The sequence below is a fragment of the Heterocephalus glaber genome, unplaced genomic scaffold (genome assembly GCF_053883595.1).
Source record: "Heterocephalus glaber isolate CG9 unplaced genomic scaffold, H.glaber_assembly_v1.0 deba00001755, whole genome shotgun sequence".
In the NCBI taxonomy this organism is placed as follows: Eukaryota; Metazoa; Chordata; class Mammalia; order Rodentia; family Bathyergidae; genus Heterocephalus; species Heterocephalus glaber.
The window spans coordinates 6,455,081-6,526,289 of NW_028258453.1; the positions used below are offsets into that span (position 1 = coordinate 6,455,081).

The window sequence follows — 71,209 nt, forward strand, 5'->3', positions numbered from 1 at the left end:
TTAAATTAGTATGTGAATCTGTGAATCGGGGTTCTCCTGTGGACATAGCCAAGGTGCCTGTCACTTGCCTTGTGTCACACAGCAAAAATAGCTACCAAAGCTTGAGACATTCAAGGCCCTGGTTCTAGAACCTGGCTTTGATGCTACAGGAGGGTCTTTCTTTAGAGTTGCACAGGTCACCTGCTGACACTGTGCCATGGGCAAGACAGAGATGGGACTTAGGATCTCAACTGGAGGTCCAGAATTACACCTGTGAAAACTCTTTCCCTCCCTGTGATCAGCCAGCACCAGCGGTCAGGCCCTGGACTTGACCCCAGAGTGTATGTGTCATAGCAGAACTCTGACCTGGAAGGTTGTTTGCTTGTTGTTGTGTAAATTGCCTGTGCCATGGAAACTTCCAGGAACCAGAGCCCCACTCCCACCCCCGACACACACACACACACATACACACACACAACACACACACACACACACCATTAAACAGGAAGGGATCAGCTGTCATGAAGGGCCCTGGGCTGGAGGTGTCGGGAAGTGGGCTTTGTAAAGTGATGTGTCCTAGGAACCCTGAGCGGCTGGCAGATTGCTGGGAAGGTGGGAAGCACTCAGGACAGGAATCCTTCTGGGAAAGAGTGCTCCCAACACTGGTGGCAGCCTGTGTGGGAGGAGACAGTGGCCCCAGGTTGGAACAAGTCTTATTCAGGAAAACATAGGTGTCAGGCTGAAAAGGAATGGGGTGCAGGTAACCATTTCTTAACCACACAAATACCTTGGACTGGACTTCCGCCGCCAGCCCACTGGCCAGCAGCCTTGTTCTGGCTCTTCAAAGCAGTGAGTGGAGGAACCGACCGGAACACTTGACAAAATCATATGATCTTGGCTCCATTCTGAACCCAGTGAATTAAAATATCAGAGCTCTCTCATCTTAATGAGGTCCTCATGAGATCTGGCTGTTTGGTCAGTTTTGGAAACCACTGCCCTGAGAAATAAAGTCACCATGGTGGCTTCCTGCCTCCATCTCAGCATTGCAGAGCTGTTCCAGCACTGGAAGTTAGGGCTTCTTTATTCTGTGGAGGCCCCTCCTGAGGTAAACAGGTCCTGCTTCACTGTATAGTGTCAGACTGAGTAATCCCTCTCAACTGACCAGTGCTCCCCTAGTAAAACCTGTTACCTATCCAAATCTTCCCTGCACATCCCCAGGGTCTTGTTGCCCCCTGGGACTTCAAGAAGTGGCTCTGGGGCTGGAACCAGTCCTGAGGGTTGTCAGAGTCTGAGAGGTGCTGGCCCATGAGACCCAGAGGGGGACATGTGTGTCTATGGGCTTGGCCTGTTTTTATTTCTGTGCATGTGTGAGTGTGTGTCTGTATAGAAACCAACTAACATATCCTGAAATTCTCTACATTCTTCTGTAGAAGCTGAGTCCCAGCACCCCTCCCCTATCTGTGCCCATGTCTCTCCCCTCTGAAAAGCATCAGCTCTGGGTGGCTCCCAAGACTCTGGAGGAGGAAGCTGGGTGTTGATCATGCACAAAAGGTCCACAGGGACCCTAAGCTATGCGACATTGGGGCTCGACAGATGGTGGAGGATAATCTTCTTTCCCTATATAGGTTTTAGATCATATGTCATCCCTGACCTCCCATCCCATCCCAGTCCTTACTTGGCTACCAGTACCCACCAGCCCAAGTCTCCAGCACAACACCTGTTTTATTTTCTTCTCAGCAGTGATAGCTATTGGATATCATCTTGGCCATTTACTTATGTCAGTGTAGCAAAGTCATTAAGAGAGAGGCCTCTGGAGCCAGACTGCCTGGATGCAAATCCAGCCTCCATCACTTTGCAGCTGTGTGGCCCTGGGCAAGGCATTTCGTAAGAGTGGGATGATATTAGCACTCACCACAGAGGATTGTTATGAGGACCAGATGAACTGATACAAGTTAAACAATCATGACCTGCAACAATGCCATGCAAGCACTAGCCCTGTTGCTGCAATTATTACAGGACTATGACATTCATCTCCACAGTCTCAGTGCCTGCAAAGGCAGGGAACTACATATACACACAGTTAATAACTGTTCAGCAAATAAATTAATGCCAATGAACAAATCTGAGCCAACTCTGTAGATGTATGAGCAACTCCTTTCTCTGAAGCTTAACACAGCTCCAAGCTGGATTTAAAAGACAAGCAGCAAAATTCATGTTCCCAAGTGGCTGTGCCTGGCTGGTTAGCAGAGGCCTCCTGCTGCAGGTGCTGTGGCCTCATGCTGCCCCCTGCTGGTTGTCTCTGAGGGAGGGCCAGCAAACCTAGACATTCAGATGCCAGGCCAGGGGAGCTCTGACATCTCCTGAGCCATTGCTTGCAACTTGGGATGTCCTTGCTCCTTCTCTCCACCTTTGCCATGGTTGCTACACTCACTCCAACTGGGCATCCAGTTTGCAGACTCATATCCAGATGCAAGATCCCTTTGGGTGCCCACAGGTCTCCAGCACGCTAGATCCCAATAGTCCTCACTGTCCAGCAAGACCAAGGCTCTAATGGAACTCACTGCTCCCAATCTGTTTCCTTTCCAAACCTAGCTCTTCAGGCCATGACCCATGTGCCACCTCCAACCTGCTCCCTGTCAGTCACTCACAGATCCCTGTCCTGGGTGACTTCTGAATCCTCTCAAGATAGGAGTTCCTCACTGCTCTGGGGCTGAATTGGGAGGCTTTCTGGGTTCCCTCATGGACTTCCTGTGGGTTTCTCTGAAGTATACATTTTCTTTTTTCAGCACCATCAGGAAATAGTCTGGACTTTTCTCTGAATCGGATTCTTTCTGAGAGCAAAATAAAATGTTTGCTTGTGGCTTTTGTGATGACCTCACTTCCTCTCAAAAATGCAGAGGGCCACAGGCTGCAAACCTGTAACTACGGACATTTTCAGGATGCTGCCTGAGTCCCATCAGATATCAGCATGGATGGGCATTTCCAAAGAGCTTTAAAGATAACATTTTTGTTCTACCTGCTGTAACTCTGTGACAGCAATGTCCTTGCTTCTTGTCCCAGCAGCTCAGCTGACGAAGTCTCAGGATTCTTGTGGAGGCCCTGGAAAGGACTCAATGATGAGGCTCAACAGCCTTCCCTTTGTGCTGTCCTTGTGGTCCTGCAGGGCAGTGTCCTCTTAAGCACTGCACTTAAGAATGGTGAACACTGCCCCTTTCCTTCCCCATGTCGATGGCAGACACAGGTAACCAGATATCCCCTTTACTGCCTGGCTAAGACCTTGGAAGTTATTAAACCCTGAAGTCACTATTGGGAGTTTGAGATGATGGGTGGGAACACACTCATGTTGTACTTCTGCTCATTGTTCCTGAAATGTCCAACTTCCTGTTCCTATAAGAACCTGTGGCCGAGGTTCTGGTTTCCAGCTCGGGGGGAGGTCGCGGGGTGGGTGGGGATGGGGTGAAGGGGACTTCGATTTTTTTTCTGGCTACCCCCTTTTAGCTCTGGGAAGTGACCCTTGGTGGAGCCCCGAGCGGGCGTGACACTGAGCGCTGACAGCCCGGGCCTTAAGGGCCGGCCTGGGGCCGGGGCGCACAGCGGAGGTGGTATTTCCAATTGGGGCTTGGGCCGCTCCTCCTCCGGGACTCTCCCCTTGGCACCGAGCTGATCTCCACTGGCGGCTGGGGCCTGCTCTCTAGGCTTGAAAAAGTGGATGAGTCCTGTTTTCAAGAGAAGATGACTTTTAACAGTTTTGAAGAAACTACGACTTGTGTACCTGCAGGCATCAATAAGGATGAAGAATTTGTAGAAGAGTTCAATAGATAGATGGCAGTAGATAGATGGCAATATGAGACTCAGCAGTTGGGAGACAGAGAAAAGTATCTCCAAACTGCAGATTTATTGACAAGTTTTATTTTGAAAATAGTGCTGCGCAGCCTACAAATCCTGGTGCCCAAAATGGTCAGTACAATGCTGAAAACTACCTGGGAAGCAGAAATCATTTTGCTTTAGACAGACCACCTGACACTCATGCAGACTACCTTTTGAGAACTGGACAGGTTGTAGATGTATCAGACACTATATACCCGAGGAATCCTGCCATGTGTAGTGAAGAAGCTAGGTTGAAGTCATTTCACAACTGGCCAGACTATGCCCACCTAACTCCCAGAAAGTTAGCTAATGCTGGACTCTACTACACAGGTATCGATGATCAGGTGCAGAGCTTTTGTTGTGGTGGAAAACTGAAAAATTGGGAACCTTGTGATCATGCGTGGTCAGAACACAGGCGACACTTTCCAAACTGCTTCTTTGTTTTGGGCTGGAAAATTAATGTTCGAGGTGAATCTGATGTTGTGAGTTCTGATAGGAATTTCCCACATTCAACAATTCCTCCAAGAAATCCAGCCATGGCAGAGTATGAAGCCTGGATCATTACTTTTGGGACATGGACATACTCAGTTAATAAGCAGCAGCTTGCAAGAGCTGGATTTTATGCTTTAGGTGAAGGTGATAAAGTAGAGTGCTTTCACTGTGGAGGAGGACTAACCAATTGGAAGCCCAGTGAAGACCCTTGGGAACAACATGCTAAGTGGTATCCAGGGTGTAAATATCTGTTGGAAGAGAAGGGACAAGAACATATAAACAGTATTCATTTAACCTATTCACTTGAAGAGTCTCTGGTAAGAACTGCTGAAAAAACACCATCACTGGCTAAAAGAATTGATGACACAGTCTTCCAGAATCCCATGGTACAAGAAGCTATACGAATGGGATTTAGTTTCAGGGATATAAAAAAATTAATGGAGGGAAAAATTCAGACATCTGGGAGCAACCATGTATCACTTGAGGTTCTAGTTGCAGATCTAGTGAGTGCTCAGAAAGATAATACACAAGATGAATCAAGTCAGACTTCATTGCAGAAAGAGAATAGTACTGAGGAGCAGCTAAGGCACCTATGAGAGGAGAAGCTTTGCAAAATCTGTATGGATAGAAATATTGCTGTAGTTTTTATTCCTTGTGGACATCTGGTCACTTGTAAACAGTGTGCCGAAGCCGTTGACAAATGTCCCATGTGCTACACAGTCATTACTCTCAAGCAAAAAATTTTTATGTCTTAATCTCACTCCATAGTAAGCATGTTATGTTCTTATTATCCTGATTGAATGTGTGATGTAAAGGAACTTTAAGTAATCAGCATTGAATTCCATGAGCATTTGCTACCAAGTGGAAAAAAATGTAAACAGCAGTGTGGTAGTTGGCAATCTAGCCTGGAATTTCTGGGTTTTTCAAGTTATTAACTGCTAACATTTATCCAATTTTTTCATTGTTATTCATTGAAACTAGACTAAAAAGGATCATAATATAACTGCTCATGCTGTGTATTTGTAGTATGCTGACTTAGTTTCTAAAGTGTAAGTGAATTAATCATCTGAATGTTTTATTCTTTTTTGATAGGCTTAAAAAATGGAGCATTCTGCATAAACGTGGAGATTATAGTTAAATCTCTACAGTCACGTAATTTGTTTTGTGTGAAAAAGGAACGAACTGTTCCACACTGGTGGAAAGATAGGAATATTTTTAGATATTTGTCTTTGTGTCTTAGGATTCTGCCCATTTTCTTTTAAAATTGCAAACATACACGTGTGAATGATTTTAAAAAGTGATTTTGCCATTTTTAAAATGGTTTTTAATGATTGAATACCATCTAGCCAACATGTACTGACATTGATGTCAAAGATATATTGAATGTAAAATGCAAGTGGCAAAACACTGTGTATAATATGAGGTAAAATCAAGGTGTATGTATTTTGTGTCTATAATAGAGTGAAAGATTTGGAAAGATATATGCACATGAAATTGTTAACTGTGGTTTTTTTTGAGGGGTTGGGGTTTGGTCTCACAGGGATTTTCTGGGGCCCTTCACTGTCTTATTTTTTTCATTTTGTTCTGTTTGAAATTTTTGTAAGTATGTATTACTTCTGTAATCAGAATTTTTTTAGAAAGTATTTTACTGATTTAAAGGCTTAGGCATGTTGAAATGCCTGCAAAACTATTTAGTGCTCAGCTTTAGTTTTTCTAATCCAAGAAGGCAGGGCAATTAACCTTTTTGGTGCCAATATAAAATTTAAATGTTTGTATGTTTTGCCTGCTTTGTGGATGAAAAATATTTCTGAGTGGTAGTTTTCTGTTAGCTAGACCATGTCTTATCTTGTTTCAAAATAAATATTTCTGATTTTGTAAAATGAAATCTTCCAATTAATTAGTAAGGATTCATCCTTACTCCTTGCTAGATTAAGCCTGCCTAAGTCACTTTACTAAAAGGTCTTTATTAATCCAGTATTTTAAACATCTTTCAGTTTATGTAGGTAAAAGTAGAAGCATGTTTGTACCCTCCTTGTAGTTACAGTGACGGCTTTCCATGTTGAGACTCTCATGGCATCTTGTATCTTAAAGTTCATGTGAGTTTTTACTGTTAGGGTGATTAACATGCATATTGGACAAAATGTTAAGTCTTTTCCTCTACCTACATTTTTTGTTGTTGTTTTCTTGACTAGTAATAGTAGTAGATACCTTTAAAAATGTTCTCTCAAGATCCTTAAGAACCTCTTGGAAATGATAAAATAGTAACAGAAGAATAGTTGTTTTAAATATTTTTTAAGAACTTGAATATGCGTCAATATGAAAGTTTAACAGTGCTTCATAGAATATCCAGAATTTACATTCTCATGATAGACTTATGTAACAGCAAATAGGACATTTTACTGCAGAGAACTGTTTGAGAGTGAAACTGTTAAAAATTATATTTTTATTATATTTTCTAAGAAAAAGAGTATTGTTATGTTCTCCTAACTTCTGTTAATTTCTAAGTGATACTTGTATAAAGCATTGCAAATTTAAATGAGATTTGCAAAAATTAAATAATCATTGCCCTATTTTTGTTTTGTTATGTAAATCCTGAGTTCTCCTTTGCTCTTTCTTCCACTTAGGTTTGCTTATATATTTATTAAGTTGAATTTGATCTGTATGGGCAAAGCTTTAAATTTATTTTTAAAGTGTTCTATAAAGGGAGAAGTGTTAAAAATATTTTCTCCAGGACTCTTCAGGCCCAAGTCAGCTAGGTAGTAGAATCTAGTTGTTAGCCAAGGATGGAACTGAATTGTTTCAGCATAAGGCTTTCACTGGTCTGGAAACCTCAGTTCATTAAAGCTCTTCTTTAAAACTTGTGTTTAGAGTTAAGCAAGACCTTTTTTCTCTCTCCATGAGTTGTGAAATTTACTGCAGGAAGCTGATGTGGCTAACAAGTTTATTTTAAGAATTGTTTCAAAATGCTGTTGCTTCAGCACTCCAACTTCTAATCAAATTTTTTGGAGACTTACCAGAGTTTGCTTGTATTCACACCACAAAAAAGCACTGGATCCTTTCTAATTGTACAAAAATTGACCACTTGCAAGGTCAAAAATATAACCAGATCCAAATCATCACACTCTTCCCACAATAGTTTTCAGTAGCTTATATGTATACATTTCTTTTCTGTATAAAGTTCACTTTAGGACTTTGAATTCAGCACCTGTTTTACTACATTTTAGTCATGTGAAGACTGAAGTTATTTTGTAATAACTAGTTATTTTATATGCAATAATTTAGTGTTCTGATTAAAAACTTCGTCTTCACTTTTGAGAAATGATTTTAGCATTTATAAAATAAATTCCAGTTTATTCATTAATAGCTTTGTATTGCCTTTCCTGCTAGATTTGGCTTTTCCCCCTCCCTTTGGTTAATGGCTGAGGTGGGTAGGGTGAGATTAGCAGGTGTATATAACATATTTTGGCCATGTGTATTATGATATTTTGTTGTTTTTTGTTATATTATTTAAATTTAGGTAGTTTTCCAGTTTTCATCTTAATGGATAAAAATTTGTATTTTGAGCTCTGAAGGCTACCATCCTAGTGTTAGTTGTCTGGGTTGTTTCCTTTAGACTGAAATCATTGTTTTGTTACTGATGCCGAAATATTGATTTGACAAAAGAGGTGAAGGGAGTGGAAGAACAAGAAAGTTGTGTGTCATTACTATTAGAGAACTCCGAAAATGAGAAGGAATATTTGACAAGCATAGTTCTTTTTAGTCAAATCTGCTGTTTAAAAGGAGGTAACCTCCAGGCGAGGTTGCTCATGCCTATAATCCTGGCACTCGCCTGTAATCCCAGCGCTCGGGAGGCTGATGCAGGAGGATTGCTGTAAGTTTGAGGCCAGCCTGGGCTGCATAGTGAGTTCAAGGCCAGGAAAACAAACAAACAAATAAATAAAAGTAAATATTTCTTCATCTGTGAAATGAGAATAATACCTATCTTCCAAGGTTATGAGAGTTCAACGAGACCACATCTTTAAAGCACATGCTATAAATGTTAATTTCCATCCTAATACTCTTACCCTTCCGTGGGTTTGCCTTGACCTAGAAAATTCCACTGAAACTTATTATAGTAAGTAAACAAATAGGTCAAACTCTTAAAAATATTGAAATTCTTTAAAATTATTTTTCAAAATCATTATTCTTACCAAATTCAGTCTAGCTTTCCTAAAAAAATTGACTTAGCCACACCCTAATAATCAGTTTTCATTTGAGTGATACACTTAGTACAATATAGATGTGTGTCTCAGTATAATAGAGTCAGAGAGGGTCAGAGCTGTAGATGACTTTAGAGAGTATCTAATTCCTCCCCTTCATTTTACAGGTCAAGCAACTGAGGCTCAAGGGAGAGTTAATTTGTTCAAAGATATATAGCTAATTAGTGGCAGGCCTGTGACTGGGACATAATTTGAAGGTGAAAAATTTTACCAACCTACCTGTCCTGGGAAGTCTCAAATTTTTTTTCAAGTATTTTTTTCACTGTACCCTAACTTTCACTACATACTAAATCACACTTTATAATTGATATAATAGGACAATCTTAAATACATATATCTTCAAATTAGGTTAATACTACATTAATGTTTGGGTGGTAAGATTCTATTTTGAAGTCTAAAGTTTTCAGAGAGGCATACAGATTTTTGGCATTTACTACATGATTATTGTATATCATTTAATGTAACATTAAAATTATTATGTAAAAGCCAGGCATGTGTGGTGGCACACATCTGCAATCCCAGCACTTGGGAGGCTGAGGCAGGAGGATCTGGAAGTTCGAGGCCAACCTGAACTGCATAGTGAGTTCAAGGGCAGCCTGCACTACAAAGCGAGACCCTGTCTCAAAAGAATAAATAAAAAAAATTACTGTGTAAGTATATTTTACCATCTTGTCTATACTTAGTAACATATTTGCATTTTTTATTTGCTATAGCAGACTTCAATGTAATTTCTGTTAAGATTTTGTTTTTCATTACTGTGACACAATTTAACCTGATGTCTGATTCTTATATCATTGTATTAGTATTATGAATAATCATGTGAAATGTTTTGAGAGAGTATTATATTTGTGAATATAATTTTATGGCTTTTAGTTCTTTTAGTAGGACCCATTCTGTCGATATGGAAAACTAAGAAAATTGATTTCTGCTGTATAATCTGGCATTTGTTGTAGATTAAAGCTTATTTTTCTGTGAATGAAATATATTCAATAAAGTACTATTCTTTAAAATTAAAAAAAAAAAAAGAACCTGTGGCCATTGCAACCACAAAGTTAGTACCAGATGCCAGATTCCAAGTTTCCAGTGAGACCCCATTCCTTAGTGAGCATATCTTCGGGGGGGATCACTTGGCCCAACTGTGGTGACCTGTCCCCTGTCTCTGGAAGCAGGTCCTGGTCCATCTCTCCTATCCTGGTGGAAGCTGGTCCCCAGGTACTCCCAGGGCAGGAGTTAGGAACGGTGTTGTGTGTGTGTATGTGTGTGTGGCTTCCTTATGAAATGGGCTTGGAGAATGCGGAGGTGGAAGTAGCCACCTGTGCCTGAGATGGAAAGGAGGTTAACCAACAGTTTAACCCCACACTCACTGCTATGGGGTCATTCTTAAATAAAGCACCAAGGCCACTGGGTAAATTCTAGAGAGGAGAAAAAGGAAAACCACTTTCCTCCTCCTTAGCCAAACAGCTACAACCACCTGGAGCTTCAGGGCAAGAGCTGTGGGATCTGACCCTAGGGCCCAGAGGAAAAGCAAAGGATAGCTGGGGAAGGCTGCTAAATTCCTTCACTCCTTGCCTCTTTCAATCCTGAGGAGTGCCAACAAGAAGGCAAATAATCCTGTTCATATCTTAGCTCTGGCTCCTTTCTTATTGCTACTGCTGAGGGTCCCTGACATAATGGTCTGACTTATGATTATTTATTTATTTATTTATTTATTTATTTATTTATTTATTGTTTTTCCCATTAAGTTTATAGGTACATTTTAGGTATAAAATACAATTACATTCACCATTGGGATCTTTTACCTTTACATGAGTATCTTGGTTCTTATTTTTTCCCCATTCCCCTGCACTCCCTTCACCCCCTCCAACTTTCCCTATTTGCGAAGACTTTGTTTCCATTTTTTTCTTTTCTCATATTTTTTCCTTTTCCGTTCTTTCCTTTCCCCTACCCCTACTCCTTTAGATCTTTTCTTCCTATTATGCAATAACAATTATGCATTTTTAAAATTACAATTTTTTTATTTTTATTTTTTGGTAAAGGGGATCAGAACTTGGGACCTTGTGCTTTTGAGGCAGGCAGTGGCACCACTGAGCTTAATCTCTGGCTGCCTTTTATATTTTTTCCCAATTCTTTTTTTTTTTTTTTGGTACTGGGGATTGAACTCTGGACCTTGCCCTTGCAAGGCAGGTGGTGGAACCACTGAGCTAAATCCCCGGCCTTTATGATTTTTTGATTTTATGATGGTGTGAAATCATGCTTCAAATGTTGAATTTGAATCTTTCTCAGGCTAGTGATATTTGGGAATGATACTCTCTTGTGATGTCTCTATGAGTGGAAGCCAGCTGAAGCTTCCAGTTAGCCACACCATCCCGAAAGAGGTAAGGGGTACCTCATCTCGTGCTGCCAGCATCCCATCAGGGCCGTGCAAGGCCTGTCTGGGTGTGTACAAGACATTCAACACTGTGCTGTAATAGCTTTTGTGGTAAGTGGTTTGGCACTGAAGGAAAGAGGTTGGTGGGCTGAAGGAAATGCTTGGAGCATGTTGAAGGCAGGCTGGCTAATTGTCATGGTTAGTAGGTTAGGTGTATCAAGTGGATTTCAATTTATGTTTTTAATTTACAAAGGATTTTTAGGAATGTGACACTATTCTAAGTTGAAGAGCATCTTTACATGTTGGTGAATATTTTAATATATATTTGTCAGGATATATTTTTTGAATTAAACTTTTTGAAAGTATGGGTTCTCAATCCCTGGTACCAAAAAAAAAAAAGTTCTGGGTTCTGGGTTGATTAATCATTTCCACTGGTTTTATATTTCATTAATCTCATTTTTATTTTATTTTATTTTATTAATTAATTAATTTATATATTAATTGGTACATTTTAGGTATACAATATATTTACATTTATCATTGGGTGTTTGTACCTGTACATGATGTATCTTAGTTCTTATTTATTTCCCCATTACCTATGTGCCCTTCACCCCCTCCACCCTTCCCTATTTACATAGATTTCTTTTCCAATTTTTTTTCTTTCTCATAATTTTTCCTTTCCTTTCTTCCCTTTCCCCTTCCCCTCCTGCCACCCCTCCACCTTTGGACCTTTTCCTATTTCAAATTATCAATTATTCATTTTAATCATTTTCATCCTTATTTACACTTTCAGTTTCTCACACTAGAGATACTATTCGGTATTTACACGTGTGTCCTATTTATTTCACTTAAGAGTATGGCCTCAATATGCATCCATTTAGCTATAAATGACTCTCGTTTCTCATTCTTTATGGCTGAGTAGTACTCCATTTTATAAAAACCCACATCTTCTTTATCCAGTTTCCAGTTGATGGGCACTTGGGCTGTTTCCAATCCTTAGCTATTACAAATTGTGCCGCTATAAACATAGGTGCACATGTATCGCTGTGGTACAATTCTTTTAATTCTTTGGGGAAGATACCCAGTAGGGGAATAGCTGGGTCAAATGGGACCTCTAGCCCTAGTTCTTTGAGGTATCTCCATACCGATTTCCACAGTGGTTGCACCAGTCTGCACTCCCACCAACAGTGGAGAAGGGTTCCTTTCTCCCCACAGCCCCGCCAGCATTTGTTATTGGTTGATTTCTTGATAGCAGCTGTTCTTTGTGGGGTGAGATGGAATCTCAGTGTTGTTTTCATCTGCATCTCTCAAAGGACCAGTGATGTTGAACATTTTTTCATATATTTATTTTCATATATCATTTTGATTTTTATTTCATCTTTTTTGTTGCTTTAAAATGACGTTTTAAAAAGATGAACACTTAGTTCAACTATTTTCAGTCCATGCTTTTTTGTTTTTTAAATTTCCAATAATATAAATACAGTTACATATTTTCCTGAGTATAGCTTTAACTGTGTCCACTAGATTTGTGTCCGTTTAATATGTTTCTTTAATCAGTACTAAGATTGTGCATTTTTTTCATGTTTCGATACTATTGGCCATTAATTTTTTCTTTCTATGAATTCTATCTCATTCTTATTCCATTTTTCCTTTTTAGATATTTATCATTTTCTTGCTGATTTATCAGTTATCTACACTGCAAATATGCCAGTATTTTTCTTTTAATTTAATGTTATGTTTTACTTTTCAGTAGAGAAGTTTCATGTGTTTCTTTGTAGTTAGATGTACCAATATTATTGCTTTGAGTTTTCCTTTCTGATAGCACTTTTAGATAGATGTTTTCCTCTCTGAGGGTACATAAATCATTACTTATATTTTCTTCTGATTTTTATGTATTATTGTTATCATTATTTTCAATGCTAGGGATCAAACCTAAGACCTCATCCATAAAAGAGAGATTCTACCACTGAGCTACTTTTCCAGCCTTGATTTTGATATGTAACTAAAAGAATCTGATTTTACTTTTCCTCTAAATGCTTAGCCATTTGATATAGCATTATTAATCCACAAATCATTGTTTTCCGGTAATTCTGGTTTTTATCTTGTTTTTTAGACTTTTCATTCTTTTTTATCTTTCTGTATATCCCTATGTCATTCATATACTATTTCAATCATGTTTTATGAAACCTTTTCACATAAAATGGGCCAAGTCTATTCTATAAATGTTATTTTAAGCAGTTTCCTTGACTCTTCCATGATTCATTCCTTCCTAAGAGCTTTACAATTGTTTCATGAAGTCCTCACAGACTCAATCACTGCTCCCCGCTTTCTGTGATCACTCATGAGGAAGTGCACGAAGTTTCTACTTTCTTTGGAGATTTACACCCTCCCACCCTCTTTCTGCTTTCTCAAGCTCTCCCACTAGCTGAGGCTGAACATCCCAGACCTGCTCAAACCCCCCTACTCGATCTCCTCTCTTTTCTGCTCTGACTCTTCCCTGTGGTCTCAGAATGTATTTGTTTGTCCTGAGGTTGCAACGTGGCCCTTCAGCCCTGGCCTGAGACCAGCCACTTACACCTGAAATGAAGTATTAATAGAATTAAAAAATAAATATGCAGGAGGACTGGAAGTGAGGTGACTGTGCTCCTACCTCAGATCAAAGGGCCTGGTGACATCATGAAAACACTTTATGCTAGTCAGCCCTACAATCAAGACTTCCAAGCAGGAATTAAGAATGTCATTCACTGGACTCTTTCAGTTATTCACTCCATTCACTCTACTTAATAAGTACATATGGATGGGGCTATTTTGCTTAGGAAAGTCCTTGTAAATGCCTCTCTGTGGCACAAAGGTAGCCCAGCCTGGCATCAGAGAGCACTTAGAGACTCTTTAAGTAAGTGAAGGTTAAATATGTTAATATTTGAAATGCATCAGGTCAAGACTCCCAAATATTACTGCAAGTCAATGTGGATCCAGCCCAAGGGCAGTTGCCTTCCATGTGCCATAAGTTTGATTACAGAGGCACTGTATAGCCACCAATCATCCTGCAATCCCTGTGCCTCAGAGGAGAGGGCATTACAGAAATATGCACTGGTCCTTATCTGATCATTCAGAAGTGACACACATTGCAGCTCCATGTCTGTCTTCAAAAGGCCCTCATTGAAATATTGGGGCAAAACAGTAAAATCTACCATAAGATTCCCGCTATTAGTCATATGGAGTCCTAATAGTTACAGATAACTAGAGTGGATAGTAATAAAGCATGTCCTGGTCTCTGAGCAGCTTGGTGATTGCACAAGGAGATGTCTGTCCTCTATGTTCTTGGTTGAAATCTCTTAGGATCCATCCATTCATTCTACATCTACATGTATAGCGCCTACATGTATGAGCACATTGCTGGAACAAAATTATACAGCTTACTTCTCTGTTGGGTAGGGGCATGTAGGGCCGTAGGATCTACAAGAGCATGACTAGCCATTTCCATCTTTGTATCCAGTGCCTAGATAAATATTTGACATCTAAATTAACAGCTTATTTCCCCTAGTAGATACATAGTCTTTGGTCTAGTATATAAAATGTGGTTAACTTGAAAGGTCAAGTACATCATTAAATTTGAATTAAAGTGGACATCTGGAAAGTAAGAGTGGCTGATGATTCCCAGAACATAAGCAATTCAGTTGTGAACGTTATACCTCAAGGGACTTCATAACAAGACTAGGATCCTAGTAGAAAAGAAAACATCAGAGGGCTCCTCATTGACTATTCATTATGGGATGTGGGCTGATTTGGTGGCAGGAGAGTTGAGAACCAGGAGGAAACTGGAGAATATATTATTAAACCATCAGAGTCTTCCCACTACAACTTCTGGAAAGATTCTCTTTCCAGATATGGAAGGAAGCCAGCCACTCCTGTAGCGTCACCTGGTACTCTGAGGGTCATCATATCTTCAGACAGCACAAGAGTCAGAGTGGACCCTGGCTAATATTGTGGAGGGGTGGACATTGTTTCAGATCTTGGTTGAACTTTACCCATGTATGTTAGTACAGGATAGCCTCTGTGCTCAGGGGCTCAATTTAGGACTTGAACTTCTGAAATATTTGCTTCAGTCCTCTCTTTAATCAGACTGTGTCTACAAAGCCCAGGTGGCCTTTCTTGCCATCATGGGACAAGCAGATTCTGGTAGATTTGAAGGTTCTTTTTAGCAGGTTGGGATGTTAGTATCCCAGGCCTTCAACACTATGAGAGATTATTTTCCTTTTCACACAGTTTGGCTACTCTTCCCTTCCCTTTGAAAGAAACAGCCTTGGCATAAGTACTGGGGTGGGTGGGTGGATAGTGATCCCTTGGAGAGGGTCAACCAAGACCACCATGACTTTCAATGGCCATACTGTGCTATAGGGTACCATGCCCCAAAGCTTAGTTGATTGAACCAGGGCTGAGCACTGACATAGAAGGCTCATTTCCACAGGAGTTTCAAACTGATAGCAAGAGTTCTCACTTCTATGGCATGGCTTTGCTTATGCTCCCCTAGTCCTTCTTGAGCTCATTCAGAACCATCTATTTATAGAAAAAATGCTTTAGCTTTGGCTTAAAATACATAGTTGTTTTCTTGTACTTGCAATAAAAGGAGGCTTTCTGAGTGTGCCCAGGTGTGGCCTCTATACCTGGGAATTGTTTGCTCTTTATTGCATAACAGATCTGTATTTCAAAGTGCCAGGAAATGGAGACTTTTGCAGTAAAAGGAAAAGGTTCTTAGCAGAGATCCTGGGCTGCATATGGCCTGGAAGTGTGACTTTATTTTTTTTTCTGGACATGATATACGGGTTCAGTACTTCTAGGAAGAGGGGTGGGATTTGGAGGCCCAATCCAGAAAGAGCAATACCCTTGGTCCTTGGGAACAAAGGAGAGAATGGTTTCCAGTTCCAGGAGAAGGTACTTGAGCCCCTTTTGCAGGCCTATGGTTCACCCAAGTTCCATTCCCATTTCTCAAACACAGATGTCATTTAAGTAATTTTTTGAAATGCTGTGTCAATAAAATGAACCAAATATTCAGGAGTCTTCCAAAGTACAAGCTTTGGGGTCCAAAAGGCCTGTTCATGACCCAGCTCCAACTCTGCCATTCAGTATGTTCCTGCATAAGTCCCTTCCCCTCTCTGTGCCTTGGTTTCAATATTTGGAAAAAGAGGAGGATGAATTAGCTAGATTATCTGTGAGGCAGAGTGGGAAAGATTGCTGGAACTGTCAGGCAAAAGAGGGTTTGGGGTGATTTGAGCCAGGCCAGACACCCTCTGCTCATAAGTTCCCTGAAGTGACTTTAGAACTGTGAGCTGACATTCCTGTGCCATTGACAGAGCTGCAGAGATGCTGGGCAGAGGGATTAGGAGGAGCACTGTGTGCAGCTTCCTCGGCTTAGGAAGAAGCAGTCACAGACGCCTCCAGCTCTGGGGCTCCAGATTGTAATGAGAGAAGTTTGGGGTTTAGAGAGAGTCCTGAACATGGATCTACACGTGGAAGTCATCAGCATGTCAATGGAATGTGAAGCCGTGTGTGTGTGTGTGTGTGTGTGTGTGTGTGTGCATGCTCATTCTGTTGTGAGTGTAAAGAGAAAGAACCAGAGCTGAGCCTTGGCACTGTCCCATCAAGTGGTCAAGGACAGCAATGAAAATGAGCAAGGGGCTGGTAAGGAGCAGCCAGAGGTTGAGAATCAATGTAGGCAACAACAGTGTCCCTGAAAGCCCAGAGGAGGGAGAGTTTGAAAGAGGAGGGAGAAGCCAGCTGAACTGGATGCAGCTGAGAGCTGGTGAAGGAGGAGGGCTGGAGAGGAGTCATTGGGTTTTGTTACAAGGATCACAGAAAGTGACTTTTATTGCTTGCAACTGGAAGAGCAGGTGGCCCCTTCTCTGCTGGGCTTCAGTGTGGGAAGGTATTTTGCATTTTACTCTGAGAGGCATCTGAAATAGTTCTTTTGGCTGCTCTCAGCTGGCAGAAGTCACCGTTTTATTAGGATGTTGGCAACACACAGGTTTGGACCAAGCACTGAATCCCCAGGGGCTCAGAACTCGCAGATCACGAGGCGATGCTGTCCACAATCCTTGTCATTCCACTTGCCGTTGGTGAACATCTCAACACAGTTCTCTGACCCACCATGATTGTTGGGCTCCCCAGGGGCCCAGTTGGAATAGACCAGGAGCTCCCCTGAGGGGTAGACAAATGTGCCCTCCTTCTTGGTGTCTGTCAGGCTCAGGAAAGCAGCCTTGTTCTGGGCTTCAATCAGCTTCTGCAAAGCAGCATTTTCTGCCGCAGAGCGTGGGGAGGGTAGTTGTCCACCAGCCTGAGTACACATTTTCTGTGCCCCTTCAAAATTCGCTTCAGAGCCCACTGTCTTGAATATCTTGTCCCCAACACTTTGGCCATTGGGGAAGAGCTCGGCTGAAACAAGGAGAGTCATGTTAAGGCTGGTCGGAGCTCAGAGGGTTTGAGATCTATGTGGTGTGACTCGAGCCTTCCTAGACAGGATGTCTGGGCTCCAGAAAGGATGTAAACAAGATATAGATCCAGAGCAGCCCCAATATCATGATGGACCCTGAGAGAGAGGATGCCATGGTCCCCTGTTCACAGATGAGAGCACAGGAGGGCAGAGAAGTTAAATAAGAGGCCCAAAAGTGTGTAGTCGTCAAATGCACAGTTAAGGACACCTTCTCCAGTCTGACCCCAAAGCTCAGAGATGCTGTTTTGGTGTCATCCCATATTGTATGCCTGGATTGATTTTTCAGTAACTATGTAGAATTGAACAGCTTTTCTCAGGGAAATGATTCCTGGCCTGAGCCCATTTCTAAGAATACCAAAAACACAACGCAATGACTCTGTCACCCCTGTTGCTCTAATGTGAGAGTGTTAGAGAGGTCTGTGCTGTACGATGGTGAGAGGGCACAGGATAGATTAGCATAGGGCATCTGAGGTTGTTGTGTGTCAATTTCTGCTCGGGTCTAGCCCAGGTTGGCTTCTTGGTGTACATGTGGTTGATGCCTCTGCCAGTCAGTCTGCCCTGGAGGTGCTGGGGGATCAGAATGAGGGCATCTGAGAGGCGCATCTGTGTGGGCCAGTACAAGGTGTGAGAGAGAGCCCTAAATGGGAATCAGAAGCCCAGGCATTAAGACATACCCTGGTTATGACTGTCTGGGTGGACAGGGCAAAGCCAAGTCCCTTCTAGGGTTTCCAATTCCTCACCTCTCTAAAGTGAGGAATCACTTCACAAAAGCAAAAAATGTCAAGCAGGTCTTTATTCCGATCTGTCCTCATCCTGTGGTTTTGGATCTGTGCATGGAAATCTGCAAAGGACACTAAACTATCAAGGCCCCAGGGAAGGCTGTGCTCCTTGATTTAGGCTGGCAGAGTTCAGGCTGCACCCTAATTCACTGTCTATCTCTGAGCATCTTTAATAAAGACTGGAGGAAGATTCTCTGTGGGCTTAGGACAGCACCCAGAGAGTCCCGAACAAGGTCAGTGCAAGATTCATGCATCTTGCCTGGGTTTATGCTCCAGGAGGTGGGTATGCCTATGCCATATGCCATGTGAATATGCCCATGGATTCATCCAAAGACCTGTGGGAGTCCTTAAACTGGAGGTTGCACATTTTGAATTTGAAAAATGACCTTGAGCAGTAAAATATAAGTAACTCACATGATTAGCTTTCCAGGGATGGAACACTAGGCAAAAAGAGTTTAAGGTCCCTCTGGTTGTGTGTGCCCATGTATGTGTCTGTATATACATTCAAGCTCATGGATGTAGATGGATGTGGAACGAATGAACGAATGATGATATTTAAGTGCAGATGTGTGTGGCAAGTGTACATGTGCAGGTTTTTGTGTTTCTGTCAGTGTACCTATGCAAATGAGCGCATCTATGAATATGTTTGTGGAGGGAGGGAGAAATGCCAAATGCTTGAAACTCTCATCTCTGAGCTTGAGTACCTAGAAGCCAATCCTATGTCCTATCCAAATGAGCTCCTTCACGCTCTATGTGATCAGAAAACATCTTTTTCTGCTTCAGAAAGATATGGAGTCAAAACTAATGTCAAGAAGGGCAGAAGAGGAGGAGGGAAAATTGGGAACTGAGGTGGATTCCAAAAGTCACAGAGAGGGCCAGGGATGTAGGTCAGTGATGCCACACCTGCCTGGCAAGCACGAGATCCTGAGTTCGATCCCAGGTATGGGGGGGAAAAAGAAAAGTCCCAGAATACCGAGGGGTGTGGTCCTGGGTGCCTCAGACACCCAGGATTGTAGTTAGGGCAGGATCTCTGGTCCAGACTCCTTAGGAGTTGCAGGCAGAGCTTGCCCAGCTGGAGCCCAGAGACAGCATGGCCCCTGCTTGTTTTAGGAGCACATGGAAGGAGAGATGCTCACTGGCCACACACCAAGGTCAGGCCCTACCTGCCTTGTTCCCTAGAACAGCACCTGAATTCCATGCTGCCTTGGGCTGCACAGTATCATCTCCAAGAACCCCCACACCTGGCCCCCTAAAATTGAGATACACAGCTCTTACAGGATATCCTTTTCTTTATCACAGGGACCAGCACAGGACAAGCAGGAGGGAAGGTCTAGAGGATTGTTTTGGCACACAAGTGGCCCTGAGATTGGACAGTCCTCAGAAGCTTGGTAGCTTTGGCAGTGTTTCTGCTAGCCTGGTGAACTGGTGACATGGGCCACATCCTCTGACTTGTCCCTTGGATTTACTTCTACATCTTGGGGTACATGGCCTCCTTGCTCCAACCCAGCCTTAGCTTTATCCCCACTCCCAGCTCCAGTTTCAAAGCCAGCTTCAGATATGTCCCTGTTCATCCCATCACAGACCCATCAAGGCTCACCCTCAGGCCCAGCCAAAGCTCTTGCCCCAGTTCAACCCCACCCCAAGGCCCAGAACTAGTATGGGGCCCAATCCTGGTTCCAGGCTGAGACTTGGATCCAGGAACTTACCTTTCTTACAGTGAGAGAAGGAAGCCTGGAGGGTCTGTAACTGCCTCCGCAAGGCCTCCACCTGCTGCTTCAGAGCAGCGATGTCTGCAAGAGAGAGAAATGGCCAGGTGAAGACTTGACCAGCACAGCCAAGTAACAGCCCAGAGCCAGGGCCTCAGGAGAACAATGTCCAGTTACAGGCAGATATTGGGAGTGGAGGTGGAGAACTGGGCTGATTTCCAGCAAGGTCACCTCTGCTAACCCAGGGCGCCCCTGTGTACAGGAATTTCTTATGGTTCTGCTATGGACAAACCAGACCCTGATCTCATTGACATGACCCAGATGCCATTTTGACACTAAATTCTTGGAATGGCGTCTCTGCTCTTCCAGGTGTGACTGTGTGTCTGTGAGTGAGGGGTTAAGAACATACATTCCTCATATACTTTCCGTCTATTGGGTTATTGGATACTCAAAACCATCCTATGAGCTGGAAAGGCAGCAGCTGCTTTTTCATATCAGTTGAAGAAACTGCCCCAGATTTGCCTTCTTGCATGCACTACATATCTAAGATCAAAGCCTGATTCTGCCCTCCAGCCCTCCAGCCTTTCCCCAGTCCCACCCTCATCTTATAGTTAATGGGCTGTCATCGCACTGGAAGACGCATCCTGAGCTGAAGAGGGTTCCTATCCCCACACCACTCCCAATGGGGTTCCCAGAGCTAGGAGCTACCACCTTACCTGGAAGCCCACTTTCACCCTTGGCTCCTTTGTCTCCAGGAGCACCTCTGTCACCCTTCAGTCCTGGGGGTCCCCTGGAACCTGGAGCTCCCTGTGGACCTGCAGCTCCAGCAGGCCCTGGAATCCAAGAAGATAGTGAGCCGGGCACCCATTTTACCATGTTTTAACTTTCTCTGTACATGCTCTGTCCCTATTACCTAGCAGTATGTCCTGCTTACACCAGACTAAGGCTCAGAACACCGCAATCTACCTCTTCTGTGTACAGCCATCCTGGTCACCAGCAACTGACTTCCCTGGACACAGACTAGCCCTATACAGGCTAGCACTGCCCTCTCCCTACAGAGAGAGAATTTCCAGAATTGCATTCTTCTTGGATATAGACTCCGTTATGATTTATATCTAGATGACTTCAAGAGCCTCCTGCACTCATATGTGGGGCTATTGGAAAGTGATAGGATTATGGGGGCTTATAGCTGTCATGCTGTTAGGAGGTAGGGGCTGCTTGGAAGAGGCTGGTCTCTGAGGGCATGGCCTGGAAGGGTTTATCTCCCTTGCTGGTTCCTCCCTTCACTCCCTGTTTTCTGGCTGCCAAGCCATGAGCATCTTTTCCTCTGCCATGCCCCTCTGTCATGACACCCTGCCTTGGACTCAGCCAGTGATGGAATGAAATCTCTACAAACTGTGAGCCAAAATAAGCTCTTCCCCCTTAGAGTTGTGGGTATTGGGTATTGTGCACAAGTGACAAGAAAAGTGACTAAGGCCCAAGTGAACTGGCAATGCCAATTCTAGCCTCATGTGGTGAGTTGGAGGGGTACAACTGGGCATGATAAATGGGCCCCAGCACCAGATCTCCCCATCACTCACCTACTGCCCCAGCACTTCCGGGGGCTCCAAGTTCACCAGGAGTACCTTTCTCCCCTTTAGGGCCTGTGGGGCCTCTTGTCCCTGCTGAGCCCTGAACTCCTGGGGCACCTACTTCTCCTGAGGAAGAAACAAATAGGGACAAATGCTACTAAGAGTATTCTCAGCAAGCATTATCTCCTCAGTAGTAGACTCCAGAGTCAGAGAGGAAACCTGACCGATGCTCTTTACTGCTTGGGGTTCCTCTGTGCAGGATGAGTAAGACAGTGTTAACATCAGGGATGTAGGAAAGGGGTGCACAGAAAAGCCTTCACAGTATTGATGGTCTGGGCTCCTCCTGGCATTCTCAGCATGACTCATGTCACACTTTAGATCATACTGTCATTCCTTCCACCTTGCTTCTTCCAAGATCAGCCAGAAACCATTCACCTACCTTTGGGCCCAGCCTCTCCTTTGGGTCCTGGTTTGCCTTGAGGCCCTATATTTCCCTGATTTCCAGAGGGACCATCTTTTCCTAGTGGACCAGGAACACCTGGAGGTCCTGGAGGTCCTGGGGAAAAAGACCAGCTTAGTCAATGACATTGAACCCTCTTGGCAGTGGGAATGCCTGAAATGAGAGTAATAGTGGAGGTCAGAGAGGCACCCACAGCAGGCCAAGTCTGTCCCAAAATAACCCAGTGCTGCCTTCAGAATAGCTTTCATCTTTCTTCCTGGGATAGGCCCAGTGCATGCCTACCAGTTAAGCCTATGGCAGAAGCACCACTTGGAGATATCTGAATTCCATGCCCAGTTGCTCACCACTTGGTCCAGAATCTCCCTTTGGTCCAGGCTCTCCAGGAAAACCATTGTCTCCTTTGGGCCCAACTGGGCCAGCTTGTCCAGGAATCCCTGCTGGCCCTACAACTCCTGGCAAACCTGTAGCAGCAAAATAAATGGATATAAAGTTGGCTCAAGGTTCAGAAAGGACTAGACACTTTCAGGGTCAATTCCTGGCATTCCTTCAGTGTTCTTCAGGGTGTGCACATTCCACAGTTACACACCCTGGTCCAGTGGTGAGCTAGGAAAAAGGTGTCTGCATCCTCATTTTAAGAAAGAGCCTTTTGGAGAAGACGCCGAATCAGCCCCCTGCAGACAGGCAGGTCTGCCCACACCCTGCCGAGGTCCCCAGTGACTCCGAACACACGCTGAATCAGCTCGCTACAGACAGACAGGTCTGTGCACGCCCTACCGAGGTCCTGAGTCACGCTGAAGGCACTGAATCACCCCACTGCAGACAGGCAGCCACCTGATTCCACATTACCAAGGCGCAGAGGACACCAGACCACCAGACCAAGGCACTGAGTCCCACTGTTCACAGCCCAGAGGTAGGGGCTTCTGAGCCGTCGTCCCACTGCTCCTGGTCCAGAGGAAGGGGATTCCTGGTCACCATCCCTCCCGCTGCTCCCAGCCCAGAGGAAAGGGCTTTTGGGCCACCTTCTGTCCCGCTGCTCCTGGCCCAGAGGAAGGGTTTCCGGGCCACCATCCCTCCCACCACTCCCGGCCCAGAGGGAGGGGCTTCTGAGCCACCATGCCACTGCTCCTGGTCCAGAGGAAGGGGTTTCCTAGCCACCATCCCTCCGGCTGCTCCCAGCCCACAGGAAAGGGCTTTTGGGTCACCATCCCTACCGCTGTTCCCAGCCCCTGTCCCACCTCACCCAGCTCAGAGGAGGTAATCCGTGCAGGTGCTAACAGCCCCCTGCCCCAGTCGAAATGAGAAAACACATAAATAAGTCTCAAAACAAGACTTCCAGATTACCTACAGCAACCCCAAAGGGAAATGAGATGGATCACTCTGATACTCAACCACCTGGACCCACTGAACTGGCAACAAAAGGGGATCTGGAAAAAAGGAAATCAGAAATAATTTCTCAGATAACAGGAGAAATTGTGCCCTTAGTGCAAGACAGGATTAATAAATCTAGAGAGGAGCTCAGGAACATGATGGAATCCCAACATAAGAAACAAATGGAATCCATAAAACAGATGCAAATAGATTTCCAGGACACGAAAAACTCCACTGAAAGTCTACACAGCAGAATGAGCCAGTGTGAGGACAGAATTTCAGATATAGAAGATAAGATTGCAATTAGTGACCAGGAAAAGAAAAATTGCTTCAAAATTATAAGGGAACATGAGAAATCAATCCAGCAGCTGTTAGATGATGCAAAAAAGAATAACATAAGACTGATTGGGCTCAATGAAGAAACAGGAGAGAGTACAGATGACATAAAAAATCTCTTCACAGAAATAATGGCAGAAAACTTCCCAAGGAGGGGAAAAGAGCTTGACATACAGATAAGTGAGGCATATAGGACTCCAAATAGCCTTGATCAAAAAAAATCTACACATAGGCATATAATTGTTAAGATTCCAGAAACTCAACAGAAGAACAAAGTTCTCCAAGCAGTCAGAGAAAAGAAACAAATCACATACAAAGGAAAGCCCATCAGAATCACAGAAGACTTCTCAACACAAACCATCAAGGCAAGAAGAGCTTGCAGTGACATATTCCAAGCCCTAAAAGAAAACAGCCTCCAACCCAGATTGATGTACCCTGCAAAACTATCTTTCAAAATGGATGGAGAAATAAGATACTTTCATGACAAAGAGCACCTTAGGAACTTCATGAATACCAAACCAGCACTCCAAAGAATTTTACACAATAGCCTAGGAACAGACATTGAGGATCACAACCCCAGGAAGCAAAGCAGAATGAACCCATCTGGCATGACAAGAAATTAAATGTAAAGGGGGAGAATCCAACAAAAAGAAAAAGTCATGCCAATGACAAGTCAATAAGTTTCAGTTATAACCATCAACGTTAATGGTCTCAATTCACCAATCAAAAGAAACAGACTGGCAGAATGGGTCAACAAGCCAAATCCAACAATATGCTGCATACAAGAAACTCAATTAATTCAAAAGGAAACTCATAGACTGAAAGTTAAAGGGTGGAAAACAGTACTCCACGCAAGAGGAACCTGAAAAAAAGCAGGAGTAGCTATCCTCTTGGCAAATCAAGTAGATTTCAAACCAACACTAATTAAGAGAGATGAAGAAGGACACTACATCCTTGTAAAGGGAAGAATCCAAGAGGAAGAGATGACAATCATAAATAACTATGCACCAAACACTAGTGCATCCAACTATATAAAACAAATACTAACGGACATGAAAAGCCATATATGCACTAATACAATTGTAGTGGGGGACCTCAACACCCCATTATCACAAATAGATAGATCAACTAGACTAAAAATAAGTAATGAAATACTAGAACTCAATCGAACTCTTGAACACATGAACTTAACAGATGTTTACAGAGTCTTCCACCCCACAAAATCAGAATACACATTCTTCTCAGCTGCACATGGGTCATTCTCCAAAATAGACCACATACTCACACATAGAACATGTTTAAGTAAGGGTAAAGAAATTGAAGTTATCCCCTGTATATTATCAGACCATCCTGTGATGAAATTGGAGATCCATAGCAAAAGAAACTCAAAAAATTTCATAAACACATGAAAATTGAACAACACACTTCTGAATAACCAATGGGTCACAGAGGAAATTAAAGAAGAAATCAAACAGTTCCTTCAATTAAATGACAATGACAATACAACATACCGGAATCTGTGGGACACAATGAAAGCAGTCTTATGAGGGAAATTCATAGCAGTGAATACGCATATTAGGAAAACAGAACAAGCTCAATTAAACAACCTGATGCTGAACCTCAAGCTTCTAGAAAAAGAAGAGCAGGACAACCCCAAAGCTCATACAAGGGAAGAAATTATAAAGATCAGAGGAGAAATCAATGCAATGGAGACTAAGAGAATGATACAAAAAATCAATGAAGCCAAGAGTTGGTTCTTTGAAAGAATCAACAAAATTGATAAACCTTTAGTCAACCTTGTCAGAAAAAGGAAAGAAAAGGCCCAAATCCTTGCAATTAGGAATGAAAAGGGTGAAACTACAACAGACCCAGCAGAAATCCAGAGGATCATCAATACCTACTTCCAGAACCTATATGCCAATAAGATGGACAACACAGAAGAAATGGACAGATTCCTAGATACATATGAATTACCAAAGTTGAATGAAGAAGACCTAAAAATTCTGAACAACCCAATATCAACCAATGAAATTGAAAATGTAATTAAAAACTTATCACCTAAGAAAAGCCTGGGCCCTGATGGCTTCACTGCTGAATTCTACAAGACATTTAGAGAGGAGCTGCTGCTGCTACTGTTTAAACTCTTCAATGAAATTGAAAGGGAAGCAATATTCCCAAATTCATTCCCGGAAGCAAGCATCACCTTGATCCAAAGCAGAGAAAGAACCAACCGAAAAGGACAACTATAGGTCAATCTCACCAATGAACATAGATGCAAAAATCCTTAATAAGATACTGGCAAACAGAATGCAGAAGATCATCAAGAAGATCATACACCCTGATCAAGTGGGATTCATCCCAGGGATGCAGGGATGGTTCAATATATGAAAATCAATCAATGTAATACACTATATCAATAGAGCCAAGGACAAAAACCATATGATTATCTCCATAGATGCAGAAAAAGCATTTGACAAAATCCAACATGCATTTAGGATAAAAACCCTACAAAAAATGGAATAGATGGTCTCTACCTCAAACTGATAGAAGCCATCTATGAAAAACCAACAGCCAATATCATACTAAATGGTCAAAAACTGAAATCCTTCACACTCAAATCAGGAACAAGACAAGGATGTCCACTATCACCACTCTTGTTCAATATAGTTCTAGAAACATTAGCCACGGCAATTAGACAAGAGAAAGAAATAAAAGGAATAAAGATAGGTAATGAAGAAGTCAAATTGTCATTATTTGCAGATGACATGATACTCTATATAGAAGACCCCAAGAACTCCACCAAAAGTCTTCTAGACTTAATAACCAAATTCAGTCAAGTAGCTGGTTACAAGGTTAACACACAAAAATCAATAGCATTCCTCTACACCAATGACAGACTCACTGAGAGAGAAATAGGGCAAATAATTCCTTTCACAATAGGATCCAAAAAACTGAAATACCTAGGAATCATCCTAACGAAAGAAATCAAAGACCTCTTCTCTGAAAACTATGGCACTCTGAAAAGAGAGATTGAAGATGATATCAGAAAATGGACAGACATCCCCTGCTCCTGGGTAGGAAGGATTAATATAGTGAAAATGGCCATACTTCCAGAACTGCTATATAGCTTTAATGCAATTCCAATTGAGATCCCAGCAGCAGACTTCATAGACCTTGAGAAAACAATCCAAAAATTCATTTGGAGCAAGAAGAGACCCAGAATAGCAAAAGCAATTCTAGGTAAGAGAGACATGGCAGGGGGTATCACAATCTCCAACCTGCAACTCTACTACATAGCTACTGTGATAAAAACAGCATGGTACTGGCAAAGAAACAGGCTTGAGGACCAGTGGAACAGATTAGAAGATGCAGAAACAACGCCAGACACACTCAACCATCTCATCTTTGACAAAGGAGCCAAACACCCTCACTGGAGGAAACATAGTCTCTTTAATAAATGGTGCTGGACAAATTTGGCTTCAACTTGCCAAAGATTAAAACTAGACCTGTATCTCTCACCATGCACTAAACTAAAATCAAAATGGATTAAAGATCTAAATATTAAAATAGAAACTCTGAACCAGTTGGAACAGAGGTTAGGTAGAGCCCTTGAAGACATCGGTGTAGGAAAAGATTTTATGAACAAAACCTCAGTTGCCCATGAACTAGCACAAACAATCAACAAATGGGATGTCTTCTTATTAAAAAGCTTCTGCACAGCAAGAGAAACCACCAGCAGTGTGAAGAGATAATCCACAATGTGGGAAAAAATCTTCACCTGCTCTTCCTCAGACAAAGGTCTACTATCTCGAATCTATAAAGAACTTAAAAAGATCAGACCTCCCAAATTTAAAGACCCTATCCAAAAATGGGCATCTGAAATGAACAGACATTTCTCAAAGAAGTAGAAATAGCAAAGAAATACATGAAAAAATGTTCCACATCACTGGTCATTTGAGAGATGCAAATGAAAACAATGCTGAGATTCCACTTCACTCCAGAAAGAATGGCTGCTATCATGAAATCAACCAACAACAAATGCTGGCAGGGTTGTGGGGAAAGAGGAACCCTGCTCCACTGCTGGTGGGAGTGTAGACTGGTGCAAGTACTGTGGAAATCAGTATGGAGATACCTCAAAGAACTAGGACTGGAAGTCCCATTTGACCCAGCTATTCCACAGCTGGGGATCTTCCCCAAAGAATTAAAAGAATCATACCACAGTGATATATGTGCACCCATGTTCATAGCAGCGCAGTTTGTAATAGCTAAAACTTGGAAACAGCCCAAATGCCCATCAACTGGAGACTGGTTAAAGAAAATGTGGGTTTTTTTTATAAAGAGGAGTACTACTCAGCCATAAAAAATGAGAAATTAGACACATTTATAGCTAAGTGGATGCACATTGAGGCAATACTCTTAAGTGAAATAAATAGGACACAGATGTGTAAATACTGAATAGTTTCTCTGGTGTGAGAAACTGAAAGCGTAAATAAGGACTAAATGTATAACAGGTCATGTGAAATAGGAAGAAAAGGGGCAAAGGGGAAGGAAGTGGGAGGGCTAGGGGAAAGGATAGAAGGGAAAGGGATTAATATGAGAAAATGGAAACATAGGAAAAAAATGTTTGTAAATAGGGAGGACTGGAGGGGTTGAAGGGAGGGCTGGGCAAGGGTGAAAAGTAAGAACCAAGAGAGACTATGTAAAGGTGCAAATTTCCAATGATGAATGTCATTATATTGGATACCTAAAATGTACCAATGATTAGAATGAATAATTGATAATGTAAAATAGGAAGAAAAGGTCCAAAGGGGTAGGGGTAGTGGGAGAGGCAGGGGAAAGGAAAGAAGGGAAAGGAAAAATGATGAGAAATGGAACAAATGGAAATAAAGTCTTTGTAAATAGGGAAGGGTGGAGGGCGTGAAGGGAGGGCTAGGAATGGGGAAAAAATAAGAACCAAGATGCATTATGTAAAGGTACAATTCCCAATGAGAAATGTAATTGTGTTGTATACCTACAATGTACCAATAAAAGAATTTAAAAAAAAAAAAAAGAAAAAGAAAGAGCCTTTCTAGACATGAATTCCTTCCCTTGATAAGAAAGCAATTTGTCAGCATTTGCCTGTGTCTGTGGATTTCTTGCTTTATGTATGTATGCATATGTATACAAATGTATGGAGAACAAATATTTATATCAGAAATGGAACAAAACAGATTCTCATTCAGTTATTTGCCCATTTGAACATTTTTTGTTCATGAAGAACCCTAAAAGCACAGAAAACAAAAGTAAAACTTGACAAATGGAATGACATCAAATGAAAAAGTTGCATAGTAAAGGAATCAATTAGCAGAGTGAAGAGACAATCTGCAGAATAACAGAAAGTATCTGCCAGCTCTTCATCTGACAAAGGGCTAGTATCCAGAATGTATCTGGAATTCAAAAAACTTAATAACAAGAAAACAAGGAATCCAATTTAAAAATAGGCAAATGATTTGAATAAACACTTCTCAAAAGACATACAAATGGTCAAGAAATATAAAAATGTGCTCAATATCATTAGCCATCAGATAAAAACAAATCAAAACTACAATGAGATTACATCTCTTCTAACTTTATCAAAACAAAACAAAAATACCAAATGTTATTGAGGATATGAAGAAGAAGAACTCTTTTTCACCATTGGTGGAAATGTAAATTAGTACAGCCATTCTGAAAAACAGCATGGACAGTCCTCAAAAAAAAAAAAAAAAGCCAAACTAAAAGTAGATTTACCACACAATCCAGCTATCCTATTTCTGGGTTTGTATCCAAAGAAAATGAAATTAGCATACCAAAGACATATCTGCACCTCCATGTTTATTACAGCACTATTCATGATAGCTAAGTTATAGAATCAGTATAGTGCCCATCAAAGATAAATAGATAAAGAAAATGTAGTATATAGACACAGGGAGTGTTATCCAGCCTGTGATATGCAGCTAAAAGGATGGAATTGGAGCATAATATGTTAGGCAAAATAAGCTAGACACAGAAAGACAAATGCCATGTTCTTTCTCATATGTGGGAGTAAATAAATGTTGACCTGAATGTAGAATAGTGATTATTAAAGATTAGGGAGGGTGTGTTGGAGGGGTGAAGAGAAGTTTGACTTGATCTTCAGTATATGCATATCTGGAAATAACACACTGAATCCCACTAATATATATAACTAATAAGTATTAATCAAAACTATAAAAACCATCTATGCACATTTACTTTATGATTAGCACTGGGCTGGATGTGATTATTTGGCACTAGCCCTGGTCTGTAAGAGATTTATAATAAACTGTGAGACAGGGCAACAGGTCAGGCAGACAATGTGGAAGATGTTTTCCATGACATCACTGCACCCTTGGCCCACACACATGCACATCCTCAGAGTGGTCCTCTCTAAACCACTTTGGAGAGAAGAAAGGAGATCTTTCAGACTTGTAAGTATGTTCTTGTGGCAGGAGAGGCCAGGTTTTCTTGGAGCAAGAGTTTGTTTGGGATGTGGGTGACCATGAGTTTGCTGGGTAGATGGAAGATTCTGTGGTGGGCACTGTGCTGTGCTGTTGTTTACAGTCCTTCATAGGAGTGGAATGGAAGCAGAAGGTGACAGATCCACGGATTATATCCAGCTGTACACAGGGCTGAGTGCAGAGATAACCCAAGCTCAGGCTCAGCATCTGGAGGGTTCCACTGCAGCCAGGATGGCAGGAGCACAGTGGGCCACAGGAAAACAACCACTCTGTAGAAGGGAGGGCCAGAGGCCACCAGTTCCTGGTGCACAAACTCTGGTAGCATGAGAGGTCACGCCTCAACAGCAGCACAGAAGCGTACTGTGACTATTAATCCTGATATGTCAACTTCATTAGATTATTAAATGTTTATCAAATTAGTAAAGCACATTTGTGGATGGGTGGAGGTAGATCATGAAGGCATGGCCTTGGGTACTATTTCTGGTCCCTCCCTGTTCCTCTCTGGCACTGTTCCTCTGCTCTGCTTCCAGGCTGCCCTGAATTAAGCATTTTTGCTCCACTCTGCCATTTCAGATGTTTCTGCCTTGGAGTCAGCCAACCATGCTCTCAATTCCTTGAAACCATGAGTGAAATAAACCTTTCCACCTTAATAAGTGTTGGGTATTATGTTCTACCAACATGAAAATTGGTTAATACACTGCCCAGAGCAATAGTTTCCCTTTCCAGGATTCCCCAGTGACCTAGCTCTGTACCCTAGTGCCACCTGAGGCAAAATATTTGGCCAGTCTTGAAATACCTCTTCCCTTCAATCTTCTATTCATTCACTCATTCCTCAAATATTTATTGAGCTTCCACCAGATACTAGACACTGTCTTAAATGTTGGTGTGGTAGTGAACAAAACAGAAAAAAGAATGATCCATTAGTCATGGAGCTTCAATCCTATAGCATAAAAATAGACAACCTAAAGTTAAAAGGTATGACATACAGCACATTAGGTTATAGTGTCACAGAGATCAAATAACACATAGGGAGTGTTGGAGGTAATGATATCTGTTGTAAGTGGCGTAGTTTGGGAACCCCTCATCTGGAAGATGGTCATTTTGATTTTGGAAAAGTGTCAGAAGTTGCATGATGCTGAATCTGGTGAATAAGGTGGATGAGGACACATCATAAGTTTCTTTTTTTACAAGACTGTTCTGTCGGAAGGCACTCAGCAGCAGCATTCACCAATTTTGATCACTCTCATAAAAACACTAACAAAACAGCATCTAGCAAAAGTGGACAACAAAAGATGGACAGTGATCCTTCCCAACAGAATGAACATCTATAAGAAGAGAAAATGACAGGGCCCAGGAGAGAGAGATCATATGCAATTAAGGACCAGCGTGAAGCCAGTGTGGCTGAGCAGAGTGGGAATGGGAGGAGTAGAAGGCATTGAGAGCAGAGAAGCAAGTAGTAGTGGTAGAGAGTGGTCATGTGGGATGTTGTGAGGTGTGGGCTTACTCTGAGGGAGATAAGGATCCCTGGAGGGACCCTTGATGAATCTTTCTGGACAGGAATGATGGTGGTGCCGAGGAATAAGGGAGATGTCCCTGCTGAGGTAGAGTCTGGGTCTACCTCACTCTCCATGATGTATCTGGGACCTGACCAGAGTGATTCCAGCTCCACCCTCCATCCCTGCTCAAGGATCTCTCCTCTCATGCCCCAACGGCCCTGTTCAGCACTTTCTGGGCCCACCTGCTTCAAAATCAGAGGAAGTTGTTATAAGTGCAGACTTTGGGGTGACACAGACCTACTTGGTTCAGGAATTTAAGGATGCTCTAAGCTCCCAAGAAAGTTCTCAGACCCATAATGAATGAGCAGGGGGCAAGGCACTTGCACAGCGAATGGAGGTATCAGCCATACTCCTAGCACCAAACTCAAGGGCCCCCACAGGATTCAATCTGCAGCCCCTTCTGGGAGCCAGAGAAAACCGAAAATCTCAGAGAATGCTGGGTAATTGAGTCCCACCCTTCTGAGTTCACCCCTGGGCAGCCTTCCCCAAGTTCAGCTCATTCACATTGGGAGCTCTTTTGGTCCATACAGGAAAAACAGGTTCGTTTCTCTTGCCCCACAAAGCCTGGGGATGCTGCTTATTCTTTCTGTCATAAGTGTCACTAGTTTCCTCACTCCCCAAGCAAAATGAAAACCCAAAAAGTTAAAAACTATTTGATTTCTTCAAAGCCTGGGCCAGGACCATGTGGTCCTTTAGTTCACTGAATTTTCCTGTAAAGCCAGTAAGACCCAGACCCTCTCCCAGACTGAGCATAGTATTTCCAGGAACAATTCCCTTATTGTTTTTTTGCCTCTTTTGCAATACTAGGGATTGAACTCAGGGTCTTGCATATGACAGGCAGGTTCTCTGCCACTAAGATATATCCCCACCCTAATCCTCCTTTTTTTGAAACAAGGTCTTGCTAAATTGTCCAGAACTTGCAGTCCTCCTCCCTCAGTTTCCTGAGTAGCTGTGCTTACAAGTATGAGCCACCACATGTGGTTGGCAATTTCCTTATTTACTAGTACCTCTGGTAACCTCAGAATTCATATAATTGGTACAGCAGGAAGGTGCAACTTTACTCTGAAGATTCAATTGGCAAAAGATTTGGCTCAGTTATTTGTCCTTGGGTGGCAAATATTATTTCTGTTTCCCTGAAACTATGTGGCTTGTCCCAAGGGTTTGCACCTGTGGAGATGGAGCTAGTAGTAGTCAAGCCCACATCTGTCTGATGCAGAATCTCATGCTCTTTTAACCTTCCAGAATGGTTGTTACTTACACTGTCTATATCATAGTTTTCTTATCTGGTAAAGGAGATTAGTAAATTCCTTCTAAGGCTTTTGGTAGAATTACACGAACTACTCCAGTGAATACCCTTGCACAGGGCTGTACAAAGAAATATAACCTCCCTCTCTCAACTTGTGAAGTTTTAAGCCAAATTCTTTTAATTAGGTCTTTGTATGGAGCCCTGGAACCTCATCTCTTCCTATCCTCCTTGGATGGAGTTTAATTATTAAAAATATTTTGCATGATGCACAGGCACCATTTAATCAAAATGAACAACTGCTAACTGCCTCAACAGGGCCACAGGAGGCCACCCAATATCAGTAATTTACTCAGCCCTTAGCCTTTCTTGGGGTAAGGGGAATCCAGGAATCCTAGCGGAGGAGTCAGGTTGATCGGGTGATTTGGGAGCAAGCACATTGGGTGTTCAAGATAGACATACGAGGTGTCATCAAAATATATGGTTAATGTTTAAATTAAAAATTTTATTACAGTAAAAGACACATTGCCATTAATCCTCCTCAAAATACCTCCTCACTTCAAACACACTTATTCCATTGTTCTTGCCCCAAAGACCTCTTTTTTTTTTTTTTTTTGGTACCGCAGATCAAACTCGGGACCTTGCCTCTGCTAGGCAGGCAGCAGAACCACTGAGCTAATGCCCGGCCCTCCAAAGACCTCTTTTGTGAGTGTATTTACCAAGAATGATAAAAAAATGGTGAATGCTGCTGCTGAGTGCCATCCAAGTCATCCCCCATATTCACTGCATCTGGCACCATGAAACTTCTGACTCTTCCACACAGTCAAAATGCCAATGAGAGAGAAATGTTTTGAATAGATTCAGGACACCATGGCAGCCAAAATAGCACAACTAAAAAGACACTCACAAAAGATGACTTCCAGAGATGCTTCAGAAAGAGGCAAGAATAATGGGTAAGTGTGTTCAAAGCAGGAGGAAGTATTTTCTGGAGGATTAATTGCAGTGTGTCTTTAACTGTAATAAATTAAAACAGTTCTTTTAAACAGTCACCATGTGTCCCAATCCTACTTTGTTCATTTGCCAGGTGGTAGAGGAGTGTTTCTGGTACAACAAACAGTAGGGAGAAACCTATTTCCTTGGGGGAAAAGAAGGCCATCACCAAGTTTTCCATCACAGAGTACCCAGATGCAGGTTGCTTGTCATTCTAAGGTTCCTCCCCCCCACCACGTAAATCCCTGGTCCCCACTCTACCTGGATCACCCTTCTCTCCACGAGGGCCCTCTCTCCTATCCTGGCCATCATGGCCAGGGAAGCCATTTTCTGTGGGGCTGCATACAACCAGGGTGCAGGCGTTGGCCAATGTTGTCTGCTGGTAACTCGTCATTCCGGCTCCTAGGTAACTGGGGGGCTGTGTGAGCAGGAACAACATGGAAAGAAGGGGAAGCATCATGGCCTGGGGAGATGGATAGAGAAAGGACATGATGTTGGTTCCAGGACATAGGGTAGGGCTTGACCTAGCTTGTTTTAATCAAAAGTCTCCTTCTCTACTTCCCTCTTCCTGCTGTGAGGCCCAGAGCAGCAAGACCCCAAAAGCAATTTAGGGAGATGAGCACATAGCCTGGTCTTGGGGGGTATGAATTACCCTATTTGAACAGCAACATGGGTCCCTGGGCACAGCAGTGCCCATCTGCTCTCAGTAGCCCATGAGAACTATGGCTGAGGTGTAGCGTTCTCACTAAGGCACCCATCACATCAGGAAGCATTCACTTAGCATCTCCGGGCAGAACCCTTTCCCTTTCTGGGCCTCCTTCTCCCTGCCCATGCCACTGAGACGCCATTGGCAGAGAAGACCAGGCAAATGTGTTTCCTCTTCCTTGCTGCCATGAGTGGGTTAGACTGGCAGTCCTCATGCTGGTCTGAAAATGAGCCTGAGTCCTGACTGCTTTGTGATGTCTGTCCCTAGCTCCAGCTGGGAGTGTGGCTATTTGTATGCCAAGCAATTTATCATTCCTGGACCAGGCACTGACTCCATGGAGAAAGTGCCAGAAGAAGCCCAGGTGAGAAGTTTCAGAGATACTAAATTAGCAGCTGGAGTGACCCAAAGACACCTAGAGGTCTGCCCAGACCATGTGAGAAGGCATAAAGGAGGGGGTTCTTGGGGAAGAGGACATGCCAGGTGGGTGGGGTCACAAGACAGGCTGGTTTGGGGGTAAGCAAGAGAAACTATCCATAGGGCATCCAGGGCAGGGTGGTGCGGGAGCTGGGTCAACCGTACATTGAGCATCTTGCTAGATTTTCATCACTGGGACATCACCTGAGATAAACCAACTTAAAAGAAGGAAAAGTTTATTTTGGCTCATGGTTTCAGACCATGGCTACCTGGGCCAGGGGCAACACAGTTCATCATGGCAGAAGCACATGGCAGAGGCCTCCTCATCTTGTAGCAGCAAGGAAACAAAGAGAGAGAGAAAAGACTGGGGTTCCAATATCCCCTTCAAAGGAGTGGCCCCAAAGACCCAACTTCCTTCCACTGGGCCACCTCCCAATAGCACTACATGCTGGGGACAAAGCTTTTAACACATGAGCCTTGGGGGACAGTTAAGATTTACACAACAACGACATCTTTCAAAGAAGAAACTGTGAAGTTACCAGACTAGAAAGACCCAGCGGGAGCCACAGAAGCACTGAAACCAGATCGCCCTGTGCAAAGATGAAGTGGTTCAGCAGGCTGACTGGGGTTGTGGAGGACAGGGGCTTCTGGCCAGAGAAATGCCTCCTTCTCTAGTTGCTGGAGATTCTGAGCTGTAGGAAACACTTATTTTTCACTGATTTCTTTCCATTTTTAATTTACAACTTCCTTGGATATACTGAGGGTCTCTAGAAATACCTGGATGAGCTCCCAGGCCAGTAGCAGCTCTTTCATTGCCCTTGTTCCAGCAGAGACTTAGTTCTGAGCACTGGAGGCCAGACCCAGGCCAGAGCAGGGCCTATCCCTTGGCCTGCAGCTGTCTCAACTCTGGGTCCCTTTGATTCTGAGAATTAAGAAAAGACCATAGGCATTCTGGCCACAAGCTCAAGCTAGCACAGAAGGCATCAACACCCATACACCGTAGCATGAAGCATCTTTGCAGAGTAGACTCATAGTTTTCCAGACCTGAGATTCCAAAGAGGGGCCTTAGCTGGAGCAGCAGATAAAGCAGTGCTCAACTGCTGTCAGAGGAAGAGTTTAATTAAAAGAGCAATTCTTCTGAACATGCATTGGAAATTGAGAGATAAATCCAGGGAGCACATTTTAAAAGTAAAGACTTGAGGTCATGAGAGAAATAGGTTTATCAGTGTTTCACAGTTTATTGGTACCAGGATGGGTTTAGAACCCAGATCTGAGAATGCCTTGTCTGTTTCTCCCTCACTGTCCTTTCTGAAGAAATTGGGCATAGAGTAGGAGTCAAGACAGGAGTTGAAAACGTGTTTCCACCTGGTATTTCCACACAATGCCTTCTGGGGTCTCAGGGGTGTCACAACACATTCATCCACTCTACCCCGACTCAGGAAGCAAATCTGAACCACAGAAGCTGAATGAGGGGCAGAAGAGCATCTTCTTACCCCACCGTGATCCCCACCTCCCATACTCATGACTCCTGCACCAGAGCCTAGGACAAGAACCCAGACCCACCCTCTTTAACAGGAGTAGGATAAACAGCCCAGCTGGCAGGGGATAGGGGGCATTCACAGAACAGGGGGAAAACAGAATGAGGCATGGACAGAGACACTCACAGGTTGCTTCCTCTCCAGAAGTTCCAGGCAAATGAATCTTGGCTTAGCAGGCACCTGATATTTATGTCTGCCCTGTAACCTGAGCCAGCCAGCCCCAGTTTCCAGAGAATGCCTTTGAAGACGCGGGACAATTTTCTTCCTTGTTGACTCACTCACTCTTCTCCTACCTGCCAACTGGACAACTGCCACTGCCATGCATGGTTGCCTGTCACACTATGCTTACCCGTCACTTTAGAGTTCACAGAGCACTCTTGGTCCAAGGTTGCATCTGCACCTTCCCTGCCGCCCTGTGAGTTAAGCAGCATCACCAGTGTCTGTGTTTTCTAAATGTCCAGGGATCTGGGACCAGAGACCAGGACATTGCACAATGGCCTATGATTGCAAAAACAACTCACATCTGCATATCTCAAGAGCTAGGACCTTACTGTGTCCACTTGTCTTTTCTCTTCATCTCAACAGCAACTGCCCAGATATTGTGAAAGAGCCACTTGTTGTATTCAGGCAGGGGTGGGGGAGGGTAAGGGGCAGCATAGGCAGCAACTGGTGGGGGCAGTGGCTCGGGGAGCTGCTCCAGGAAGTAGCCATTCTTTTGCATCCTGCTCTAGGATTCAGAGGACCCTTCACTTGCCTTTTGTAGACTGGACTTCCCTTAGCAGTCCTAGGCTTTGCCTTGTTCAAGCCTAGTCTCTCCATCGTCTTAGCTGGAGCTTGCCTTCCACATTGACCTAGTTAGAACCCGTGAGCTCTTGATACTACCCTGAAGCCACCCCTTTACTTTTCAATGCCTGTTTGGCATTTGTCCATCCCACTGTCATTGCAATCATCTTTGCTGCTTCTAGATTCTTTGCCTAGCTCCACATAGTGGCAAACCCATATCTCCAACTCTCCCCTTGGGCTACCTCATTGGTGGTGCTGACTTGCTCCTAGCTTTCAACACTGCTCATCACACCTTCTTGCATATTATAGAAGCGATAATGGCAAATCTCCCCACTTGGCAGGGAAAGGTCTATTTTTTCTATTGCAATTTTTTGAAGCAGGATTCCATAGCAACGTCACTCCAGTTTTGCTACTAGAGCTGTTTTATTATTAACACATAGCTGTCCTCACCCTAGGATATTCGTATGTCTTATTGAGCTATGGATCAGCATGGAAGCTGCCTTGAGCTATTTCTCACTCTCCCCACAAAGCTAGCTGTCAGGCCTCATCCCGGTGGCTGGTCTAGCCTTTCTAATTTATAGTGATGTTTATTTCAGGAGCCTATATTTTGTCTCTCTTTTTTGATACCGAGGCTTGAACTCAGGACCTTGCCCTTGGGAGGCAAGTGTGGTGCCATTGAGCTAAATCTCTGGCCACCATTTTGTCTCTCTTCTTAAGCAGGCCTCTCATCCACCACCTCTTAGCTTGAGAAATAGGTTCTCACAATGCTCAGGAACCCCATTATAAAACAGATTGTGGTGTATGTTTATTCTAGCTTCACACTGTAGCACAGTCTAGTTTTATTTCTGATCCAATTTATTCACTAACTATGAAGACTACTGTTTTCCTCAGTTACACATATAGATGAGAAGAATCAGATTTTGAATGGCAATCACAGAAGCCATCAGCCACAGTGTCCCCGAACCACTCTCTCTTCCCAAGCCTTAGGATGACCACAGAGGCACTTTGGTAGCCAGCCAGACACTGTACTGAAACCTCATCAATATTTGCCACCTCTGGTGGATGTTATTAGTTGCACATAAGCACTCCCAACTTCACCTAACTTGCTCTTGTTTAATCTCGGTTTGTGGCTCCAAACTCTTGGCCCTGACTTCTGTACTTGCCTCCAGGTACCACAGTATTAGTGTTCCTACTTGTTCTTCCTTGATTTTTTTTATTTCTGGCCTGATTCCTTCATCTGACCTTTAAGCTTCTCTGATTTTCTTAGAGAAATTCTGGTGTTTTAGTTACTTTTTTCTCATTGCTGAGACAAAATACCCGACAACCAATGTTAAAGGGGAAAAGGTTTATTTAGCTCACAGTCTGTAGAGGTTTCAGTCCACAATCAGTGGGCTCCAAGGCAGGGTGGCTTGGCAGAGGGGCGTCATAGAGGAGAACCAGTTCGTGGCAAGCAGAAGACAGCAAAAGCAAACAAGCAAAGGACCTTACTAGTGTCTTCCTGCCCTTTTTGTCTTATCCAAACTACTTAGGGTGGGTAGCACTCACACCCTTAATCCTAATGCTCTTGGGCCTAACATTACACCCTGAATCAATTCCAGTGTCACACACTATAGATTCAGCCACCTCTGAAAAAGTCCCACCTATGACCACATGAGGCTTTCGGGGACATCTTGACACAAGCCATAACATCTGGTCTCCATTCATAGTCTGAACAATAGAGCTGAAATCCAGTCCAATTTTTTGGCCAATTTTGAAATGAACCAGTACACCTTACCTGTGTTTTTAGTGACTGGGAAAGAAAGTCAAATATGATGTCTGGCATGATGGAAACTTGCCTCTTCTGGGTCTTGAAGATATCCTGATCTCTCATTCTGAAACCAATGACTCTGTTAACACTGATCCATTACATTTCACTTTCTTTAAATTCTTTGAACTGAATATTTGACGTTTCAATTTCTTATCCTCTTTCACACTCAAGATGATGACCATGTCACTCTATTTTCAATCATTCTATATGGTCTTCCTTTGTGAGTTTTATTTTATTTTTAAAATTCTTTTATTGGTACATTTTAGGTATACAATACATTTACATTTATCATTGGGTGCTTGTACTTGTACATGATGTATCTTAGTTCTTATTTTTTCCCCCATTACCTGTGTGCCCTTCACCCCCTCCACCCTTCCCTATTTATATAGATTTCATTTCCATTTTTTTTCTTTTCTCATCTTTCCTTTCCTTTCTTCCCTTTCCCCTTCCCCTCCCACCACCCCTCCACCTTTGGACCTTTTCTTATTTCAAATTATCAATTATTCATTTCAATCATTTTCATCCTTATTTACACTTTCAGTTTCTCACACCAGAGAAACTATTCGGTATTTACACATGTGTGTCTTATTTATTTCACTTAAGAGTATGGCCTCAATATGCATCCATTTAGCTATAAATGACTCTAGTTTCTCATTCTTTATGGCTGAGTAGTACTCCATTTTATAAAAAAACCCCATATCTTCTTTATTCACTTTCCAGTTGATGGGCACTTGGGCTGTTTCCAAACTTTAGCTATTACAAACCAGCGCAAGCTGTGAGTTTTATTTTCATTTTCACTCTCTGTCATCTCACCATAAGTTCTTTTTTAAAACTACTTTATTGATGGACATTTGACATATAAAAAAAGATGTACATATTTCATGTGTACAACTTGATGCTTGAAGATAAGCATACGCTTATTGAATCATCAATAAAATTAAGGCCATTAACATTCATCACTACCCCAAATTTCCTCCTACCCTCTTCAGTTATTTTTATTTTTGAAAAATTTGTGTGATAAGAACATGTGACATAAGATCTATCCTTTTAGCAAACTGTTGGGTGTGGAGACAGTAGACAACTGTTAAGTATAAGCCCTATGTTGTGTAACAGATCTCTACCTTATGCAAGGTATTATTTAATCTTGTATAACTAAAACTTTGTACTCTATAAACTATCACTTCCATTTATCCCCTCCTCCTATACCTGGTAACCACTATTCTAGTCTGCTTCTGAGTTTGAGCATTTCAGCTTCTTCATAAGAATGGGATCGTATAGTGTTTGTCCTTCTGTGTCTGGCCAATTTCACTTGGTATAATGTCCATCATGTTATAGGATTTTCTTAAAACAGAGTAATACTTCATTGTATAAAAAGGCCACAGTTTCTTCATCTCTTCATCTGCTGATGGACATTTAGGTTGCCTTCTTTTTTTTTCTTTAAAAAATCATTTTAATTAGTATGCACTCTTTTTTATATTTAAATTATCATAATTTTATTTACCAGTCAAGGTTTTTCTGTACATGAAATTTTACTAATTATAACTTTCTCCAACTCTCAGTTTTATGTTTATGCCTATTGCTAAATATAAATTTCTAGTAAGCCAAAGTTTTAGTTGTACTGATATTACTATTGATACCAGTAATACCCATTATGTGTACATTTTTTTTTAGTATATGTTTACAGTACATGCAGCTTACAATCATCGTGGGGAGTGGGTACATGTACATAATACAGCTTGGTTATTTTTTTAAATTCCCTTCCCATTTCCTCTGCCCCCTTCCCTTCTCCTCTAAATCGATTTTCCTCATTTTTTCTTATTGATATTATTACTCTTATCTCATGTTTATGACAAATAATATTACATTAATTGAGGGTATTAGGTTCCTGAGCATGACATACCTTTATTGTACTTATTTCTTCTTCCCCTCTTCCTTTCTCCTCACCCTCAGTCTCTTGGACCCCTTCTGGTTTGCAAGAGATCTATTCCCTTTTTCCTTCTATCCATCCTTTATGGTGCTCTTTGTATTTTGTCTTACCTATGAGAGATACTATATATTAATTAAGCTTGTGTGTCTGATTTAGTTCACTCAGTTATAGGAAAAGATTCCTTAAGTAGAATCACAACTGCACAAGAAATAACAACAAGAATCAACAAATGAGATTGTATCAAATTAAAAAGCTTCCACACAGTTAAGGAATAGATTGGTAAACTGAAGAGATAAGCTACAGAATAGGAAAAAAAAATTTGCCATCTAGTCTTCAGGGGACTAATATCTAAAAAATATAAAGAACTCGAAAAAGTTAGGCCATCTAAAATAAAAACAACCCAATCAAGAATGGGCAAGTGAAATGAATAGACACTTCTCAGAGGAAGAAATGCAAATGGCCAAATACATGAAAAAAATGTTTAACATCTCTGGTCATTGCAAAATTCAAATTAAAACAACACTAAGATTCCGTCTTACACCAGAAAAATGGCAATGATCAAGAAATCAAAAAATAACAAATACTGGCTGCAGTGAAAAAGAAATCTCCTACATTATTGGTAGGAATGTAAACTAGTACAACCATTATGGAAATCAGTAGGTTGTTTTCATGACCATGGCTCTTGTAAATACTGCTGCAATGATTGAAGGAATACAAGTTCTCTCTGGGAAACTAATTTAAGTTTTTTTGAGCATATACTCAGCAAAGGGGGTGATGGGTCAACAAGTAGTGCTATTTTAATTTTTTGAGGAAAGTCCATACTGGTTTTTTTTCCCAGAGCCAGATATTAAACTCAGGACCCTGTGCTTGTGAGGCAGGCATGGCACCACTGAGTTAAATCCCCAGCCCTCATACAGTGTTTCATGGTGGTTGTACCATTCTATATTCCCAATAACAGTGTACAAGGGTTCCACTGCTCATACCTTCTCTCTAATGCTTGTTATATTTTCTTTTTTTTTATTATAGCCATTCTAATATGTATGAGGTGCTATCTCATTATGGTTCTGGTTTTGTTTTGCCTTTACCTATGATTAGTGATGTTAAGCACCTTTTCATAGACTTAGCCACATTCATGTCTTTGGTGAAATGTCTATTTAGTTCCTTCACAATTTTTTGTCATCAGGGTATTTGTTTGTTTGCTTGTGAGTTCACCAAAAAGAAGGTATTATGAGTCTTATTGACAGCAACAAATCCATTTAGACACAATACCAGCATAAAAGTGAAAATTTTGAGAAAACATTGTCCATCAGGATTTCTAAACTGTGGCAATATTGTTCTTTTGCCCCAAAAGCTTCTCCACTATGAGCGTAGGCACTGTTCTGTGGTAGGACATTTATCAGCATCCTGGATGTCTAGACACAGCTGTTAGCCGAGGTCATGCCTCCACTCCATCACCAGTTGCCACATGTATATGTAGTCATAATTTTTCACAACTCTTATCTGTATCAATAAGCCTACAATGGCACTTACATGTCCAGGAGCCTTTTCCTTGTTATTATGTTCTATCTCCATGTGCTGTGGAGAGGAGAGAAACTCAACCTGGTCAAGAAAGCTCCTTTCCTGATCCAACCTTGAAACTAGAAGGTCTATTTTTTTTTCCTTAAATTCTTTTATTGGTACATTTCAGGTATAAAATACGCTTACATTTATCATTGGGTGCTTTTACCTGTCTGTACATGATATATCTTGGTTCTTATTTTTTCCCCATTGCCTGTGTGCCATACACCCCCTCCACCCTTCCCTATTTACATATACTTTGCTTCCATTTTTTTTCTTTTGTCATAATTTTTCCTTTCCCTTCTTTCCTTTCCCCTTCCCCTTATACCACCCCTACCCCTTTGGACCTTTCCTTCTTATTTCAAATTATCAATTATTCATTTTAATCATTTTAATCCTTATTTACACTTTCAGTTTCTCACACTAGAGAAACTATTTGGTATTTACACATGTGTGTCCTATTTATTTCACTTAAGAGTATGGCCTCAATATGCATCCATTTAGCTATAAATGTCTCTAGTTTCTTGTCCTTTATGGGTGAGTAGTACTCCATTTTATAAAAAAACCACATCTTCTTTATCCACTTTCCAGTTGATGGCACTTGGGCTGCTTCCAAGTTTTAGCTATTACAACCTGTGCTGCTATCAACATGGGTGCACATACATTGCTGTGGTATGATTCTTTTAATTCTTTTTGGAAGATAACCAGCAGGGGAATAGCTGGGTTAAATGGGACCTCTAGGCCTAGTTCTTTGAGGTATCTCCATACTGATTTCCACAGTGCTTGCACCAGTCTGCACTCCCATTAACAATGGAAAAGGTTTCTTTTCTCGCCACATCCCCGCCAGCATTTGTTATTTGTTGATTTCTTGATAGCAGCCATTCTTTCTGGGATGAGGTGCAGTCTCAGTGTTGTTTTCATCTGAATCTCTTGAATGATCAGTGAGGTTGAACATTTTTTCATATATTTATTTGCTGCTTTTACTTCTCATTCTGAGAAATGTCTGTTCATTTCAGATGCCCATTTTTGAATTGGGTCTTTGAATTTGGGGGGGGGTCTGAGTTTTTTCAATTCTTTATATTTTCTAGATAGTAGTCCTTTGTCTAAGGTACAGCTGCTAAATTTTTTTTCCCATATTGTAGTTTGTCTCTTAGCTCTGTTGGTGGTTTCTCTTACAGTGCAGAAGCTTTTTAATAAGATGAGATCCCAGCTGTTGATTCTTCATGCTACTTCCCATGCTAGTGAGGTTTTGTTCATAAAGTCTTTTCCTGTGACAATGTCTTCAAGAGTTCTACCTATCTTCCAGCAAATTAGTGTTTATGTTTTAATATTTAGATCTTTAATCCACTTCAAACATAGTTTAGTGCATGGTGATAGGAATGGGTCTGGTTTTAATCTTTGGCAGGTTGAAATCCAGTTTTTCCATTTATTAAATAGGCTACCTTTCCTCCAATGAGGGTGGTTGGCTCCTTTGTCAAAGAGGAGGTGGCTATGTCTGGAGTTGTTTTTGCATCTTCTAATCTATTCCACTGATCCTCAGGTCTGTTCTTTTGCCAGAACCACGCTGTTTTTATCACAGTACTTTGTAGTATAGTTTCAAGTTGGGGATTGCAATGCCCCCAGCCATGTCTCTGTTGCTTAGAATTGCTTTTGCTATTCTAGGTCTCTTCTGGTTCCAAATGAATTTTTGGATTGTTTTCTCTAGTTCTGTGAAGTATATTGTTGGAATTTCAATGGGTGTTGCATTAAATCTATATAGTAGTTTTGGAAGTATGGCCATTTTCACTATATTGGTTCTTCCTACCCAGGAACAAGGGATGTCTTTCCATTTTCTTATGTCCTCCTCAAACTCCTTTTTCAGAGTGCTGTATTTTCAGTGTAGAGGTCTTTTGCTTCCTTTTGTTAGGTTGATTCCTAGATATTTCATTTTTTGGATGCTATTGTGAAAGGAATTGTTTCCCTAATTTCTCTCTCAGTGAGTCTGTTATTTGTGTATAAGAAGGCTATTGTTTTTTGAGTGTTGACCTTGTATCCAGCTACTCTACTGAATCTGTCAATTAAGTCTAGAAGACATTTGGCAGAGTTTTTTAGGTCTTCTATGTAAAGTATCATATCATCAGCAAATAATGACAGTTTAACTTCTTCTCTTCTTATCTTTATTCCTTTTATTTCTTTCTCTTTTCTAATTGCTATGGCTAATGTTTCCAGAACTATATTGAACAGAAGTGGTGATAGTGGGCATCCTCGTCTTGTTCCTGATTTTAGTGTGAAAGTTTTCAGTTTTTGACCATTTAGTATGATATTGGCTGTTGGTTTTTCATAGATAGCCTTCATCAGGTTGAGATAAAGACCTTCTATTCCAATTTTCTGTAGCGTTTTTATGATGAATAGGTGTTGGATTTTGTTGAATGCCTTTTCTGCATCTATTGAGATGATCATATGGTTTTTGTCCTTGACTCTGTTATTATACTGTATTACATTTATTGATTTATGGATGTTGAACCATCCTTGCATCCCTGGGATAAATCCGACTTGGTCAGGGTGTATGATCCTCTTGATGACCCTCTATATTCTGTTTGCCAGTATCTTGTGGAGTATTTTTGCATCTATGTTCATCAGGGAGATTGGCCTGTAGTTCTCTTTTTGGGTTGGGTCTTTCCCTGGTTTTGGAATCAAAGTAACACTTGCTTCCAGGAATGAATTTGGAAGCCTTGCTTCCCTTGCAATTCCTTGATGAGTTGAAAGAGTAGTGGTGATAGTTCTTCTTTAAATGTCTTATAGAATTCAGCAGTGAAGCCATCAGGACCTGGGCTTTTCTTTGTTGGTAAGTTTTTTATTACATTTTCAATTTCACTCATTATAATTGGAATGTTTAGAATTTCTATATCTTCTTCATCTAACTTTGGCAATTCATATGTATCTAGGAATCTGTCCATTTCTTCTGTGTTTTCCATTTTATTAGAGTACAGTTTCTCTAAGTAGGTTTTGATGATCCTCTGGATTTCTGCTGGGTCTGTTGTGACTTCACCTTTTTCATTCTTAATTGCATGGATTTGAGCCCTTTCCTTCCCTTTTTGATACGGTTGGCTAAAGGTTTATTGATTTTATTTGTTCTTTTGAAAAATCAACTCTTTGATTAATTGATTTTTTTGTATCACTCTCTTGGTCTCCATTGCATTGATTTCTGCTCTGATCTTTATAATTTCCTCTCTTGTACAAGCTTTGGGTTTGTTATGCTCTTCTTCTTCTAGGAGCTTAAGGTTCTGCATTAGGTTATTTATTGGAGTTCTCTTGGTTTTCCTAACCTGGGCATTCACTGCTATGAATTTCCCACTTAGAACTGCTTTCATTGTGTCTCATAGATTACTGTATATTGTACTGGCAATACCATTTACTTGTAGAAATTATCTAATTTCTTCTTTAATTTCCTCTGTAACCCATTGATTGTTCAGGAGGGTGTTATTCAATTTCCATGTGTTTGTGGGAATTTTGTGGTTTCTTATGTTATTGATCTCCAATTTTATTGCACTATGGTCTGATAATATACAGGCGATAACTTCAATTTTTTTACATTTACTTAGACATGTCCTATAAGCTAGCATGTGACCTATTTTGGAGAATGCCCCGTGTGCTGCTGAAAAGAATGTGTATTCTGATTTTATGGTGTGCAACACTCTGTAAACCTCTATTAAGTCCATTTGTTCAATAGCTTGGTTCAGTTCTAGAATTTTGTTGTTACTTTTTGGTCTAGATGATCTATTTGTGATAGTGGGGTATTGAGGTCCCCCACTACAATTGTGTTAGTGCTTATTTGGTTTTTCATGTCCAGTAATATTTGTTTTGTATAGTTGGGGGCATTCATATTTAGTGCATATATATTTATGATTTTCATCTCTTCCTCTCAGATTGTTCCCTTCACAAGGATGTAGTGACCATCTTTGTCTCTCTTAATTAGTTTTGGTTTGAAATCTACTTTGTCTGCAAATAAGATTGGTATTTCTCCTTTTTTCCTGGCTTCTTGTGTTGTGGAGAACTGTTTTCCATCCATTTACTTTCAGCCTATGAGTTTCTTTTTGAGTTAGGTGTGTTTCTTGTATACAGCATATTGCTGGATTTTGCTTCTTAATCCATTCTGTCAGTCTATTTCTCTTGATTGGTGACTTGAGACCATTAACATTGCTGGTTATAATTGATAGATATTGACTCATCCTTGTCATGATGTTTTATGTTGTTGACTCTTTTATTTCTTATTTTCCTCCCCTTTCCCTTAAGTGTCTTACCTTTCATGGTGTCTTCTCTCTGTTGGGCCTCATGGAGTTGTGACCTTCATTGTCTTTTTTATAGGATATTGCATAAAATTGTTTGGAGTACTGATTTGGTGTTCATGAAATTTCTCAGGTGTTCTTTGTCATGAAAGTATCTAATTTCCCCATCAATTCTGAAGGATAATTTTGCCAAACACAACAGTCTAGTTTGGAAGTTATTTTCTTTTAGGGCTTGAAGTACTTCACTCCAGGCTTTCCTTGATTTGAGGGTTTGTGTTGAGAAATCTGCTGTGATTCTGATGGTCTTTCCTTTGTAGGTGATTTGTTTCTTTTCTCTAACTGCCTGTAGAATTTTGTTCTTCTGTTGCATTTCTGGGATCTTGACTATTATATGGCTAGGTGTAGATTTTTTTAGTCATGGCTAGTTGGAATTCTATGTGCCTCACTTATCTGTTTGTCCAATTTTCTACCTCTGTCTGGGAAGTTTTCTACTATTACTTCTGTGAACAGTTTTTTTATGTCAATTGTACTTTCTCTTTTTTCGTGCACTCCTATCCATCTGTTGTTATCCTTCTTTGCATCATCTAGCAGCTGCTGGATTGATTTCTCATAGACCCTTGCTATCTTTAAGAAATCTCTGTTTTCATGGTCCTTAACCACAATCCTGTCTTCTATATCTGATATTCTATCTTCAGATTCCCTTAATCTGCTCTGCATGCTTTCAATGGAGTTTTCAGTCTCCTGAATATCTGTTTAAATCTGTTTCATGGATTCCATTTCTTTCTTATGTGGGGTGATCATGGTTTCCATTTCTTTCTTTCTTTTTTCTTTTTTTCTGAAAGACCACACTTTATTGGGAAGCAGAGAGCAAGCAGCACAGTGACCACAGACAAGGCCATCCAGTAGGCACCCTACATGTCACACTGGAGAAGACATGCCATGTTTTGCCAATAAAAATCAACTGGAACATGGTCTCCCTCAGGGCACCTTCCCAAACCTCCTCCTCAGGGGTTGAAGTTCAGCATTTTTTGTTTTTGTTTTTGGTACCGGGGATTGAACTCTGGACCTTGCACTTGCGCAGCTTGTGCCAAAACCACTGAGCTAAATCCCCAGCCCTCTCAGGGGTTGAGAAAAGTCCCAACCCACTTGCCTGAAGGCAGCTGTGGTTCACTAGAGATACAGCCCCTCAGGGGTACCTTCCTGATTCTTAGAAGAAACATTTTCTTGTAAGAACATTTATAATGTTCTTATAAGAACATTTTCTTTAGATTTCTTGAAGTCTTCATTTGTTACTTTCATTCTGTGTTCTCTCAAAGCCATCAGCCCAGCTTCTGTACAGATTGCCTTGATGTCAACACCAGAGAGATCATCCTTTGCCATGATCAGGTCGTCCAGGGTCACATCATCGGCCAGTGTCATCCTGCTTGTGTGAATCTGAAAGATGAGCTTCTTAGTCTTTTCATCAGGCAGGGGGAACTCAATCTTCCTGTCAACGCGCCCTGGTCTGATCAGTGCTGGATCCAGAGTTTCTATTTGGTTTGTGGCCATGATAACTTTCACATCTCCCCGTGAATCAAATCCATCCAACTGGTTCAACAGTTCCAACATTGTTCGCTGAATTTCTCTCTCACCTCCAGAATTTGAATCATATCTTCTGGTCCCAATGGCATCAATTTCATCAATAAACACGATGGATGGTGCATGTTCTTCAGCAACTCAAAATAATTCCCGTACAAGTTTGGGCCCATCGCCCAGGTACTTCTGAATGAGTTCAGAGCCAACCACTCTCAAAAAGGTGGCCAAGGTTTGGTTTGCTACTGCTTTGGCTAACAAGGTTTTACCTGTGCCAGGTGGACCATAGAGAATGACTCCTTTAGGAGGCTTTATACCCATCTCTTCATAGTATTCAGGATACGTGAGAAGAAGCTCCACAGATTCCTTAATTTCCTGGATTTGGTTGTCCAACCCACCAATGTTGGCATAGGTTTCCTGGGGGGCCTTTTCCACCTTCATCACTGTGACCAGAGGATCTGTATCATCCATCAGCACCCCGATCACAGCATGCACCTTGTGGTTGAGCAGGACTGAGCAGCCTGGTTCCAGCAGATCCTTGTCCACAAATGAAAGGATGCTGACATAGTGTTCTGAGCCCACAGATGTAGACACAATGGCATGATTGTCATCGATGATCTCTTCCAAGGTTCCTACCGACATTGGGGTCCCCCTCAGATCATCCACCTTTGACCTTTCCTCCTCTTGCTTTTCTTCTAATGGTTTCATTTGTTCCTGATTTCTAATAAATTCTTCCTCCATGAGAAGATAGTCTTTAATTCTCTCTAACTTGAGTAGTTTTAAGCGGCACTGAGTGTGAGGTGTCACCAGTGGCAGTTTGCTGGCAGCATCTGGTCCCTTTGTTTTCTTCTTCTTTTTTCCCACTCTAGTTGGTACAGGAGGTTCATATTTCTTTTTCTTGTCCTTGTCATCCTTCTTACCACCTCCAGGACCATGACCACCACTCTGACTTTGACCCATCTTGCCTTGGCCACTCCAGGTGCCTTCCATTTCTTTCTTATGCTGGGCATTCATGGCTTCCAGCATGTTTCTGATCTCATCTATTTTCTTACCTGTTTCTGCTCTAGAGCCTCTAATCATGTCTTTCACTCTGCTCATCATCTCTGTATTTATCTGGGAGATTATTTCTGCTTTGAATTTTTCTAGAGCCTCATGCACCTACTTTGTTACTTCCTGAGCTACCAGTTCAGGGTATCCAGGTGGTTGATTATCAGACTTTTCCACCTCATTTCCCCCAGAATTTCCCTTTTGTGGCATGGAAGCCTGCATTTGTGCCTTGTTTAAATGTCTTCTCATTTTTGTTTTTGGTACTGTCCTTGGTTTAATTCCTGGGTTAGTACTTTAAAGTTGCTTATTGTAAGTATCTTTGTTGATGTATTTAGAACCCTTACAGAATGACTGCTTCTCAGAGGTGTCTTCCAGATATAGCTGGTCTTTAGGCTTTGAGTCCCTAAGGGCTCTGAAGCTATCTCATTTTCATTATACCAGGAAGGGCAACTGATTTGATGAATTACAACATCTTAGCCCAAGTGATACAATCAGCAACACAATAGCATCAAGTACCTCTTAGAAAATGACAATTTGTGGTAGTTATTAAGCTATCACATTTAACTGTGTGAATTAAATCAAAATCAAGGACCAACCCAACTTATGTTTATAGTGAATAAACTCTTCAATATAGCAACTTTATCCTTTGGGATGGAAAGTTAAAAGGAGTTGGGGAGGGAGGTATAGGTAGGTAGAAGGATAGGGGAAGGTTAGCAGTGAGGCCAGAGGACACAGGTGAAAGAAGGAAAGAGAAGAAAAGAAAAATAAAGAAGAAATATGAATTAGGGCCTGAACAGGAACACAAAGGTAGATGAAGAACAATGTGGGACAGCACAGGAGCAAGGGAGAGAAAGAGCGAGAGATAGAAAAGAGAAAAGAAAAAGAAAAAAATAAAAATTTTAAAAGAGTAGAGAAAGAAGAAAAAAATTAAAATAAGAGCAAAAAAACATAGTGGTAATTTTGAAAATAACAAATAAAAGATAAAAATGAAGGGCCTCCTTCAGGGTATGTCTCTGCTGTCACAATAGGCAATGTGGGCAGCAGTGTGCAGATATAAATAAATGAGTCTCAGCAAGCCAGTCACACACCCATGAGATTCAGGCAGATTTCTGGCTGTAAGTCCCAAGTTGAGCTCCCTGTCCTCCTGCCTCATTGAACTGTGAAAGGTTCTACTGCAGGTTCCAGCTGTCTTTCCCCTGAAGATAGTGCAGGTTCTGATGGGAGGTGATGATCCTTCCAACTTACCAAGTACTGTGGTCTGATGTGCCTTTATTGCAGAGATTTTCTTCACTTTTCCAGTGGGCTTCAGTTTTCATCAGGGAGGTTGAGAGAGGCCCTCTCTCTGTTGTTCACTTCTGCAACTCAGGACAATGGCCTTTATGTCCCCCTGTGCCTCTGTAGTGTGGAACCAGGTAGCTGCATAGCCAAGAGGCCAGAGGTGGGGTGGCGGCTGGGGGGTGGTTGCTGGTGCCCATCCTGCTATGCTGGTGGCTTGTGGGCATGCCTGGGGGGCCCTCATCATCCCCTGGTTGCAGGTGGGCATGGCAACCCAGATGGAGCAGGGCTCCAGTCACTCTAGAAGGTGTATTTTATATTCCATGTCTGTTTGATTTTATTTATTCTTGATGGTTGCTGCCTAACATGACCTCCACCACCTCTCTCCATGTATATGTATGTGATAATATATATATGATATATGTTATACTATATGTTATGATATAATATATATACTAGAGAAATATTATTCAGAGATGTTATTCTAGCATTATTCTAATATTTATATATTTATGTACTAGATTAATGAATTTTAACTCTTTCACTGAGAAAAATAACATCTGGGCCACAGTAATTATCTGACAGGGAAAGATATTGAGGAATGCAGAATATGTGTGGAGAGTGAAGGGTTGAAACAACCCTGAAAGACTCCTGAGCCTCTTGAGTCAGATGAGAACATAATGAACCAGGATATGAAAATGGCACAAAAACAAAGATGTTGACTTTTAAAGAGAGCAATAAATATAGAAAGAATCTGAATGTCTGCTAGACAAAAGAGTAACATTCCCAGAATTGTAAAGATACACTTGACCTTTTCTCTGTAAAAATAATTAGCCACCAGATCATGTGGTGAGGAAGGCAGGGGGGCTGTGGGTGAGGAGGAAGGATATAAAAGGGTCAATAAAGTGGGAAGAAGGGGGCTCTCCTCTTCTCTCCTTTTCTTTTCTCTCGAATCGGTGTTTTTCTTAATCCTCACCCCTCTCCTCAGGTACTGTTCGACTAGTGATGGCTGGCTGCATCAAATATGTGAGAATTTGTATTCTGTGTGGGAAAATGGAAGCAAATCACCAACTATTTGCCTTACAACAAGGAAGGTGGGTGGGCAACATTGAGTTTCAACATCCAGAAAAAATCATTGAGAAAAGAGGTACTGGGAAGCTCATGAAAAGATTAGAATCCTATCTGGGTGTTAATAAATGCCTTTATTTTGTATATAGTTAGCAAAGATGTCTTCTGATATTCTTGTCTTCCCTTTTCTTACATATGGCTCCAGAATTGAATAGCTCAGTGTCCACTTGGAGTAGAAGTGGACCATGAGCCATGCTGCCATTCCACACTCCTAGGGCAGAGAAGGTGAGCCAGTCCCAGCACCTGGAAGGAGGCTCCCCAGCCATGATTCCATGCTCCTAGGGCAGAGAAGGTGAGCCAGTCCCGGCACCTGGAAGGAGGCTCCCCAGCAATGATTCCACACTACTAGGGCAGAGAAGGTGAGCCAGTCCCAGTGCCTGGGAGGAGGCTCCCCTGCCACCATTCCATGCACCTAGGGCAGAGAAAGTGAGCCAGTCCTAGTACCCAGGAGGAGGCTCCCCCACCACTATTCCACACTCCTAGGGCAGAGAAGGTGAGCTGTGGAGGGGCCAGAAGCACCCCCCCACCCTGTGGAAATGAGAACACATGTAAACAAGCCTCAAAAACAGACTTCCAGATCACCTACAGCAACCCCAAAGGGAAACAAGATGGAACAATCTGATACTCAAACACCTGGACTCCCTGAACTGACAACAAAAGAGGATCTGGGAAAAATGAAATGAGAAATAATTTCTCACATAACAGCAAAGATTGTGCTCATAGTACAAAGACATGATTAATAAAACTAGAGAGGACACAGATTTAAAAAATAGAGGATCTGAGGAATATGATGGAATCCCAACATAGGAAACAAATGGAATCCATAAAACAGATGCAAACAGATTTCCAGGAGATTAAAAACTCCATCGAAAGTCTGCGCAGCAGAATGAACCAATGTGAGGACAGAATTTCAGATATAGAAGATAAGATTGCAATTAGGGACCAGGAAAAGAAGAATTGTTTAAAAATTGTAAGAGAACACAAGAAATCAATCCAACAGCTGCTAGACAATGCAAAGAACAATAACATAAGACTGAATGGAGTCAATGAAGAAAGAGGAGAGAGTGCAGATGACATAAAAAATACTGTTCACAGAAGTGATGACAGTAAACTTCCCAAGCAGGGGAAAAGAACTTGACATACAGATAAGTGAGGCATATAGGACTCCAGCTAGGCTTGATCAAAAAAAGTCTACACATAGGCATATAATAGTTAGGATTCCAGAAACCCAACAGAACAAAATTCTACAAGCAGTGAGAGAAAAGAAAAATCACATACATTGAAAGCCCATCAGAATCACAGCAGACTTCTCAGCACAAACCCTCAAGGCAAGAAGAGCTTGGAGTGAAGTATTTCAAGCCCTAAAGAGAAACAGCCTCCAACCCATATTGATGTACCCTGCAAAACTATCTTTCAAAATTGATGGAGAAATAAGATACTTTCATGATAAAGAGCACCCCAGGAACTTCATGAATACCAAACCAGCACTCCAAAAAATTTTAGACAATACCCAGGAAAAGACAATGAGGATCACAACACCAGGAAGCCCAGCAGAATGAATCCATGGGCATGACAAATTAAATGCAAAGGGAGAGAATCCAACAAGAAGAAAAAGTCATGACAAGGCTTTTAAAACTTGTAACTTCATCTCCCCAATGAGTGTATAATTCAATCTTGTTATTGTACTGATTAGTATTTTTCTGACTCTAGAGTTGCGCACCTTTTCTTGTGCTGTACTGGCTATTTATCATCTTCTTGTGTCTACTTTTGAATTGGGTTGTCTATTAAGGAGCTGTAAGAGTTCTTTATATATTCTGGTCATAGGTTATATGCATTGTAAATATGGTCTGTTTAAGGACTACTTTCCATTTTAATGATGTCATTTAAAGTTCTAAATTTTGATGGAATCTCATTTATCAATTTTTTTCTTTTATACATCATTTTTTTGTATCCTTGCAAGTTCTTGTCTACCCTAAATTCACAAGCATTTTCCCTTATAATTTGTTCTTAAAGTTTTATACTTTTAGTCTTTCATATTTAGGTTCATAGATCCCTTCAAGTTATTTTCATGTATGGAAAAAAAGGGTTGAGGTTAATTTTTTATATACAGATACCAGGTGTTCTAGTGCCATTTGCTAAAAACACTTATCTTTTCCTCGGCTCTTGAATTGAGTTATTATATTCTATAAAATGTTAATACTAAATAATCTTTCAAAACTCAGTGGACCATATGTGTTTGGTTTTATTTCTAGATTCTCTGTTTTATTCCAATGATCTATATGTCTTTCTTTACACAAACACTGCCTTGATTACTGCAACTTTAGAAGTCTTAAAATTAGGTACTAAACATCTTCCAACACTTTTTTGTTTGTTTGTTTTTTGTTTTGTTTTTTTTCTTTTTACTTTTCTAGGTCCTTTGTACTCCTACATAACTTTTTAATTTCAATATCCAATTCTTCATTTATAGCAAGTATACATAGACCTGAATTTTTATATATAGCTTGTGTTTTCTAATCCTGCTAAATTCAAGTACAAGTTGTAGGGACTCCATGAAATTTCTTAGTATTTTCTCTGTAGATGATCATTTCATCTACATATAAAGATTTTGCTTCTACCTTCCCAATCCTATCCTAATTGTGTCATTTTATTGTCAGACTATTTTGGTTTGGGCCTAGGTTTCAAAGTTTAATGGACAGATGAAGAGTAAGCATATCTGCCCTTGTTCCCCACCTTAGGGAGAAAGCATTGTATCTTTTCCATTCATATAAGGCATTCTCGCTGGAAGTATGGAGTACATGTCTTTAATCTGTTGAGAAGTTTCTGTTCTACTTCTAGTCTCCTGATAGCTTTTACCATGAACAGCTGAGGAATTTAGTCCAATACTTTTTCTCCAACTAGAGACAGGATCATATGGCTTTTTCCTTTCCTCTGTTAAAATGATGACTTTGGGGGTGGATCTTCCAATGCTGAACCAACACTGCCATCCTTATAATAAAACCACTTTCTACATACTTCCAAATCTGACTTCTAATAGTTTGTTTTGTTAAACAAATTTCTATCTATGTTCATACTTTTTCTTCTATTATCTTTATCCAGTTTTAGGATTAGCACAATGTTGAGTTCCTAAAATGAGGGGAGAAGTGTTCCTTCTTTTTTCTGCTTTAAATGTTTGATATAACTTATCAGTTAGTTATGTATACAAGCCTGTTGTTGTCATATAGGTAGGTTTTCAAGCTAGGAATATACTTTCTTTAGTAGGTGCTATTCAAATTTTATATTTTCTCTAGAGTTAGTTTCATTAATTTGTCTTCCAAGGTACTTCTTAGAAGTGGTCAAATTTATTTCAAAACAGATTTTTGAAATATGCTTTCTATATCCTTTTAAATTCTGTAAAATCTGTGGTAATGTCTCCTGGGTCTTGATGTTTTAATTTTTAAAATATATAATTGATATTGTGTAATAGGAAGTAAAGGTCTAAAGGAGCAGGGGAAGTGGGAGTGGTAGGTTAAAGGAAAGAAGGGAAAAGAAAAAATATGGGAATAGGAAAAAACTGGAAACAAAATCTTTGCAAATAGGGAATTGTGCAGGAGGTGAAGGGAGGGCAGGGGAAGGGGGAAAAGTAAGAACCAAGATACTCATGTAATTTTACAAGATCCCAATGACATATGTAAATGTATTTTATACCTAAAATGTACCAATAAACTTAATGGGTTGGGGGAAGAAGTGGACCATGAATCCCCTGGCAGAAGGTCCAAGTCAGAGATGACATGTGACGCCCCAGGTAAATGAATCAACCAGTGCACTGCCCCAAGCAGCTCTCATCCAGTTCTTTCAGCAGCAACCAATATTTTTGCACCAGCTCTTTCTCCATCCCACATGTTCTTTTTCACTTGAGATCTTTCTGGGAGCTGTTTAAATAAGTTACCAAGGGTCATGTGTCAAAAACACAGTAGGATATCACCATAAAAAATGTTTTTTTTACATTTATCCATCAATGAACACTTAAAGTGTTTCCATATCTTGGCTACTGTGAATAATGCTACAATGAAGATGAAAATTCAGATGTTACCATAGGGTGCTTATTTCATTTATTTTATGTATATATCCAGTAGAGTTTGCTGGATTGTATGGTAGTTTTAGTTTTAATTTTTTGAGGAACTTTGATACTGTCTCCCATAATGGCTTCCCATAGTGGAACCAATGAATGTTCCTACCAACACTGTACAATTATTCCCTTTTTTCCACACTCTCATCAACATTGTTATGATATTTTCACAATATCCATCCTACCAAGTATGTGGTGATATCCCATTGTATTTTTGATTTGCATTCTACTGATGATTGCTCATGTTGAACAATTTTTCCAATACTGGGTACTTTGTTTTTAGGTCTTCTTTGGCAAAAATGTATATTAAGTCTTTTTCCATTTTTCAATTGAGTTATTAGGGTTTTTTGTATTGATTTGTGCAAATTCTTTATATATTTTAGATATTAATTCTATATTAGTTTTAGAGTTTGAAAATACTTTCTCCCAATGTGTAGGTGACATTTTCTTCTCTTGACTGTTTCCTTTGTGGTATAAAAGCACTTTAGTTTGATGCAATCCTACTTGCTTAATTTTGCTTTTGTTTCGTTTTCATTTGGTGTGATTCTAAAAAATTACCAAGGTCAATAGCAAGTAGCTTTTTCCTATGCATTTTTCTCAGGATTTTATGGTTTCATCTCATACATTTAGATTTTTAATTAATTTTGAGTTGATTTTTTTTAGGGTATTAAATAAAGTTCCCATTTCATTCCTTTGCATATGGATACCCAGTTTTCCCAAGCCTATTTATAGAAGAGACTGTCCTTTTCCCATTGTATTTTCTTGCCTTGTCAGAAATTAGTTGACCAAATATACTTGGGTTTATTTCTACTCTCTTCATTGTTTCATTGCCCTACTATCTGGTTTTTATGCTACTACCATACTGTTTTGATTACTATAGCTTTGAATACAATTTGAAATCAGGAAGCATGATGGGGGATGCTCTGTTTTACTTTCTTTTGATTGCTTTGGCTATTTTTTGCCTTTATGACTTCACACAAATTCAATTTTTTTTCTATTACTGTGAAAAATATCACTGAAATTTGATAGAAATTATATTAAATTCATAAAAATTTTAGGGATTATGGACATTTTAACATTATTAATTCTTCCAACTCATTAACATGGGATGTCTTTGTATCTATTTTTGTTTCCTCTAATTTTTCTCGTGTTTCATAAGTTTCTATGGAATGATCTTTCTCTACATTGATTACATTTATTCCCAAGTATTTTATTCTTTTTTATGCTATTATAAATGAGCTCATTTTATTGATTTACTTTATGAATGGCCAGCTCATTAATAATGCAAATAACTGATTTTTTTAAGTAGATTATGTATTGAGCTGAATTCCTGAATTCACTCTGTACTAGGATTTTGGGGAATCTATAGGGATTCCTAGAAGTAGAATTATACAATCAGAGTGTTGGAAGATGGCTGAGCAGTAAGTGCCAGAAAAATCAGCTTCTTGAGGAAAAAGTGTTTAGAGTCTGGAAAATAGTACTTTGGACAGGAACCAAAGTGAGTGGAGGATGGACAGCAACCATGAGAGAACTGACAGAGGAAAAGAAAATAGGCTTAAGTGATATAGGATAAATAGATGACCACAGCAGATGAGAGACCACACAGCACTGCAGACAGTGGCCATATAGCCACCAGATGGGAGGCAAAGTGAATATAACATCTCTGCTTGCAGAGAAACAGAAACCTTCACTGGGACCAGTTGGAGGGAGCAGTGAGAATATGAGTCGCTCCTTCCCAAGTGGCCCTCTAATCAACAGTTGGTGAGTGATTTTGGTACAGTGCCCAAGGACACAGATGCATGGAGCAGAAGCTGGAGGTGTCACCATTGTAGGAAAGGACTGGGTGTTTGAACCTGAGACCCAGAACAGTTCTGTGGCTGCTTCACACTTGCAAGTTCCCAGAGTGCATGAGGGAAGGACAGTCATAGGAGACTGGTGGCAGTTGGAAAGCAGACTAAGGGGTGGCCTGCTGAGAGACAGGGTGTAGGTGATGACAGACTCAGCTCCTGCCATCAAAAGCCAGGACTGCACAGGACTGGAAGTTCACACTGGCACATTGTTCCCAGTGTAAGCAGACCTCTATATCCAGCACTCTTCTGGATACAGGATGCCACCTTAGACTTCCAGCATGAACAAAGAAGTGCCCTGCCTTGAGTTCTGATCCTTAACATGAGCCTGAGGAAAGAAGCCATGAGTCCATAACACCAGAAAAATTTCTTTCACTATTCTTTATTTTATTATATTATTTTTAATTTTATTTTTATTGTACTTAAAAACTTTTTTATTGCTTTTGTTTTTCACTCTTTGCTGTTTTCCTCATTTTATAAATTTTTAAGTCCAGTTTCTTAAATTCACCATATTTAGCTGCTCACAGTTACTCATATCTTCACTAGTATAAGTCTTTAATTCTCCCCATCCTAAGCTTTTAGCTTTTCCATATCTTTCCTATCTCACTGTCCTCCCTATAAGCAAATTCTGATAACCACATAGCTTTCCTTATTCACAGTGAACCCCCTTTATTCCATATCATGTCCTTGCCCCTACAAAATATCCTCTGAAAACCTGTAATATGAAACTTTCAATAAAATCAGAACCCACATCAATAAATACTCCAATAAAATCAGAACGCACATCAATCTTTTCTCATATACCACTAGTCTCCCATTCAAATCTACCCCTTAGAGCCTAACACTACTCATTCAACCACCTCCCCTTTTCCCCGCCAACCTCATATACCTCACTGCAGAACAATCACAAATAATAAACTGTCATAGTGTGCATAGAGAATAGACAAAGTGAGGAAGAGTAACTGCAAAGAGTATTCATGTAGAAGTGTAAGATTGAATCTGTGGATGCTGTTATAAATAGAAGCGATATTTTAGCAAAACATAGGAACAGAGCTGAAATCATTTAAAATAAATAACAGAAGAAATAAATACTAACACTGGATATACAAAGCTAAACATTATTCACAAGGAGGCAATATCCTACTAAAATTCTCCATATAGGTCACAAACTCTCCTTATTTCTCTAGTTTCCAATTTGCAGTAACAATCTCTCAAAAAAGGGAGGAGAAAAAAGAGGGAGCCATATATAATAAAAAAGATATATTTGTTTCCATTTTTTCCTTTTCTCATATTTTTTCTTTTCCTTCTTTCCTTTTCCCTACCCTTCCCACTTCCCCTACTCCTTTAGACCTTTTCTTCCTATTTCACATTATCAATTATACCATTTGAGCCTTATTTACACTTTTAATTTTTCACACCAGATAAACTATTTGGTATTTACATGTGTGTCCTATTTATTTCACTAAAGAGTATGGCCTCAATGTGCATACATTTAGCTATAAATGTCTCTAGTTTCTCATTCTTTATGGCTGAGCAGTACTCCATTTTATAGAAAAACCACATCTTTATCTAGTCTCAAAGTCTTTGTAAATAGGGAAGGATGGAGGGGGTGAAGGGAGGACAGGGAAATGGGGAAAAAATAAGAACTAAGATACATCATGTAAAGGTTCAAGATCCCAACGAGGAATGTAACTATATTTTATACCTAAAATGTACCAATAAAGTTAATGAAAAAAGAAATATTTGTATATAAACAAACAAATAAACACAGATACAAGTCAAGAATGGGGAAACAAGGAAATAGAAGATCTCTGAATGCTCCCCCCAAATCTCCTAAGGCAGAGCAAGTGAGAAGAAAACAAATACAATGAAAAGTTCTTAAAAAGATTGAAGAAAATAGGTAAGTTCAAAGAGGAAATGAACTAAGTTCACAGCAATTACACTCAATATGCCCATGGTGAATTTCAGGGAAAAGGGTAAAACACTGGATGAGCTAACCAAAACAGTTCAAAATATATGAATGACAGAATCAACAAGGATATAGAATCCTCAAAACAGTGTCAGGGAGAAATGCCTGAAATTAAAAAAGTATAGAATTCATGCACTGCAGAAATGAACAATGTGAAGACAGAGTGTCTGATATGGTGGACAAAATAGTGATTTGTGAGAAAGAGGTCAAAGAAGCCAAAAAGAAAATTAGAGAATAAGAGAAGACTACCCAGCAGCTACTAGATGACAACAAGGAAACCAATCTAAGGTTAATTGGAATTAGAGAAAAACTAGAAGACAGAACAGATGGATTCACAAACATGTTTACAGAAATTATGGAAGAACATTTCCCAAACATAAGAGTTTAAAATACAAGTAAGTGACACTCAGAGAACACCAAACAATTATGATGACAAGAGAAGTTCACCAAGGCATATTCTTATTAAATTCACAGATATCCAGCAAAAACCCCAGAATTTTGAAGGCAGTCGAGAAAAAACAAAAAATCACATATAAAGGTAAACCAATTAGAATCACAGCAGACTTCTCAGTACAAACTTCTGAAGTCCAGTAGAATTTGAAGTGAAGTATTTCAAGCCCTAAGAGCTAGTAACTTCCAACCCAGATTAACTTACCCAGCAAAGCTAGCCTTCAAAATAGATGGAGAAGGTACTTCCATGAAAAAGACCAGCTCAGAAGATACATGAGTACTAAACTAGTGCTAGAGAAAATACTCAAGAATATCCTCAACAAAGAATTTGACACAGCTAAAAACAGAGGAAGCTAGCAATGTCAATGGATAAACAGTAACAAAAAACATCAGGCAAAGAAAAACAAATGATATACAACAACAGACAAAGAAGACAATGAGAGTAAATAACCAACACATTTCAGTAATATCTACTAATATTAACAGTTTCAACTCTCCAATCAAAAGACAGACTGGCAGAGTGGATCAAAAAACAAATCCAGCAATCCGTGTTGCACTCAAGAAATTCATCTAGTCCAAAAAAGATATTCATAGACTAAAAAATAAAGGATTGAAAACAGTATTTCATGCTCCGGGACCCCAAAAACAAGCAGGGGTAGCAAATCTAATGTCAGACATAATAAACTCCAAATTAAAATGGATTAGAAGACACAAAGAAGGTCACTACATACTAGTTAAAGGAACAATCCAACAGGAAGAGATAACATTGATAAACATATATGATCCAAATACTGGAGCAACTATCTTCATAAAACAAAACTGCTGAAATAAAAGAGCAAATAAACATGAACACAATCCTAGTAGGGGACTTTAACACTCCACTTTCACAAAGAGATAGATCAACTAAACAAACAAATAAAAAAAGAAATTTCAGAGCTGAACCGCACCCTTGCATATATGGAGTTAATAGATATATACATAGTATTCTACCCCTCTACCTCAGAGTATATATTCTTTTCAACAGCATGGTACTTCTTCCAAAATAGATTACATAGTCCACAAAGCCTGCTTAAATATAAAAGAATTGAAATCAGCCCATTCATATTACCAAACCACTGTGCAATTAAAATAGAAATCAATGACAGAAAAAAATTTTGAAAAGGCAAAAGCTCCTAAAAAATTAACAATATACTCTTAAACAACCAATGGGTCACAGAGGAAATTTAAAATTTCTAGAAATTAATGATAATGACTGTACAACTTAACAAAACCTCTGGGATACTGAAAGCAGTCCTAAAAGGAAAATTCATTGGAATTAGTGTTCACATTAGGAAAACAGAGTGACCCCAAATAAATAACCTTATGAGAAATCTGGAGATATTTGATAAATAACAACAAACCAGCCCCAAACCAAAATTAAGGAGGGAAATTATAAAGATGAGAGCAGAAATCAATGAAATTGAGACTAAAAAAAACAAAAACAAAAAAATTCAATGAATCTAAGAGCCAGTTCTTTCAAAGAATAAATAGAACAGTCAAGCCTTTTACCAGACTCACCAAGGGAAGAAGAGAAAAGACTAACATCAATGCAATTAGAAATAAAAGAGTTGAAATCACTACAGACACTGTGGAAATCCAGCAAAACAGTTAGCAAGTGCTTCAAAAAAACCCCCCATATTCCAACAAATTAACATATTTTGAAGAAATGGACAAATTTCTAGACAAATACTGACAACAAGAACTAACCTAAGAAGACATAAATATGGTAAACAACCCAATAACTAGCAATGAAATTGACTCAGTAATGAAGAATTTACCAACTAAGAAAAGCCCAGGACCTGATGGATTCCCTGCTGAATTCTACAAAACGTTTTAGGATGTTATGTCACCAATATTCCTCAAGCTCTTCAAAGAAATTAAAATACACAGAGCTCTCCCAAATTCATTTATGGAACCCGGTATCACCTTGATCGCCAAAGTGGCTAAACATCCAATTGAAAAAGAGGACTATAGGCCAATTCCTTTAATGAACATAGATGCAAAGATTCTCAACAAGACATTAGCAAATAAAATGCAGCAAATTATCAAAAAATGCTACATCATAGTTTCATTCCAGAGATGCAAGAATGGTTCAACATATGTAAGTCAATAAATGTATTATGGGCTGGGGATTTAGCTCAGTGTTCTGCCGCTTGCCTTGCAAGCACAAGGACCCAAATTTGATCCCTGGTACCAAAAAAAAAAAAAGAGAAAATAAAAAAAAAAAGCAATACATCATATAAACAGCAGCAAGGTCTGTTGATCATATCAATAGATGCAGAAAAGGCTTTCAACAATAACATCCCTTCATGATTAAAACCTTGAGGAAAACAGGTCTAGAAGGACCATACCTGAGTATAATAAAGGCGATATATGACAAACCAATAGCCAGCATCATACTAAATGGGAAAAAACTAAAGGCATTTCCCCTAAATTCAGGAACAAGACAAGGATGCCCACTATCAGTACTTGAAACATTAGCTAGAGAAATTTGGCAAGAGAAAGAAATAAAAGGGATTCATATAGGGAAAAAAACCCAGTGCTGACCCCCACCAGCATACAGGAGGTGAGCCAACCAGGTGCCAACAGCACCTCCCCCATTGAAATGAGAAGACATGTAGATAAGTCTTAAAACCAGACGTCCAGATCACCTACAGCAACCCCAAAGGGAAACGAGATGAAACACTCATACTCAACCACCTGTACTCCCTGAACTGGCAACAAAAGAGGATCTGGAAAAAACGAAATCAGAAATAAATTTTCAGATAATAGCAGAGATTGTGCTCATAGTGCAAGACATGATTAGTAATCTAGAGAGGAGCTCAGGAATACAATGGAATCCCAACATACGAAACAAATGGAATCCATAAAACAGATGCAAACATATTTCCAGGAGATTAAAACCTCCATTGAAAGTCTACATAGCAGAATGAGCCAATGTGAGGACAGAATTTGAGATATAGAAGATAAGATTGCAATTAGTGACCAGGAAAAGAAAATTAGCTTTAAAATTCTAAGGGAGCATGAGAAATCAATCCAGCACCTGCTAGATGATGCAAAGAAGAATAACATAAGACTGATTGGAGTCAATGAAGAAAGATGACATAAAAAAAACTGTTCACAGAAGTGATGGCAGAAAACTTCCTAAGCAGGGGAAAAGAACTTGACATACAGATAAGTGAGGCACATAGGACTCCAAATAGCTTTGATAAAAAAAATCTACACATAAACATATAATTGTTAAGATTCCAGAAACTCAACAAAAGAGCAAAGGTCTACAAGCTATTAGAGAAAAGAAACAAATCACATACAAAGGAAAGCCAATCAGAATCATAGCAGACTTCTCAACACAAACCCTCAAGGCAAGAAGAGCTTGGAGAGATGTATTTCAAGCCCTATAAGAAAACAGCCTCCAACCCAGATTAATGTACCTTGAAAAATTATCTTTCAAAATTGATGGAGAAATAAGATACTTTCATGACAAAGAGCACCTTAGGACCTTCATGAATACCAAACCAGCAATACAAAAAATTTTAGACAAAATCCTACGAAAACACAATGAGGATCACAATCCCAGGAACCCCAACAGAATGAATCTATCAGGAGTGATAAGAAATTAAATGTAAAGGGGGAGAATCCAACAAAAAGAAAAAGTCATGACAATGATAAGTCAATATGTTTCAGTTATAACCATCAATTTTAATGGTCTCATTTTAATGGTTATATTCCATATAGGTCTCTATAACATAGGAATATTTTTAATTAAACCTGTTGGCAACCATATTCCTGCTTTACATTCTGACATTGGGTAAGATATGAGAAAAGTAAAGGCAGGACTTCAGGTGCAGCTCAGTGGTACAGCATTTTGCCTGGTGTGTGTGTGAAGTAGTGGGTTCCATCCCAGCATCAAATCAACCAGTTGATAAATCAAACCAAACTTTCCTCAGGCTGCATGTGTGATCACAGAGGTCATAAACTCCACATTTTCAGAACCACAACTTTCACCAGTGAAAGCAATGACTCTATTGTTTCATGAAGACTATAGCAATTAAGATAGTCCCTCCAACCTGTCTACAGTCCATGTCCATTCTTCTCTCCCCTGTGCCATTAAGAGACACACTCTGTACTACAGAAAGCTCCCAGATGTCCCCAACCCACAATACACTGTTCCCCAAATTGTTCCTTTCTTTAAATAGCTTCACCAGGATGAATTAGTGACTTACTTTCTGACCTCACACTCTTTTATAGAAACATAATTCTTAATATACATTAAATTCAAAGCCCACAAGTAGCACAAGCAGTTGTTTGATTTATTGCTTAACTCCATGTTTTCTGATTGATCCCAACCATTTGACTAAAGATTTTTAATCCTTTTGCATCCTGCCAGAATAAAATGAGGTTAATAATATCCTAAATATCCATGGCATTGGGGGAGATAGTGATGAAAGAGTGCATTTTTTTGTAGCTAATCTAGCCCAAATAAGCATGATTTTTAAAAGAGGAGAAGGTGACTTTTGCAGCTCAGGCAAGGGAATCAGGTACCTCTTAGTCACAAATGAACCATAAGAAACTACTATCTTTATATTTCCACCTCCAGTACCTCTGAATTCAAACTTGTGTTTAGCTATTAGTAGCATTGAAGCTGGAAGGATCACTGGTCTGCAGTCACAATAATTATTTAAAAGAAAACTGGTTGCATATAGAAAACACTACAAGGAACACTCTCATTTCCTCTTCATGGCAGACACCAGGATATGGATTGTGATGTATCCTTTCAGACAGCTGAGGAACAGAGCCAGTGAGTGCCAGTGATTACAGACATAACAAGACCCAGCTCTCATGAAGACTCAATCACACACCAAGGGCTCATTTTCCCACACCCAACAGATGTCTTCCCCAAGAGGCTGAGCTTATCTCTTGGCCACATAAAAGCTTCTCTAAGTATACTCAGTTCAGTGAAATGAGACTTGGCCAATATTTACATGAAATTCCTATTATGAGTCTGTCTGGCAGGGATAAATAATGTGCAAATGGATTAAAGTCAGTACTGAATTTGAGAAACCCAATAATGAGAAATCCAGTAATGTACAGTAAATAATGTAAAAACATCATTTAAATAGCTACAACTGTTTTCCCTAGTTATCAACTTAGATTTTTCTACCATTTAAGAAATCAAATAATTTAAATTTTCTCAGAAATGTTTCTATTTCTTTGGTAACTTAATACCATAGCTATTTATGCAATCTTTGTCTACATATTTTCCCTCCAAAACCTTATCTTATATCACCTTTATAGATTGTGTTAATTACAGTTCTTCTATTTTTCAATCAACTAGTGACTCCAATGAACTTTGATCTTACCAAACAAAAAGAGCAACAGAAATGTTCCCAATACTATTTATAACCAGCATGTCTGTTATTCAAACAGTTTTTTCATATCTCACTTTAAAGTATCATAAAACATTCCCAAAATGTTGCTCTATGTGGTAAATAGTTATGTAACACCTACCCTACTGCCAGGGACTATGCCAGGTACTGAGGACACTGTCAAAAAACACTGACCTCACTCACACTTTTGTCTCTAGCTCACTCCTCTCCCCTGAACTTCACAGTTGAATATTCACATGTACACTTAACATCTCCTTTTGGACATTTACCTGGCATATAAAACTTAATGTGCTTAAAACATATCTTCTGATCCGTCACATACAAGCTCCTCTCTTCAGAATTTGCTCTTTAGCAAAAGTCACATCTTCTATTTCCTCAAAACTGGAATTATCTTTGACTTGACCTTTTCTTTCACTCATAACCAATACAGCAACAAACACTCAACTCAACCTCCAAACATGCTCAGAGTCTTGCTAGTTCTTTGCCTCTCCACAGCCTGCACAAAATGCCACCACCATCCACAGTAGCCTACTGAACTCTCTCTCACTTTCTCAGTAAACATCTATATTGTTGCCTACTTAAATAATCAAGAAATGTGTTAAAATATCAACAGTATTTTGTTATGTGAATAATGCTATTCCACTGCTTCACAATTCCTTACATTTTCCATAGTTTGTAAAGGCACACATATTGCAATATTTTTATTTTTATTTCAGTACCGGGGATCGAACTCAGGACCTTGTGCTTGTGAGGCAGGTGTGGTGCCACTGAGCTAAATCCCTGGCCCTACTATTGCAATATTTTTATTATCTGAGAAAAGTTATCTTTCAAATTTTGATTGGCCATTGTTATGGTTTGGATATGGCTGGAGCATGTCCTCCAAAGGTTCATACGCTAGAAGCTTGGTCCTAATGTGGTGTTAAGTTGGTAGAATGGTCAAAATGCAAGGCCTTGAGCAAGGTAATTAGACCACACAGCATGAGCCTTAGAAGAGATGAAGGTAGGCTGGGGATTTAGCTCAGTGGTTCCACCGCCTGGCTTGCAAATGCAAGGTCCAGAGTTTGATCCCTGGTACCAAAAAAAAAAAAAAAAAATTAAGAGATGAAGGTGAGTTTCACAAAATGAGCTTGTTCTCATGAAAGTGGGTTTGTTATAAACTGAGGCTGCCTCTACACTCTGGGCCACTTCATGCATACGGCCATTTTCCTTCTGCTTTTCCATTGTGCTGTGATGCAGTAAGGGTGTCCTTAGTGGGGATGTTCTGAGAGGCCACTCAGATAGGGCCACCTGGCTTTCCACCTCCAAAATTGTGAGCTCAATAATCTTATCTTTATAAAGTTCCCAGCTTCACTTGCAGACCTGGAGACACTTTGACATTGGATTCCAGGCTCTGTCACTGTGAAAACACTCATTTCTGTTGCTCAGAACCCAAATTTGTGGCAGTATATTATGGCAGCCAGAGGAAAGTAGCACAAATGGGCATGGAGTTTCAGGGTTTAAGAGAAAAATGGTAACTGGCTGCGGTGCCTAAGGCCTGTAATTTTAGAACCCTGGGAGGCTGAGGCAGAAGGATGGCAAATTTGAGCCCAGCCTAGGTGATTTTGCGACTTAGCAAGCCTCTATCTCAAAATATAAAATCAAAAATAAATAAAAGCACTGTAAATACTACCCAGTGTGAAGGCCATGGGTTCAATCCCCAGTACTGGCAAAAAAAAGATAAAAATGTAATAGATGTCTATTGCCATACCTGAAAATAAAGTTATAAATAACATGAAATATAGTGTGAAGATAGTTAACATTATTGTACCATACACTTAATAATTTTAAGAGGACAAATTAAATATTGTTTTTTTCACCACATTTAAAAATGAGTCAGGCAGCCCCACCCCCACCTGACGCTCTCTAAACTGCAGGGACTGGCCCAGTGAGACAAGACAAGCAGCTTGAAGCTCTCGCGGCCGTCCCGGGCCACGCCCACGGCATGGTGAGGTCTCAGAGGCATCTTGCAGCCCCACTCCCACCCGACGCTCTCTAAGCTGCGGCGACCGGCCCCGTTGAGACAAGACAAGCAGCTTGAAGCTCCTGCAGTAGTCCTGGGCCATGCCCATGGCACGGTGAGGTCCGCTTAGCCGCGCGGGCGCCTCCAACGCTCAACCCCCACCCCACCCCCACACCCCGTGCGCCGCCTACCTTCTGGCTTTTCTGCTACCTGGTCCCACACTGCAGAGGCACGGGAGATTATAAAGACCCTTGTCCTGAGTGCCACAAGATAGAGCAGAATTTAGTAACAGAAAGAGGGCCTCTCAGGCTCCTGGAAGAAAACTGACGCTCAGCAGAAAAGTAAAGAGAACCTCTACAATAAAGGCACATCAGACCACTGTACCTGCTCTGCTGCTTGCTTGCTGAGACTCATTGACTTGTATATGCACAGGGATTCCTACGTTGCCTACTGTGACAGCAGAGACATACTCTGAAGGAGGCCCATAATTTCTATTGCGATTTGCAAAAAAGAAAAAAAATTTTGTTCTTATTTTTAATTCTTAATTTTTACTTTTTTTCTAGTCTTCAAAGTTTTACTTTTCTTTCTTTTCATTCTTTTATCTTACCTTTACTCTCTCATTCTCTCACTGCCCCACATTGCTCCTCATCTCCCCATTTGTTCCTTTCTGCACTGAATTCGGATTTCTCCCTTACTGTTCTTTTCTTCTCTTTTTCCTTCTCTTGATTATCATTAGGTTTAAAGGAAAGTAAATTTGGTATCTAGCCTCCCTGTTGCTGTTAGGTGATTCTGTTCACATCTTTGTTCTTTCATTCTGCCATTTTCTTTTGCCTTTAACAACTTGTTAGAGTTTGTGTGATCTTTCTGTGTCTTCTAGCCTCACCGCTAATCTTACCAGTTCTTTCTACCTGTCCTTCCCTCCCCAACTCCTTTTAGCTCCCCACCCCTGAAGGGGAAAGATGCTATATTGAAGCGTTTATTCATTATAAACTTATGTTGGGTTGGTCCTTGGTTTTAATTTAACTCACATAGTTAAAAGTGATAGATTAATAACTACCACAAATTGTCATTTTCTAAGCTGTGCTTGATGCTATGGTATTGCTGACTGTGTCATTTGGTCTAACATGTTGTGATTGATCTAATTGGTTTTCCTTCCTGGTATAAGAAAAATACAATAGCTTCAGAGTCATTAGAGTCTCAAAACCCTAACACAAGCCATATCTAGAAGACACCTCTGAAAAGCAATCATTCCACACGGGTTTTAAACACAAGCAACAAAGATACCTACATTAAGCAATTTTGAAATATCAACCCAGGAATTAAATCAAGGACAGTACCAAGCAAAAAAATGAAAAGACACTTAAGGAAGGCACAAATGCAGGTTTTCATGCCACAGAAAGGAAACTCTGGGGGAAATGAGGTGGAAAAGTCTGATAAGCAACTACTTGGGCACCCTGCATTGATAGCACAAGAAGTAACAAAGCAGATGCATGAGGCTCTAGAAAATTTCAAAACAGAAATAATCTCCCAGATAAATACAGACTTGGTGAGCAGAGTGAAAGACATGATTAGAAGCTCTAGAGCAGAAACAGATAAGAAAATAGATGAGATCAGAAACATGCTGGAAGCCATGAATGCCCAGCATAAGAAAGAAATGGAAAACATGATCGCTCAACATAAGAAAGAAATGGAATCCATGAAACAGATTCAAACAGATATTCAGGAGATTAAAAACTCCATTGAAAGCATGCAGAGCACACTAAGAGAATCTGAGGACAGAATATCAGTTGTAGAAGAAAGGATTGCAGTTAAGGACCATGAAAACAGAAATTTCTTAAAGATAGTAAGGGACCATGAGAAATCAATCCAACAGCTGCTAGATGATGCAAAGAAGAATAACATAAGACTCATAGGAGTCCATGAAAAAACAGGAGAAAGTACAATGGACATAAAAAAACTGTTCACAGAAATAATAGTAAATAACTTCCCAGACAGAAGTAGAGAGTTGGACGTACAGATAAGTGAGGCATATGGAATGCCATCCAGCCACGACCAAAAAAAATCTACACCTAGACATATAATAGTCAAGATCCCAGAAATGCAACAGAAGAACAAAATTCTACAAGCAGTTAGAGAAAAGAAACAAATCACCTACAAAGGAAAGCCATCAGAATCACAGCAGATTTCTCAACACAAACCCTCAAATCAAGGAGAGCCTGGAGTGAAGTATATCAGGCCCTAAAGGAAAATAACTTCCAAACTAGACTGTTGTGTTTGGCAAAATTATCTTTCAAAATTGATGGGGAAATTAGATACTTCCATGACACAGAACACCTGAGAAATTTCATGACCACTAAACCAGCAATCCAAACAATTTTATGCAATATCCTATAAAAAAGACAATGAAGGTCACAACTCCATGAGGCCCAGCAGAGAGAAGGCACCATGCAAGGTAAGACACTAAAGTGAAAGGGGGGAAAATAAGAAATAAAAGAGCCAACAAGAGTAAAACATCATGACAAGGATGAGTCAATATCTATCAATTATAACTATCAATGTTAATGGCTTTAATTCACCAATCAGAAGAAATAGACTGGCAGAATTGGATTAAGAAGTAAAACCCAGCAATATGCTGTATACAAGAAACACACCTAACTCAAAAGGAAATCCATAGACTGAAAGTAAAAGGATGGAAAACAGTTCTCCATGCAACAGGAACCCAGAAAAAAGCAAGCATAGCAATCTTATTTGCAGACAAAGTAGATTTCAAACCAAAATTAACTAAGAGAGACAAAGATGGTCACTACATCCTGGTGAAAGGAACAATCCAAGAGGAAGAGATGACAATCCTAAACATATATGCACCAAATAAAAATGCCCCCAACTATAAAAAACAAATACTACTGGACATGAAAAACCAAATAAGCACTAATACAGTTGTAGTGGGGGACCTCAACACCCCTCTATCACAAATAGACAGATTAACTAGGAAAAAAATTAACAATGAAATTCTAGAACTAAATGAAGCTATTGAACAAATGGACTTAATAGATGTTTACAGAGTGTTCCACCCCACAAAATCAGAATACACATTCTTTTCAGTTGCACACAGGTCATTCTCCAAAATAGATCACATGCTAGCTCGTAGGACATATCTAAGTAAATGTAAAAGAATTGAAGTTATCCCCTGTATATTATCAGATGATAGTGGAATACAATTGGAGATCAATAACATAAGAAGCTGCAAAACACCCACAAACACATGGAAATTGAACAACACCCTCCTGAACAACCAATGGGTCATGGAGGAAATTAAAGAAGAATTCATACAGTTTCTACAAGTAAATGAAAATGCCAGTACAACATACAGAAATCTGTGGGACACAATGAAAGCAGTTCTATGCGGGAAATTCATAGCAGTGAATGCCCATATTAG

The 71,209-nt window shown here is 40.4% G+C and overlaps 1 protein-coding gene and 2 pseudogenes across 2 annotated transcripts; 1 reads left to right on the top strand and 2 right to left on the bottom strand.

Moving 5' to 3' along the window:
• Nucleotides 1-3,535: 3,535 nt before the first annotated feature.
• Nucleotides 3,536-5,276, top strand: LOC147821260 (E3 ubiquitin-protein ligase XIAP pseudogene; annotated as a pseudogene).
• A 10,465-nt stretch (nucleotides 5,277-15,741) lies between these two features.
• Sftpd (surfactant protein D) lies at nucleotides 15,742-37,095 on the bottom strand. 2 transcript variants are annotated; one of them, XM_004867762.4, is made up of 8 exons: nucleotides 36,743-36,898; nucleotides 34,220-34,421; nucleotides 22,313-22,429; nucleotides 21,948-22,064; nucleotides 21,518-21,634; nucleotides 20,654-20,770; nucleotides 19,938-20,021; nucleotides 15,742-17,394 (listed from the first exon to the last, which is right to left on the bottom strand). In XM_004867762.4, exons 2-8 carry the CDS (start codon nucleotides 34,416-34,418, stop codon nucleotides 17,018-17,020), a joined length of 1,128 nt encoding a protein of 375 aa, XP_004867819.2. In that variant the 5' UTR covers nucleotides 34,419-34,421; nucleotides 36,743-36,898; the 3' UTR covers nucleotides 15,742-17,017. The 2 variants fall into 2 exon arrangements, with proteins under 2 accessions (XP_004867819.2, XP_004867820.1); XM_004867763.4 differs by lacking the exon at nucleotides 36,743-36,898 and adding an exon at nucleotides 36,966-37,095 and having other exon boundaries at nucleotides 16,944-17,394.
• Nucleotides 37,096-48,191: 11,096 nt separating this feature from the next.
• LOC101722306 (26S proteasome regulatory subunit 4 pseudogene) lies at nucleotides 48,192-49,505 on the bottom strand (annotated as a pseudogene).
• Between the last annotated feature and the right edge of the window lie 21,704 nt (nucleotides 49,506-71,209).

Coding starts and splice junctions, on each gene's coding strand:
- Sftpd (XM_004867762.4), bottom strand. CDS start 34,418: ATGATGCTTCCCCTTCTTTCCATGTTGTTCCTGCTCACACAGCCCCCC. Junction 21,635..21,947: donor AGGAGAGGCTGGGCCCAAAG/GTAGGTGAATGG, acceptor TTTCTTCCTCAG/GAGAAGTAGGTGCCCCAGGA. Junction 20,022..20,653: donor GGGTGAAAGTGGGCTTCCAG/GTAAGGTGGTAG, acceptor TCTCTCTTGCAG/ACATCGCTGCTCTGAAGCAG.